Raw genomic sequence first — 72,089 nt, 5'->3', positions numbered from 1 at the left:
TAACTTAACTGTGTGCAGAGTTGAGCTCACATGCTTTATAGAGCACATAAGTCCACATAAAGTTGATATACTAGGAGAGGAGGGAGCAGTTTTTCAGTTTCAGCCTGATGCCAACATGAAAATAGAAATATGAAGTCCACTGCTACAACAAAGCAAGTAAGGGCATCTTTGGGCTGCGGAGTTGAGCTGCTGTCAGCCTCGGATTGAGTTAACCCCTGAATATATATATATAATAAGATCTGTACTGTTGATACTGTGGACCTTCCCGACTAAAACTACTACTACTTCTACCGCTGTTAATTTTAGCTGTACATCTGTTATTATCTCATTGTCAATTTTAAAGTGAATTTAAGAACTGTGTAACTTCAACTGTTAAACTTCCACTTTTTCACTGCAATTATTGTTGCTAATGCTCTTACTGGAATGATTATTTTACATAGCTGTTCCAGCAAATACCAAACACACTACCATTATTATTGACATCTACAGCCTTCTGCCAACCTCAACATTATATTAGAATGATTAAAGCGAATCTAAGAGCAGCTCAACTTCAACTATTATGATCACCAATCACTAATGTTAAAATATCTGCACCCCCTCTTCTCTCTTTCTCCATTGCCCTCTTCTTGCATGCAACTGTTCAACATGAGGGTGGATCTGCTCCAGGTATCTGCCTGGTTAAGGAACGTTTTTTTGAAAATATGGAAAATGTATTAAACTCATTAACTCATGTATCATTTATTCATTTAATATTTGATTGATAATTAAATAACAAATACAACTTGTTTTCATTTATTAGTTTCTACAACCAAATCAAATAATGAAAAATTGTTCGTTTTCTCATTTCCATCTGCAAAATAAAATTACATAAACAAGAAATTATTCCTTTTATTTTTGAATTGTATTACTTTTGGGATTAAAGAATGTAATATGAAAAAAACAGCCACAAGCGGTCAGTTTGATTTCATTATTTATTTGTGTAACTCACTGCAGGTGTTGTACTCAGAAAAGTATCCTGAGAATCACGTGCCTATCACTAAGGAGCTTACTGCAATGATATATGTACAAAAATGTTATAATGTAGTTATAAAACACACATTCTTTCATCCACATGACATAGAAACAGCAGCAGTGATCAGATCAGGATGATGAAGCTGATGTAAGTGAGAGCTCCAGGGCCAAAAACAAAATATAAATAATTTAGAAAATGAATTGTTTCTCGTTAATACGATTTAGTTTCAGAAATAAAACAACAAAAGCTGTCTTTCATTATTTGACTTGATTTTAGAAACAGATTAATGAAAAATTAAATTAATAGTTTTTAATTTTGTTTTTAGTAATTTATCACTCATACATGAATTCTTAGAGTGCATTAATGTGAGGTCAATGTAAATAATATGACAGAGAGTACAGTCTAGACTTGCCCTCTTTGTAAAGTGTTTGACATGAATACTGTAATTATTTCTGTTATTATCATTATTACCATATTTATCATTATTATTTGTATTGTTATTATCATTACTATTATTACTACTATCATAGGTACTATTATATAATAAATACTATTTTATTATCATTATCAATATGATAATATTATCATTAGTATTATCATTATTGTGGTTGTTAATATTATTATTATTATCATTATAAATATTTTTAAATGATTGTCATTAATATTAGTATGTTTGTTGCTGTTATTATTATTATTATAATCATCACTATTATCATTTATTATTTTTGATTATCATTATTATGATTGTGCTGTCCTCCTTATGAGTGTTCAGAGTGTTCAGTGTTCAGAGCTAGAGAGTCAGCTTACAACTTGCAATCCTTCAAGAATTGCAAGGTGTAACTTTTCTTGTCATTTATAGAAGAATTCCTTTTAAATATATCTATTCTTTTTTTTTCTCTAAAATCTGCAGTAAATTACACATTACACTATGCATTTAGAATAATTAACAGAAAGTAAGGCACAGTAAAAAAAAAAAAAAACATAATTAGCAAATTAAAAATGCTTTCTCATGCTGCTGGCTTACAGCCCTGCTAACCAAAACTTCATAACTACAAATATATAGCCAAAAATATGAAGCACAAACTTAATCACAACCCTCTGCCACTATCTCTATCATAAAGCATAAAAAATGCCATACTCATGGACAAATAGTGTCCAAGGCAACAATGCAAAAGAAAATCCTGCAAGAGGTGAATCAGCTGCTGTCTGCACATGCAGTTCTCACATGGCAGTTAACTAGAAAATAGCACCGGTCTCTTTCAACCAGGTGAGTGCAGCTTAACAACCATAGACTGCACAAAGAATTGGACAAAGCCTGTGTGACATCAGCCGTCTGCTTACAATAGGCGGACTCAAACTGCTTTGGAAGCCAATCCGCGGCCGCTCCCATATTGAAATCGTGGACTCAACTGAAATTTTGATCAACCAAACAGCTCGCCCACTAAACTTGACTTCCTGTCAGCTAGCTAGCTAGCATTCTGGTTGACCGAAAGGTAGCTTCTGCCTGTCAAGCTGTCTGTCAATCAAATGAGACACACCAATCAGACCGCACTGAGGTTTTAAATATAATCTAAACCATTGTGGAACAAAAATTAAAAAAAAAAAGAAAAATGGCAGTTATTTTTGTGGTGCCATTTGGCAAGAATTTAACCCTTTGCCTATATTTTGTGAATTAGACAGTCTTGTACAAAAGCTGCTCACTCCTTTGATGAATCAGATCCTCAACCTTTTGCAGACAAATTATTATGCAGATTTTATTTATTTTTTTCCCCCTGTATACCGGCATACATGTGCATTATCACTTAAGATTTTCACCTGGATGCACGTTTGGTAGAATAATAACTTCAAAAGACTTTGTTTGCTTCATTCCATTACTCTTTTACCACCATTCTGAAAAACATGTCAAGGTTGAAGGCTGCAGTCGAATAAAGGTTATCCAAATGAGGTATTAAAGAAGATACCATAAAGCTTATAAAAAGCAGCCTTGGTTTATGTTTTTCCTGACGACTTTTCATATAAAGGTGAATTACCTTCAGAAAACCCTGATCCACAGACTTTTATGGCACTTGTCAATAAATCAAGCCTGATGTGTCCATTCTCATTTACCAACCATTAGTGAACAAGGAAGGTAAAATCGCTTGGAGTGGCATATCTCTGATAGATCCTGTTAGTCAAAAAATGCTTCAACATGAGCCATTAGACTGTGTGACAGGTGCAGTCAATACGGCGCATCACTCATGTGAAACTGGAGGCCCTGTTCTCTGCTGCTAATCTGACAATCAGGCTGGATCAAATACAGAGGTGTCCTGCTTCATCACTCTCCTGTGTAACTCAAGTCAATGACTGTCCAGTTACGTGAGCAGCAGTGTGAAGATTGAGAGGAGTGGAAAGGTGAGGGGAGAAAATAGAAGTTGGTTAACGTCGTGAAACAGCTCTGATGGTTAATTTCCTCTCATTAGTCCGATCCAGGAGCACAGGCACTGAAGCAGCAGCCCTCTTGCACCGACAGCTAATCAACTCCTCATTCATACGGAATGTCAAATGAAGGTGCCAAATCCAAGCTCCTTATCTATTTAATATGGTGTTACGGCCTGATCTGTCTTCACGCTCAGACAATCATGTAACACCTCTAACATACATGTCATTGGTGAAATGAACCCATATCCCCTTAATAATGGATAAATGAATAATCTAATCTGCAGATATTAGATCTGTCTTATTTGGAGTGGGCAGGAGAAAGGAAGGAAGGAAGGAAGGAAGGGTGATACATTTCAGAGTAATGTACTTCTCTCAACTCATGGCTGAGCAAACATTTCCTCTACAGGTGTAGTTTCAGTGTGCACATCATTAATCAGTGAGGCATAAAAACTAAAGTTTGCTGCTTTTTATTTCAAAGAAATACTCAAGCAGGAGGAACGCAGTGTGCTCAGCAGCATACTTACTGTGCAGAGCGTATTGCACAGTGGCTTTGTTCACCCTCAGCATACCTCCTGTGAGACTCCCAAATAGACATATCTTGTACCTTTACAAAGAACAGTTTTGGGTGAGAAGAGGTTTGGGAAGGAATGATAAAGTTGGTTTCCATAAAACAGACCTCATTCTTTTGTTCCTCAATAAAAGAGAAAGTATCAAAGTGTTGCACAACTCACATGGCGTCAGTTTTATCAGTGTTTTGCTGACTTGACTGAAGTTTCCTTCCCTGTGAGAGGCTGATGAGAAGGAATGGTTTAGTGGAAGACACTAGTGGGTGCATCCCTTGCGCCTGCATCACTTTATTCCACTGCTGCCAAGTCCATAGCTTCAGCCCCCTGCGTGGATGGGAAATGACCTGTCTGTATGTACCTGGCACTCTCTCTGTCTCCACCCGACTCACCAGACCCTTCCTCAACACAAGCCGCCATAAACTTTCGACCTCCCGCGCTCAAAGTCTCCAATCTCCGGAAAAGACTCTGCAGCAGAGTAGCATTGTCTTGCGACCTGTTGTGTCTGATCCATGATGCTCTCAGGATTCACAGTGGGAGTTTATCAGTGAAAGTCTCTGGTTCCATCTGCTCGTGGGCTTATAGAGACTGGTTAGGGATCTTGTGGCAGGGAGGAGGAAGTTATCACGTAAAGTTGTTCCAGGTGTCTTTCCTGTTAGTGATTCAGTATTTTTTTTTGGCACGGATTTCAACGCTCGTGTGGGAGAGAAAAATTCCCATCGGCGTGAGGGAAAGTGTGACCAAATGTGTGAGAGCAATCCGAGGTTTCTTAATCAGTCTGACTGCCGGCTCTAAATGTGTCGCTCACATGCCAAGCTTCTCCATGAGTACACACATGACACTCTTTACATTACAGGGGAACTGGGGCTTTCCAGAGCACTCTGATAGCAGTTAGTGTGGGCCAAATCCATATTTATAAGCGACAGCCAGGCAGCATTCTTTGCCTTCAGCAGCCTGTGCAGAGCAGTAAATTGAATTCTGCCACGCAGCTCTCCCTGACAGAATGCTGAATAAGTGAGAGGTTCTGTATTTTAGAAAAATGCATGACTGGTAGCCCGCATACATATTAGAATAAAAATGATATGTTGGTAGGAAAACTCTTATGGCACTTGACAGACAGAGCAAGCACACAATCGCAGCTATTTTAAAACTGGACATGACAAAGAAATGGTTTTGTTTGTCGGCACAAGGCAAATATTTATAGTATGAGGGTTTATTTATTCTGCGGGCTACTGTCTTTGAAAAAAAAATGCTTGAGATGCTGCAGGGCAACCACAATATATGAGTGGAATGTAAATAAATATTTTATTTGCAGTTCTCCATTTCCCCATTTAGTCACAACGTCACAGATTGAATTTCTTTTCTGCCACTGAGACAGAAAATGACTCCTTGAGGGCTTTTTGTCTGGTGCAGTTGGCAGCTTTTTCGTCTCTGAATTAAATTCTCTGATAGTATTGCTATGTGGATTATTATGCATAATTAATAACAGCCACAGTATAATCTTTTATGAACTCTGAGAAATTATTTTGGGGTTGTTTGAATGGGAATTAGAGAAAAAAAAAGGTTTGTTTCCTTTTTTTTATGTTCAAACAACATTGTAGGCAGCTGTGCATACCTTCATTATCCAACTTTACGGGTTCGGTGCACAATGGCAACAGGGTGATTTGTCTGCCCTTTCAATATTTGTCTCTCCGTGGGTATCCTACTACCCAGGTCACAACTGCACAAAAATTTCGTCAGTTAGCATGGTCAGGCTAACTTGTCAGAATAGGCAATCACTGAGCCATTAATTTGGAGGTGGAAAAAGTACATGCTATTGTACTCAAGTAAAAGTACTGTTACTCGTATTAACATTTATGTAAAAGTAAAAGCAATAGTCTATAAATCTACCTAAGTTAAATTAAAAAGTATCTAATTTAAAGTTTACTTTAAGTAGTGAGCTAGTGAGGAGTTGTGCAGTAATATTTGACCTTTCCTTATTGGCCAGAACAACAAGAGAATACAGTTCCAACCAGGTTGTACAGGTAAAGTCACAAATCTTTAATAAAGTAAAATATAAAGCAAAATTGACGCTGTTAATAACATTCATATAGAGTTCAATTTGACACATTTGAGAGCTCTAGCCTCTTCTATATGGCTAATGCTCGAAATTACCAGTCCATCTTTAAATGAGTTTAACTTAGTAACTCCAAGGTCTATTTGAATGATCAAGGTACAATAATTAAGGAGGCACTTGAGTAAATCTGTCTATAAATGTTACTGGGTCAGAGTGAATAAAGTTGGCATGCACATTATAAATGAAAAGTTTAATTGTCGCCTAATTTTTTGTTGTTGCAATTTTAGCATGTATATCCCATAGAGATAATGCAGTTCAAGTAAAAAAAAATCTCTCGTAGGCCATAGCACCACATTTTGAAATTACCTATTTCAACTTTTATGCCACTAGGGTTATCAGGACAAAATAGTAGAGGCTTTAGTAAAGACTATCCAGGGGAAGTCCTCTCATGTGCCAGTTTGGCACAATTTGGCACTGTCTCTGCCTTGGAAAGTTCTCAGGCATCAAACTTTTTTTTTTTTTTTTTTTTTTTTTTTTAACTCATATGCCATTATAGTAACCTTGCAAAGCAGATGGATATGCCCGTTTCTGTGTTTCTTGCTGGTGAATCAATCTAGCAGAGCTCCTGTCTGAACAGTTTGGGCCCGGTTTGAAAGTGGCAGGACCAATCAGCGTCGAGAGGCAGTACTTTCAGGCGCGGCAGAATCGTGACCTATGCAAGCAGCAACAAGAGGCTGGTGCAATTATAGCGGAAGGCATTAGTGTGGATGCTGCTAAAGTGCGAGTTTTATCAGAACTTGATAACATTTATTTGTTAAAAGAAGAACAAAGAACAGCAGGGAGTTGTTTCTTTACAAAAACGACAAAAGTCATGATCTGACATGTCTACAGTTGCCATGGTTCACGTTATGCAGTTCTGTCGGAGTTTACTCCTTCGGTATGGTGCAGCTTGGTAGTGGCTACGTCATATGTTTTGTTGCTCTGATTGGCAGAACGTTCAACCAATCACCCTTCAAGTTTTTTCAAATGCTCTGCCCTTTCCCAATTGCTTTCTATGAGTGGTTTTCCAGACACATCCATCTGGCACGCCAGGATACCATTAAAGGTGGTCACTGCATCATGGAATTCTTTTTTTTCCCTGCGCAAATAAACCAGACCTCCATATATTTCCCTTTCAAACAAAGTCTTACAAAGGAACTGAAGTTTGACACCAAAAGGAGCAGATTTATTTTCAATGGCACAAAAAGTCCAGAAAACTAAAAAAAACTGTTGAAACAAATGGAAACTGCACAAACATGACTCAAATCTTCAGCCGAGGCTGGGCTCTCAAATAAGACCATGTTTGTGTCTGTAGTACCAGTCAACATCCTGTAGAAGGGAAGAAGTGTATGTGCTTGTGGTGTAGGTAAAAATGATTTGTTTGGGCTTGTAGCTGAGCCTCTTCTGTTTAATTCGATGTGTAACATGACTATTTTTGCGCATAACTAGAGTGCACAGAGAGCAAGTTTGTTTGGATCAAGGCGAGCAGGACCAAATCTGGTCTCGCTAGGGCTCAAGAGTGTCTATGTTGATCCACACTACATATAGTTCAACTACACTTTAAAAGTTTTAAACATTTTACAATAATCACATATAAAACCGACTAAACATGCTGCCCAAGGGCATGATGGGATGAGTTTACGCTACCGAGCTAAATTGGATCAACACCAAAAAATACTCCAGAATTACACAAATATTATACTCAAGTACAAGTACAGTTAATCTGGTTAAACCTTACTTAAGTAGAATAGGAAGTACTGATTTCAAATCGTACTCAAAAAAGCACAAGTACACAAAAATCTACTCAATGACAGTAATTTGAGTAAATGTAATTAGTTACTTTCCACCCCTGTTGTTTGTGGCATGACTTGACTGATCATCACCACAGACGTGTTCACATTGATGACACCCATAAAAAACACTGTAAACAAACACATTTACTGTGCTACACTTTATTTGTTTGAGTATCCAGTTATATGATGAATGATAATCTAGCTTGGTTCTAATGCTAATGGCATTAACTCACCTGGTTGCTGAAGCTTGTCTGCTTTTTCTAGCCATCATTTCTGTTTTTGAGTCTGCATAGTAGTCCATCTACAACAATTACATTGTTGCTATTATGAGACAGATGAAAAGCACAACAAACTTTCCTCTGTCTCACAGTTCCATCTCACAGCACCAACTTCATTCTTCTTTTGCTGTGCCATGCTGTTTGTTTATGCTGGTGAATTAAGTGCATGCAGAGTGCGCAGTGCTGTCATTTATTTACATCGCTGACATGTTGGAATAAATCATAGACAGGAAAGATATAATTAAATGCACAAGACTTTCTGTCTGCAGATTGTGAGGAATTCCAGATGTTCATAGTAAACAAGAGGACCAGATTAGACAATAAACATGCAGGACTGACCTCAGCATAAGGAGGTCTGAGGCAGTGTTAACATCTTTCTTGTAAAGAGAGACAAAAATATGCATCAATGGACTGTTTTCCTTTGCAAAGACAAAATAATGATGAGATAAAAATCAATTTGTATTAGTAAAAATGTCTGATGCGTGGCTTTTGTTAACAAAACGAGACTAAAAGGTTAGTGGGGATGCAACTTTCAGAATCCATAATATGTGCCTCACTGTGCATTTCTGATCTGACCTAAAATTCCTGATACTTATTCAAATATCCAGATATATTTCACATCCATGTGGGAAATAGTTTTGAAAGGGCAGCACTTTTGAGACAATATCTCAAACGCTGATAGGAAGAATGCTCTGTTACATTCATTAATCAATCAGAGTAACAGTGCAGTTCAGTGCTCTACACCCAAGCTAAACGCTTCACCTTTGCAGCCATTTTTTTTTACCAACCTGTTGTATGACTAAACCACACCCACAGCTATCACACTCTAATGCCAAAGCCAGCTCGGAGAAGAGCAATGACATCTGGCTCAGCATGTATGGTTATTTGCTTATTTTCAAATAGAGAGAAAAAGTGTGAAAGTGCCCTCTCGGGTGCCCCTATTGAAGATCATGACATCGTGCTCTTAAGATTGCCCTCCAAGTGGGAAAATATGACATTTGCCCTCTTTTGTCCTGTTTCAGTGGTAACAATGTGGTATCCTCTTAGTTGACGTAACCTTGTAAATTACCTTCTAAAGCAATGGTTCTCAACTAGTCTAGCCACAGGACCCACCACCACCTCCTGAATGAACAATCGCAACCCAAGTTAAAGAAAACTTTCTGGAAATCAAATATGTAAAACACAGAATAATGATTTTTTTTAAAATCTTATTTGGAGCAAAATATGACTCATTAAAACAACAGAAAAAGGTCATCATTATAGAAATTGACATGCATATATACAATGTGTTCTATTCCATATCCCATGATAAGGAGTACATTTTGTTTTTTTTCTAGAGATGTGGAGAAACTGAAACACCAGGATAAGAAAACCAGTTTCATTTTCCTCAGAGAAAACAAACAAGTTGCATTCACTATCATGGGAAAAAAGTAAAGTAAAATATAGGGGTGTTTTTTGGCTTGAGCCTTTCATACATCATGTTCTTTATCACAGATTTCCCAGGCATGCATTTGTGACCCACTAAAAACAACTTTGTAACCCACTTTTGGGTCCTGACCCACCAGTTGAGAACCACTGCTCTAGAAGGCACAAGTCCAATGGTGAAGAAAATGCAATTAAGTGCTGTGGAGTTCATTTTCACTGGCACTTGAGTGTCTTTGTTAAACCAATGGTTAAACAGTTAACAATCCTCATTTGTTATACTCTAGAAGTAAAATCATGATAAATAGTCTATTCTTAACCAGGATGTCAAGCTATTTCACTATAAATGTTGACAGGGTTTGTGCATCCGGATGCCCTTTTGATGATTTTCACCACTGTCCCTCAAACATCCTGGTCCACCACTGCCAAGGGCAGAAGTAGTAGCACTCTTACCACGAGGGCTACACAATAAATTCCAATTTCATTATCAGGCCAAGGCCTCATTTCATAAATGCAGTCTGGTAAAGCTCATGCTGGCTATCTACCTCCGATTAATTTATTAGTGGTTAAAGAGATGTCTTATAAATCTAATATATATTTAGGAGAAACGTGTTTCAAGCAGCTATAGCACTGAGATGTTATTAGCATGCTTAAAACACTCCATACACTGGACAATATTAACATTAAATGCTTTTTTCATATATCCTGCTTGCCCAAGTTGGAAATTTGCTCAGAGATGAAATCATTCAGTTATTTATTTTTTATTCAAATGCAAATTAACCAAGCCGACATGGACTTATTATATTTATTTGAAATAATGTTGTGTTTCATACCTTTTCATGTCCCAAAACAATATTTCACACTGGCAGTTTTTTCTTTTTTTTTCCCTCCTGTAGCACTTTAAAGAAAGAGTCTTTCAACTATGATGTAATGGCATTTTATTGACTAAAACTTGACTTAAATGTTTTGCATTTATGTTAACACATGCTATAAAGGACAAAATAATAAGCACATTGGCATGAGGCCAGCTGTGCAAAGCTTCTGATTAGAGTGTACAAAGCTTAGCCCATCACCAATGACATATGAGTGTAAAGTATGTACAAAGTAACTGCATAATGAGATTAGGCTTGTTGTTATTTTGTGAACAAACTCCTCTCATGCTCTGGCTTAAAAAGAGGCAGCTCTGCAACAACATGTGCTCTTAATTGAAACAGACTATCATAAGTGTCACCCTCAGTTTTAATCAGATGTTCCTACTGCAGTTTACAGATCAGAAAAAGGGCTTTTGTGAGTCAGTGCATGCACAAAAACAATGGGAGAAACAACAGCAACACATGCTACAATTACAGACAGGCACTTTAATTAGATGCTCCTGTGTTCTAGCTTATAAACTCACGGGCTTTAATCTAAGGATTTCTACTCAGCATCTTTCTTCTCTGTATCGAGCCTAGTGCTGCTATGACTCCAGTATGTCAAAATGTGATAATGCTTGCACCACATTCAGTGTTTTATTCTTGCATGCCCTTTACAATATAGTCGTGAAGTATAGCTTCTCACAGCTGTTTCTTTATGCAGATGCATGCATCAAGAGGCTGGATAGAAATGGGAGAAAATAGAATCAGTGAGGGAAATCCAGGAAAAGCCATCCATGACAGAAAAGCAAGTAAATTACAGAATTCTGCTGATCTGCTAGTACTCAGCCTACTAGTTGAAAAACTTTGAAACTTTATTCTGAAATGTTCTTATAGACATGAATGACTTTTTCTTTTGTCCATTTTAAGTCCTGTGCTGTGACAACATAGAGGCCAAAGACATTCGTGGCTGTGCGTGTTCTGCCAGTCTTACTTTAGCTTGTGAAAAGCAGAGTAAGTAAGTGAAGTGGAAAAAAGATGCCACTCTCTGGTATGATTAAGGATAGTCTGCAGACAGACTCAGGGATTCATGCTGACAAAATTCCTGTATGCCAGTGATTGCCAGCCTGGGTGATGTGACTCGTGGGGGCCCACAGTTGTGTCAGAGGCTTAAATACAAACTTTGTGCTCCACACAGCTAGCACAGTATGGACAATGAATGTAAAATGACCTGCCAGACATGGGCGGATATCTCACTTCACTATTGGGGAGCAACAAATTTGCATTTAAATGTACTGTTTAGTAAAAAAAATGTACAACTGGTTATCACATGTATCCAGAGGAAACAACATAAACGGTTGTTCAGGCATGTTAGAAACTAAGTTACACCTCATACTAATAAATCTCAAAACACAATAGCAAGTCCACTCTGTTTACTTTTCTGCAAGTCCAAGGGTGTTTTCCTGAAAGTCCAGACCAAGGACCAGACCAAAGTTTGTGTTTTTGCTACATATTTGGTTTGGTTGGTTTTACTTTTACACTGTGATTATTTCAAACTGACTAACCAACTTTACATGACAAACCTACATGATATCGTCATCAACTACGTGGGTTTTGTGTCTATACCAGCGGTTTTCAACATTTATTTAGTCAAGACACACCTAAGCTCAGGCCAAAAATCTTAAGGCACACCATATCCATATCTATACAAAATAGCTTCAAACATGTCACAGTAAACTGAGGGTATAGCGCTCTTTCAGGCAGGCCACAGAGTCAAGCGCTGCCATATACCTGAGATCAGCTTATCTCACGCAAGTCCTCTAGCAATTATTAACTGCCATTTTTTACAACACTCCTCCACCCCAGCTCCTCCTTTATTCTACCAATGTCATTCTGTTGTCACTGATGCCTGCTCTGCTCTGTGTGGGGCTGATGATCTCCAAAAGAGAGCCCGGTAAGAAAACAAAACAAAACAGACAACCACCACTGTATGAGATGACACATTATCTCATGGGTCTACAGAGCTGCTTATCAGGGGCAAGAGGGATGGTTCAGATTCTATGAATAAAAAGGTCAGAAACAAAGAAAGCTCATTGAGGAGTGGCATTGCAGACAGCAAGCTTGTCATGGATCAGCTTGATGCTAAAAAATAGAACAGCTGAAGAGATTAAAAGCACGGTTCATGTTCTGAATCCAGGAAATATGGCCTTTATGATGTTATTTTTATGTTTTTTTTTACTCACAAAGACTGGAGGATAAGGCAACAGGGGGGATTAAAGAGAATGCATGTTGTATGAAGCACATACATATCAGACATGAGGCAATGACATGAAAACCATACAACATTCTCTCCAGCTCTGGTTTCTTTGGGCCTCGTTTCTGTTGAACGTTTGAGATCTGAGGACTTATATCAAACTATTTTTTAGCCCATTTGAAGCTATTGAGATATTCCATTATTTTATGTTTGATTTTGAGCTGCTCCATTCCCTCACCACACTGCAGTTTATTCCTTATACGGTGGATTGAGGTGTATTGTTGCCTTTGATGATATTGCTATAGAAATGGAGAGAAATGAAGGTGCGGCTCGATCCTGATTGATTTGTTTATCGTTTGGATGGTTTATTTTCTTTATTCTGCATCAAGGTGGAAAATTGTCTTTGACCCACCAAGGCGCACCACAAACAAAAAGAGCTATAACAATGGGAGAAAAAAATCAAATTCATAACATGAAACACTTTTCTATTGACTGTTCATCTCAGTTATGATAAATTTACATTTTAAACAAGTATCTTCAAGCACCCTGAATCCATCTACTGTATAAGTATAAGCTGTCCCCCCAGCCCTTGTGATTTACTGAGAGAGATTGATAACTTTGGCCTACCCACCCAAAGCTGCAATGAAACCTTTGCCCTTGGATGTGAGGTATGGCTTATGTGTGGAGGGTGTGCACCTCATCTACTGTGAGCAGTCAACAGATCGATACAATTTGATTCAGCCCTGATGTCTCCCTGCAGCCTGATGTGCAGCAATATAATACAGAACAATATGATGCAATATCATGAGCATTTTCTTTGGGATTTTACAAACATGAGGCTTCTTGCAGGGGAAAATTCTAATTAGTGTAAATACACTCCAGTACTGCAAGAGGGAGGATGAGATGGGTGGTGTTAACATCCTATTCAGATCTCATTTATAAAACATAGAAACTAGTCAACTGTAAATACTGCTTTGAAACAGAAAGTGTCTCTTAATGATGCATTTCTGTAATGAGATGTTCTATGTTAACAATGTGAAATAAATATGTTGTCTAAATGAAGAAATGGAGGGGAGGGTGGGCTCTAGCTGTGCAGCTGAAAAACTTTTTGTAACACAAGCAGCAGTGTCGCTTCTGTCCTCAAATCGTCAAGTTTTAACTTCATGAATATTAATGTAGTTCGACTTAACAAGCCTGGCTCCTAGAAATTAAATTTAAATACAACTAATTAGTTCTCCCAATTACATTGTGAATACAAACATAATCCATGCCTGGATTATCTTCAGAGGCAACGTTTTATCCAAGTGGATGAAGCACTGCATTTGTGTACCAAGCAGAGCATTCAAACGAAACCAAAACTTCTCCAGGAGTTATGAGTCGCCTTAAAGGCGATTTATCAGGAAAAACTCATGTAAAGTTCTAGACATAAATCTGGGTGTTTGGAGTATCTGTGGATCTGCAAAACCCAGTCTTTTGATCAGGTCAGCCATTTGAAAACATCAAGTCTGACAGTCTGTTTGGAGTCTGTGCTTCTTGTGACATGATAATGGTAGTCATTATAAAAATACTATTACCACCATAGAAGGTTGATTACTGAAGGGTGATTTTGAAGCCAGTCTGCAGCATCACTATACTGAAAACAGTTTAGCTAGCTGCATATCATTTAAGAGAACAGATAAAGATGAGAAGCTGAAGGAGGGCTGAAGCCAAATAAATGAGAATAATGCCCCCAAGCCCCTCCAGTGTGGGCCTATGAAGACATGAACCATTTTGAACACATCATTTCTCTAGGCTGTACAGTGCCTATAAAATATATTCATGATGCTTTACATTTTTATTGATTTTTGACTTTTCCAACAAAAAACCCACAAAAAATCCTTTTAATATCAAAGTGAAAACAGATTTCTACAAAATAATGAGAGTGAAACTAAATTATGTAAATTTAAAATAAGTGACTGCATAAATATTTACTTCTTTTAAATGGTTGGCCTAATTCAATTAAGGTCGAGCCAATTTCATAAGTGAAATGGTGATCTGAGTGCAGTGATTGAGTCTCAAGTTATTGAAGTACAAAGAGACCTGTGTCTGGAAGGTCAAGCCAATGGTTAATCATTATTCCTCATTACCATTACGTCACGAAGAAAAAGCAACACTCCAAGCAACTCAGAGAAAAGGTTATTGAAAAGTTTAAACCAGGGGATGGATACAATACAATTTCAAAGGTACTGAACATTCCCAAGAGTTCAGTTAAATCCATCATCAAGGCAGGAAGGAAAATGGCATATGTGTAAATCTGCCTAGATCGAGATCACAAACTGAGTGACTCTGCAAGAAGGAAACTTGTGAGAGAGGCCAACAAAACACCTGTGACTACTCTGAAGGAGTTACAAGCTTCAGCGGCTGAGATGGGAGAGACTCTGCATACGACAGCTGTTTCCCCGGTTCTTCACCAGTCAAAGCTTTATGGGAGAGTGGCAAAGAGACAGCCACTGTTGAAGAGAAGTCATATTAAATTTGGACTAGTGTTTGCCAAAAGTCATGTAGGAGACTCCATGGTGAAGTGGAAGAAAGTTCTGGTCTGACAAGAGCAAAATGATGCTTTCTGGAGATCAGACATCACCACAAAATTACCTTCCCGAACCACGTTGGTGGCAGCATCATGCTGTAGGGATGCCTCTTTGCAGCCGGCCCTGGAAGGCATGTAAAGGAATGGGGTAAAATGAGTACTGCAGAATATAACAAAATCCTGGAGGGTAATCTTATTCAGTCTGCAAGAGAACTACAACTTGGGAGAAGATTTATTTTCCACAAAGGCAGTGACTCAAGGCCTACAGCAAAAGCTACACAGAAATGGTTTGAAGAACGACGAGGTGAATGTTCTGGAGAGGCTGAGTTAAAACCCAGACCTCAATCTGATGGAGAGTTTGTGGCGGGACTTGAAAAGAGCTGTTCATGCCCAATCCCTGTTGCAACTTGACAGAGCTTGAGCAGTTTTGCAAAGAATGAAGTAAAATTGCAGTGTCCAGATGTGCAAGCCTGATTGAGACCGATCCACACAGACTCAGTGCTGTGATTGCAGCCAAGGATGCAGCTACTAAATACTGACTTGAGGGGAGTGAATATTTACGCAGTCACTTATTTTACACTACATATTTTTATTTTACATTACTCAATAGACATCTGTTTGCACTTTGACATTAAAGAGGATTTTTTAGTAATTTTTCCTGTCCTTATCCTTTCGGAAAAGCCTGATTATTTTGATCGTGATTGATTTACAAAATCTATGAAAGGGTAAAACATACAAGCGGCTGAAGACTTTAATGGGCACTGTATGCGGTGCCCTTTGGCAATTGTGAAGGGTAATATCAGGTTATTTAAATCATCTGAACAGAATGAACAGTTACCAGAAATTTCCAAGCTTTCTGCTGTCACCTCTGGCTCCATGCCAACTTGATTTGATAGAAAAACACCCAAATTCAACTTGATTAATCTGCACTTCCAAAGAAAAAAAATCGGACTCAAGTTTAGCTAAAAGCTTTCTTGTGGCCAGTTAGGAAGTGCAACAATCCTCCAGCTCCTCCATTTAAGTAGAAAACTGCTCATGCTGTGTGAAGCAGCAGTTGTGGTTACTCATAGCTTCATGAGCAAATGAAGATAAATGCCAAATAATTATAACATTATGTGTTTTTGTGGCTGCAGTAAAGTAGCAGCTCAAGGACCTTTTTCCTCGGTTATAGACTGTACTTGCTGTTTCCAAGGCAACCACAGGGGCTGGCAAGTCAACACAAGCCAACATCTTACAGACTTTAACTTAAAGCAAAATGATTTTCTGTTTTCATTTTAACAGGACAACAGACAGAAACACTATTGTGCTCTTATGCTTGCATTTGATCTTGAATGAAACTTGCCATCTGTTTGAATGAATTCATTTGTAAGTCTTTGGACATGTATCCATCGACATCACTGGCTGCACCCACAACCTCAGTTTCAGAGTACTTCTCACAAAAGCTTTTTGTTGCTTAGTTACAGAAATTGACTTCTCTTTTGTCTTTATGGTCCTCTAAAGGTCTCATTCAAGGAATTGTCACCAAGAACACATGAACAGAACGTAAAGGAATTCTGTCCTGGAATTTGTTTCTTCTTCAGTCATGGAAATTGTAACCTCAAACAGAAAAGTCTGTTCAGTTTCTCCTCAGCTGTTGTTCTAATCAAAGCTGATAATAGAAGTCAGGTCCCTCCTTGAGGTTGATTAGTCAGAGACGGAGACAACCTGTGCGGTTTAAAAGGTTCACTTTCGGGCGCGCCGGTAGTCGAGTGGTTAAGGCGCATGCCATATACGCAGGCGACCCGGGTTCGAATCCGGCCCGTGGCACTATTTCCTGCATGTCTCTCCCCGCTCTCTCCCCTGTTTCCAACTCTATCCACTGTCCTATCGAATAAAGGCAAAACAGCCAAAAATAAATCTTAAAAAAAAAAGGTTCACTTTCGGAAGTGTTGTGAGCTCGGTGACAAAAAAGGATAAAAGATGATGCTTTTTCCACTCAGCATGATTTGTGCTCACACTAAAAAATGCTGGGTTATTTTGAAACCCAGATGCTGGGTCAAGGCTGTTGGGTCAAAGGTTGGGTACGTTTGACCTAATGTTAAATTAGAAATAGTGACCGGGCTAAAAGAGTTGCTGAATGGGTGAGCAAATGGTGGAGGGGCACTGTCATTTCAAATTTTGGGGGAGGAGTTTCCCCATCATGCTTTTGGTGGGTTGTTTAAAGGTGTTTGGATGTTGTGTGTTGTACAGTGTTTATTGTGGTCTTCCTTTACTTATGTTTTTGATTAATTATTGTTGTTTCTGTTTTAAATCCTTCTGCACCATGAGTGTGGTCATCCAAGTTGGGCACTTCCTGTCACTGAGTAGGGTTGGCTTACAGTAGAGAAGACATTAGACTTTAAACTCAGATTACATCCTAGCTCTGCATCAGCCTCTTTATTCCTGAAACATCTGACATCTGAATTTTTTTTTGTCCAAGAAAGCCTTAAGGGAGCTGTAACTAAAGAGCCACAGGCGGCTTAAGAGCTGCGGGTTGAGTATCACTGCTCTCTACATTGAATAGAACGTAACATAATGGTGTGGTTCATTCCTTAATTGATTTGGTCACTGATTGTTTTATGGGGGGAGGCTGAGAAGCATTGTAGGGTGGCTTCAGCCCCCCCCCCCCCCCCCCCCCCACCAAAAAACACCCATGGTTGTAAGAGAAATATGACATAGGTAAAGCATTGTGTTGCCCCAGTCTACCTTGGTAGTGAGAAGGGCAACTGGATTTTTTTCTGGATCTCTCAACGTGTTGTGATGTGCTGTGGCAAGAATAGGAGAGACACACATTGAGCTGATGTTATCTTTCTCAGAAGGAAGGTTTTATTCTGATTACTCAAGACATACTTCAAGTATCTATAACAGAATGTCAACCAATGGCCTTCAATTTCAGTCCTCTTTTACATAACATGGCCATATCAGCAGTTAAGAAAAAATAGATCTGTTAACATTAAATTCAGCAAGACAAAACCTCTCAATAAGGTTGTCTCAAAAACAATTTTTAAAGGAAATACATGCTTCAGTACACATTAACTGTTTTTAGTCTGTCTGAAAAAGCCAAACAAATGAATTATGATGTTTTTTATCCTTTTAAACATTAGCTTTTTACAGTATCTCTTAACTTATATAAAATGTTTCTTAATTTAACTTGACTTATTGTTCTTTTCATTCTCGTTCTGTTGTTTTATTGTTTGCACAAAGAATTGCATTTATTCCTCAAACAAATACATTTTCCTGTACCTTTTTTACAACAGACTCACACAAAAAAAAAAGGTGTAATGCTCCTTTAACGGCGCTTTCACTCACTTAAACTTTCTACATAAGCGTCCGTACCTTTATTCACAAAATCACTACATGGACATATTTCTGGTCATGGCATTAAACCATAGAAACGTATCTGCTATGAGCACTGACCAGAAAATAACCATGAATAAGAAAATCTTAAAAGTGTAAGTGAATTAAGTTCAACAGAAAGATCAGTAGTTTCTCAGTTTCTCACTGTTAGTTTGTTTACTCTCACTCACTACTCCATATTCTCTAAAACCCGCTAGCATTAGCATGGTTAGCATTTAGACTTAAACTATAAACTACTGTTTACACACTTCTACTCATAAACTGTCTCATCAACCACTTGTGCAAACAAAGTAAAAACGTTTCAAACTAGTAAAGTCTGCTTTGTATGACATTTTGAGCACATTTTACTAACCTGTGGCAAGAATAGGAGAGACACACGTTGAGCTGATGTTATCTTTCTCAGAAGGAAGGTTTATTCTTCCTCTGTGCTCAGACGCAACTCTATGCCACCAGCGCCACTGCGCTCTCTAGTGGATGGATATGGAATAGCTACACAGAAACGGAAACTGCTGTGAAATCATAGAAATGTTTAAACTAAGGAGAATAGATGTAAACAAAACAAAAACAAAACAAAAAAATAATAGGGGTGTCTGGTTTTATCAGTTTTAGTCTCCTAGTTGAACTTGGTCCAGATTCATTTCTATAGTCAACTGATTTCAACTCTCTACAATTGCACTCAGTTTTAGTTATAAACATCTTTGAGCACTGTTTATCCCTTGTGTGGTGTTCATATTTTTGTTACACAGCCAGTGTTCTCACAGTACCACTGCATTATTGGGTTTTTAAATCAATACAGCTGTAACAATTATGTGAAAGTTCTCAACAGGGACTTTCTTAAACCTAGTTTGTCCTTAAACCCCTTTAAAACTAAATTTATGGGTAAAGAACAATCTATTTTAGGTAATGACATGTATAAACATCAATTACAATCAAGATGAAAAAAAATCAAGAAGAAAACAAAGACTTTCTTGCTATTGGCCTTTAATCTATAACTGGGTGTGGCAACTCAGGGGTGAGATTTTAAACATTAATTTATTCCATATAACATTTACCATGAATGTAAAATAATGACAACGCCACCTTGGGAATTTCACCCAAGGAATTAACCAACTCACATTAAGGACACAGGTTTGTTACTGTGCAGGCGAGAGATTGGGTTCCAGTTAATAAAATCTATCTTTATTACAAAACATTATCAACGAATAAGAACTACCAAAGTCTATTAAAAGGGGGTGAGGGAAAATAAGGCCAATCAGAAACTGAGGCTTATCAGGGGTGAAAAGGGGCTGATGTGAAGGGAGAGGGGTATCCCAAAATAACAAAATAACATGAATCACCTCAGATGTTCGTGCCAAGCACACACTCAATGTCATGGATGTGAAGGAGGCCCAAACCAGGGAAACACAGCACACCAGGAAGGGGACACCACCACCCAGGACACCAACTCCTCCACCTGTGGCTCTCAGGTCTGAAAGGACAAAAAAAAAAAAAAAGAAAAAAGAAAATAAGATGAGCCAAATTAAAAGAATGCACAAAACAATTGTCCAAAACCCAAACTACTCAAAAAAGGAAAAGAATAACTAAATAATCAGAACTGAGATCAGACCACAGGGTAGGATGACTTCAGTCCAAGGAAAGGCAGGGACAAAACGTACCCTCCCCCCAGGGATGAAAATTTATCATCAGAGGGAGGGGATATCAGAACCAGGAAGGAGGATATCCTCCTGGAAATTCACACCTTGAGTTTATGCAATAGTTGTTCAGTTAGACAAACAGATAGAGAGCCATTTTCTCAGGGTATTATCAATGAAACAAGGAAATGGATGTTGATTTTTGACAATATGTTCACAAATAGTTTGTGTGGTTCTTAAGGGGGCTCAGCTTCTCATCAACACAAATTGGGGGCCTCTGGGAATAAATGGTTGGGAACCACTTTCTATAATACTGTGATATCCTTAGTAGTCTACGTAACATGTTAGCTCCAAAGAACTAGAGAAAATCCATTCCAGCATACACGAGGAGCAGAGCCTCACTGAGTGTGGTGCAAATGGATTTCTTGCACTACTGTCACTCCCTGTCTTTTGTAGATCTACACATGGCGTCATTTTGTTGTGTTGGCACTGGCCGCAGTTTATAACGAGGAACATTCCCTCTCTCTCTATTACGCACACTACAGGGTAGAAGAGTCAAACTCTTCGTATGCTGGTTATGTTCTGTCTCATCCTCTGCCTCAATATCATAATTTATACTCTGAATTTACAGAAATGTGAGCTTCATATTCTGAAAAGGTTGAAGAAATTATTTCTCATCTAATTTTTCCTTAAGCAAAGATTGAAAACGGGTCCAACAGACTTGAACACCCCACAAGGGTTGAGCACATTTTAGGATGTGTGATAAAAGAACATGTGAAAATATAATCACAGTTACCTTGTTGTTGATTGTATATTTCCCTGCGGTCATTTTTGTGTTTTTTTCTGTTGAGCTCAGGGGATACTCACTTAATGAAGTAGACAAATGTAATTTAAATAGAAAAAAAGGCACACGCTGAGATAAACACAGAAAAAAAAAAAAAAAAAAAAAAACATACAATTGTCTGCACTGTTAAGATTCTAATTAGATGCTTAACTGGACAAACTCTTTGTACTCACATGTATACAGTGACAGATGTTATTTTGCAGTTTTCCCCACAACAGCGTTTTAGCAATGTGACACAGAATACCTGCCAGCAGATTCTCACTAGACCAGAACAAGGAGAACACTTTTTGGATTGTTTTGCATCTTCATCTTTTTGCATTAGTGTCCTTATGGTGAAAATGGCTGAAGGGACCTTGGATAAAGTAGACTTTTATTCAAACCAGCTTGTTCTCTTTTCTACACAATAAAGAGCGATTAGGCTGAAATCATATTCCAGCCTGAGGAGGTGTGTTGCTGTTGTAAAGGTCTGGCTGCAGAAAAGTTAATGATGCAGGACAAGAAGATGAAGGAGGAGGCCTGCTTGAAGGGTAAAATCCAGAGATTGTCTGAATGTAAGGATTGTTCACCGTCAGGTTGTACGTATTTCACCTGGAATGATATACTTCTCTTAAATGGATCTTTAAGTTCATATTGGATTATAGTTCCAGTGACAAAGCCTCTGTCTACGAGATTTCTAAAAGTCAGCCAGTAACAGAAAGCAACAAACCACTGCGCAACACTTATCACTCCAAGACAACCTGAAACTGTACAAATGAATGCTGTGTAGATTTCAGCCTTATAATGATGCAAGTTATCCTCAGCCACTCTCTTTTTTTTTTTTTTTTTTTTGTCCTGTTCCTTCAAAAACTGGCACATTTTGAAACTGGCCTCTGTAAGGCCTGGAGGATTGTTTACAGCTGTGTTCACTTAGAGTTTGGGTTTGCTTACTATCTGGCAACCCAGAGTTTCTGGCTGTGTTCACATAAACAGTGCTGCACTAGCTACAGCCATCAAGTCTGCCATCAGCAGATCTAACAAAATCATTGCAAGCGGATATTAAAGAGTTTGGTGAAGTAAAAACATAGGCCACATCAGGCTATGATAAAAAAAATAATTACTTTAAAATGCAGATAGAACTGATGGAAAAAAAAGGAAAATACTGTCAAGTGTGAAAGGGCAAAAAAGGCTCATGAGATGTCTGCTAGATTTTCTCTTATTCCTCCTGGTGGGGTGTATGACAGATTAAGATGTGAGGCTGCAGCCTCAATGGTAGCAAATGAAAAGTATGGAGTCACTTAAATAAGTGAAAATGTAATTCAAAGCAGCAGGTATGCTTAATTTTATGTCTCAAAAACACAACTACACAGCTCTGGTGCTTTTTCAGTCTCTCTTGGAGGATGCATTTGCAAAGATAATTGAAAAGTTAAGTTGTTATACACTATAAGGATGAAAGTATTTGTCTAGTTATGATAATTATTGCATTCAGGTGTATAAAAATCTAGCACCTAGTCACGCAGTCTCCATTTGAAAACATTTACAATACAAAATGTGTCATTCTGAAGATATCATCAACTTCAAGTGTGGTACTGTGATTGATGCCATCCTTTACAATAAGATATTTTGTGAAATTAACCCCTGCAGGATATTCCACAGTCAACTGTGAGTGATATTATTAAAAAGTGGAAGCGTTTAGGAACAACAGCAACTCAGCCATGAAGCGGAAGACCATGTAACACTCTGAAGAGTTCTGGACTTCCACTGGCATTAATGTAAGCACAAAAACTGTGCGGCAGGAGCTTTTTGGAATGGGTTGCAGATGCATGCAAGCCTCACATCACCTTGTCCAATGCCAAGCGTTGAATGGAGTGGTGTAAAACACAACGTCCGAAAACTGTGGAGCAGTTCTGTGGAGTTACAAATCATGCTGCTCTGTTTGTCAGTCAGATGGGTGAGTCTGAGAGTGGCAGATCCTAGGAGAACATCACCTGCCTGACTGTGCCAACTGTGAAGTTTGATGGAGGAGGGGTAATGGTATGGGGCTGTTTTTCAGAGTTTGGCCTAGGCCTCTTATCTGAGTCTTAATGTTTCAGCATACCAAGACATTTCGGACAATGCTATGCTTCCAAGTGTGTTGCAGCCCTTTGCTATTCCAACATGACTGTGCCCCAGTGCACAAAGCAAGGACTACAAAGACATGGTTTGATGAGTTTGGTGTGGAAGAACTTGACTGGCCCACACGGAGCCCTGACCTCAACCCCTTTGAGCAACTTAAGGATAAACTGGAACAGAGATTGGGACCCAGGCCAACATCTTGTGGCAAGCCTTCTAAAGAGTGGAAGCTGTTATCGCTGCATTAAAGTACATGTATTTGAGGATAATGTCATTACAATCCCTGTTGATTTAATGGTCAAGTGAGCGTCATGAAGTAAACACAGGGAATGTAAGCTGGGTGCAATATATGGGGGTCCCTTGAAAGCCTTAAATGTAAAATTTTGGAGGGCCTCTGGAAAAATCTATATATCATTATTTTTCACTTGCTATTGTCAATATAAATTCCATTCGAAAGCACGCCATGTGTGTATAATTTAGGTTGATTGTAAGTAACTTATTCACACATAAGAAAACAGTACAATACTGCCTCTGATAACGCTTCCAATCGTGGGTTGTGCTGTTTCAAATGCTCAAATGCAATAATGACCTCACATAACCCCACCATAACCCCGCCAGTAAAAATGCGGATTCAGCGCTCTTAGATTCAGGAGAATATGTCAAAGAGAAAGCAAAGTTCTTTGATTGAGAACTTTGGATTCGAGAGCGCAATCCTTGGCTGGACACAAAGGATGGAAAGTTAGGATGTTTAGTTTGCAGGAAAGCAAAGGGCTTGCTACATTTGGAAAAAGAGCCAGGTATACACCTTGCAGAGGCTGTTTAGCAATTTAGAGATAGGAAACTACAGGGCAGACCACCGTGCAAAACACTGAAAAGTTGCTGGGTTCATGTGTGTGTTTGTATGTGTGTGCATGCATGAGAGGGAAGCACGAGTGTTCTATTTGGTTGCAGAGTGAAGTTGTTCCGTGTTCCTGTAGTTGGTTGTGGCTTTATTGTTAATGATGCTAGCCTGGGTAAAGTGTGTTTAAAGCATGTATGTATTAGTTAGGGTCTTGTATAATGCTTGTTGAATCTGTGTAAGACCCCCTGGTTGCTGCGGGGTACTTCACACACCAAATGCAAGTTTTATTGAAGAAGAATCTGAGTGAGCATTATTGGAATTTGTGAGCATACAGCAACAGGAAAATACACTCTAGTAAATGACTAATTTCTGCAAGACTAATGGCATTATTATCCTTTAGCCAATAGTGATAGCTCATATTTAGCTGTAACTTGCAACTGTAAACAGCAGCTAAGATGTGATAGAACTTTCCCCATGTAAGTCTTAGTTAAACTTCAAACCTCTACATTATTTAAGGCAAAACACAAACCTTACTTTTCCTGGGATTTATAGAAATGGTTAACATGAGTAATGTCTGATCCTTACATTGTTTCTTGAAAAAGAAACAAACATCTTAACAGGGGCCTTGATTGAGTCCACATGATTTATTTTTAATCACATGCTTTTTTCTGAAGCTATAAAAATGACAGCAAGCTGCAGAGATGTGTCTGAATAATCACTCTGGAGTTTTCTTTAATAGAGAAGAGCTATTCTTCTGACCACGATCCACTTTACTGAAACATGTGGGGGATTTAATTTCTTATGAGCAGACCCCAGCTCTGATGATTGCCTCACATTAAACAATGCAAGTTAGCAGCAACCTGACAAGCCCCAGCGCTCATAAAGGATGAAAATGAGAGCAAATGGGCTGATTATACAGAATCCTCCCTCTCAGCAGGAGCTGCTAATTCTGACGCCTGCTTGCAAGAAATCATTAATCAATGAATGCTTCCAATTATGCAGGAGACGGCCCATTCATTCACACCTTGCACATCTCAGCAGCATAGACAAAAGTACAAAAGGAGAGAAAGATCCAGGGGTGGTAAAAATGTATATAATTTACATAATTAAAATGCTACAGTACTGAGGGAGGAGCTGATCACACTGTGATTATGAAAAGCTGGAACCACACAATGGCTCATATTTCTGATGTGAATTACCTTACAGCCTATCTGGACCACTGCACTTTGTTTTATTTGTTTATGGTTACAAATACTAGGTTTTTAGAGAAACTTTCTTTTTGCTCAATCTCAAAACACCCCATAACCCTTAACCTTACTTCTACAGCATGTTTCTGCACTTTCATGTCTAAAGTTAGGGTGTCACAATTCTTGTTGGAGGCTATTTCAAACCAAATATTATGGTAAATCTCCAAGAAGAGAAGACAATCTGATGTCATAATGCATAGTGTTCTATTTGATTTCAAACAGACATTTAAAAATGCTTGTTATAAAACTGTCTGATATTGTCGTCTCTTCTGTTTATGTAAAGCAGTTGACGACTACTGATGACGTATGAGGAGCTTTAGGGGTCGTCCCATTTCATAGGGGAGGATTTCACCACTACCCCTTGTAACCTGTGCATGCTCTGCATGGGCAAACGCCCCAACCATAAACAAAGACATTGATAAAAGAGTGCTGCATACTTGCTGAGCTCTGGCAACAACATGCATGCCTTTATGATGTATTAGCAAGGAGTAAAATGACTGAAAACAGCAGAGATGGCAAAAGTACTCAAATTCTGTACTTCAGCCTTATGCTAACCTGATACGTCAGATGGATGCGGTTCACACATCCATCTGGAAAACCTTCAATACTAAGTGTTTGGGAAAGAGCAGAGGCTTTGAAAAAAAAACCCAGAATGTAATTGGATGAATGTGCCGTCACATCTTTACGGGCCAATCAGAGCAACAAAACACATGACATAGGGGCGACTGAGGTGCGCGTGCGCAGCTACCGAGGAATAACACGAACCATGGTGACTACAGACATGTCAGTACACAACTTTTGTCGTCGTTGAAAAAAAAACAACTCACTGCTGTTCTCTGTTCTTCTTTCAACAAATAAATGTCATCAAGTTCTGATAAAACCGGGGCTTTAGCAGCATCCACGCAAAGCTCTTCTGCCAAGATTGCACTGGCCTCTTGTTGCTCACGTCACGACTCTGCCGCACCTGAAAGTACTGCCCCTCGTCGCTGATTGGTCCTGTCACTTTCTAACCGAGCCCAAATGGTTCAGATGGGAGCTTTGCAAGATGGATTTGCCAGTGAGAAACACAAAAACAGGCGTATCCATCTGCTTTGCAAGGTTACCCTTAAGCCCTATCTAGAAAAATTCACCTATTTTTTGTTAAGAACAAATATGGTATTGTCAATTAAAATGCAATGAAATTTTGTAAGAACATATTTTTTCCTATTTACCCTATTGAAGGGTTGTTATTGAATTCATATGATTTTTTCAATCACATTTAAAATGTAACCCTTTAGATGCCAGCTTTGATCAAATATGACTCATTACAATATTCAAAAAGCACACAGGTATAGAATATTGTAATGACTAATGTTATTTTTATTAAAATAATAATTACTCACTGAGCTGTCTAAATGATAAGCTAGAACATTGTTTTTGGCACATTTTTACTCTTTGCGCAATGGCAGATTTGACAAAATAATCAATAATATTTTATATTTTATATTTTATATTATAAAATTCATGAATCAGGCAGATATTAGTATGAACATTAAATCTGAAGTCCTACCTCAACTGCATAAAATGATCAAAATCATGAATTTATACTGCTCTGGCAATTGAATAAAAATATAAAGGTTTTGTGGATTTCTGCACATTTTCTAAATCCCCTTTTAATTCCTATGAGGAATTTACTGTCTTTGATTTGGTTTCACACACACTCACAAACATGATTTTTACACAGCAACAATTCAGACCACCCTACTACACTAGTAGCCACACAGAAAGACCACTTTAGTAATAAGTAAGTAAATAAATAAACACATAAATAGATTCATAAATAAGTAGATGAATTAATTAAATAAATAAATAAATCAAACACTGGTTTGCAGCCATTAAATTCAGAGGATACCAATTACTCTCAGAGGCCCACCAGAGAAGTGAGTGAGAGAGGTGATAAAATTGCACTATTTTAGAATTTTTTATTCTATTTTACACAATTACATGAAGTTTGCTGCAGAGAAACAGGAAATTACAAAATCACTTGTTGCCTTTAGTTTTAGGAGGGAGTAAAAAATGTGGTCATAATGGAAGTCAAAGGAATACATTATATATATATATATATATATATATATATATATATATATATATATATATATTTCTTAATAAACCTATTTTTCCTTAAAATAACCTGTACTCTGAAAATTATACGACATACCTCTATCTGACAATAATATTAGATATATTAATTATAGAAAATCATTAAAACCAAAGAAAAAAAAGTAAAATGATTTACACTCTGTTATTTAAAGGTTATTTATAGGGATGTCAAGAATAATTGAGTTAATTTCAATTAATTAAGTTCACAGTCAGTGTACTCATTTGTTTCAATTGCGATTAATCACATGCTTTATTGTCCCTTTCACACACTTTGGTTAAGCTACATCACAACTCTCTGCAGCCACAGTGATGTAGAATAAGTCCACCACCGCTCCTTAAAGTCTCGTTTCAGACAGCTCAGTGGACAAGTCAGAAATCATCTCAACCTTTTTAATGTGTCATTTTCAATCCATAGCAAATTCCTTTTTCCATGATTAAATTAATGTGAAAACCTTTGATGGACCACTAAAAGCAGGTCTGAATCCAAACAGGAAGTCATTTATCCCTATTTCAAGACAGTGGAAAAATTAAAAAAATGATACAAAAACAACTTGAAATGCAGATAATGGAATTTTTAAATGCAATAAAAAGGTGTCATTAAGCACCAATAACAATAGAAATTCCAAGATTAATCATGATTAAAAATTTTAAACTTTTGACAGCCCAAGATATTATTTACCTGGGACCCCCTGCTAGTTCCTTATCACCTCTGATAGTCCCTACACTCCACTTTGAGAATAGTTCAAATAACCCTTAACATAAAAAGACAGATAAACCACAGCCTGGGGCATTATGATAATAAAAAATAACCAAGTTCACTTTTTCATGGCTAGTCCGTTCACACACTAGAGAAAAATCCTTACATGACAAGTCAGCTTCCAAACATAAAGTTGAGCTTTGTGTTTCACCTGCACCAGGGGTGCGATGAGCACAGGATTTTTCTCTCTTACTGCTTTTTTTAATCTGGTGGTGCAGAAATTGCACCAGTATTGCTGGCACCATTTGCTGCTCTGACCTTCTTGTGCACCACTTTGGCAGCATGCTGTGTTTAGTCATCTCACTGGTCTGGCCTTTAAAAAAGGCACAAGGTGTGAAACTAATCATCCTTGACTGGCTTAAGCCACATCTCCACTACTTCCCATTCCTTGCTTTAGCTGGATGATTATTTCTTTTGTTGCTAGTTCATCCATATTTTTAATCTGTGCGTGAGACAGCTGTGATAGATTGACAGCTGTTTCTTGACTGACGTGATCAGTACATTTCTGTGTCAGCTGATCTGATCCAGGATCAGTAAAGTGTTGTCTGGTTACAAGGAGATGCATATCAGTATATATGGGACTGGGGGGTCTCGCTTTGAACAAACAAATCTGGCTCATAATATGGGACGTCACAGCTAATATAGGACAGTTGGCAACCATAGTGCTGGTATCCAACCTGGTTCCTCTTCCTTCCTATGTCATCACTCTGTGCTGATTGGTCAGACACCACTGTGTCTATCAGTGAAGCCATGCTACAAATTTAACAGCTCTACGATCCAGCAACCAACTCCACTAAAAAAGATCACTAGCATCCTGAGCCACAGTTCATGTCAGAGTTAAACATATCTTAAAGTGTCTTCTTGCAGAAGAACACAAAACTTTTAGATGTATCGAGTCTTGAAATTGTGCTTCGGCTTCATCTTTAAAAATGTCGAAGTTATCCGTAACAGAGGAACACTGAGCCATGCATCCTGAAAAATCTATTGATTATAGTGTCTAGGAGGATCATTTTTTGCGACTACACATCTGTGAAAGTGTTTTGCGGTGCATGTTAGTATATTGATCATGCCAGCAGTAACAGCTATTCCAGATGATAGCTGCGATGTTAGGAGGCAGCAGTGAGAGACAGAGTGGAGAGAAGCAGATGGCAAAGAATTCTCAGGGTTTATTTCAGGAGAGTTCGGCTTTTACGGCTCATATCCTGACTTAATTATCAGACAGAGGGGAGAGAGAACCAAAAAAAAAAAAAAAAAACGGATTTACAGAGGAGGAGAAATCTTCATTACCACAAGAAGAGAACTCAGGATCCCTGATAAAAATGTCTCTGCACCTAAGAACCTGCTTAAACTCTGACAATGAATAACAGGGATTGGGAGTGATAAAGCACCTGGAAAGATAATCCCCAGTCTCACAGTATGAATGAGTTTATACAGAGGGAAAAATTTAACCAGGGATTTCTTAGAGGCAGGCTTAATTCCACCATGTCAGGCTTTGTATGAACTCTACCGTCATCAATCCCTGCAGGCGGGGATTGCACCTATAGTTTGAGGAAGGTGTAGGATATGATCACATTAGGACTTCCCAGCAGCATCTTAAAAATAGAATTCTTAGTGCTTAAAGAAATAAGATAAAAACACAAATCTGTTTGATTTTTCCTCCATGCAGGTGACAAACAGACCTTGATGTAATGCATTTTTTACTTGGTTTTAACAACATGGAAGAGAGAGAAAGTTACAAAGCCACAACACCGCTTCTACATGATCAGTACCTGAGGACGTCTAGTCATTTATGAATTACCCCCTGATGTTGTGTTTGCTGCAGTGCATCTGCATGGAATAAGCAACATCTGTAATTCATTGATTGAAGATGTGAGATGCTGCATGACATTAGCAATGAATAAGTGCTGTGTTCTGCTGCGTTTTAAAATTCTATTTAAAAAAGGCAATGTAGAAAAACTCTTTTACAGGTTACTAGAGTGCACAGAAATAGTATTCTCCCAAATTTACAGACATTTCTGAAGGGAAACATAAGTGCTGCATGGCTGCAGCAATGCAAATGCAGTCATTTTTTTTTACATCAAAATTAATACCAAAAAAAGTTGTGCACATTGCATTCTGTAGGTCATATACATACTGTTAACCAGCGTTTCCACTGGACAACATGTGCCTGAGTGCCCCTCCCTCTCAAAACTTTTGGTCATGATGTCTAACACAACCTGGAACTGAACAAGAAGCAGAAAAGCCAGATAGATTTTCACAAACAAAATTACCATCTCAAATGACTGAGATCCTGACTCAGGCTGATGACTATTATCAGAGGACATCTGTGTGCTAATTTATGGTAGGTAATTTCCTCTGGAATTTTTACTTTACAGACAAGGTTGATTTGCATTGAATTAGAAAGCACAGATGTCCTACGCAGGTATGACAAATGAATCACACACTGATGGCAGAGGATGCAATGTAAAGGGCTATCAGTATTAACTAATGCTATTCATAAACATTCACATACCACTGAAACAGTGTAGGTGTGTTGCCTAAGGATCAACACCAACTCAGCTGCCACAGTTCATACCCAGCAAGAGACTACAGTTACTCCAAAATGTCAATAGTTCCAGGATTATGTTTATCCCAGGCTAAAAGGACTGAAAGCATGAACCATTTGCCCCTTAACCCTCTGAGCATTAAGCTGTTTTTTTATAATTTAGTCATGGTGTCTAAAAAGCTTGTAAAACATCCACTTTAGTTTTCTTACTTGCCTTTGTGAAGTTGTATGTTAAAATGTTGCTTCATACTTTGTTGTGTGTTCCTCTGTTCAGTCCCATCATGGTGGACTCCTGTTGGAAAGGTGCTAGAGCAGCACTTCCTTACTTTTATGCTGTTGGTGATGTCATTGCTGACATCACTGGGTCAAGCCAAGGGGAGGGGTTTTCTGTTCTGTCCTGTAATTTCACCTTTCTTTTTTTCTAAATAATCTGTTTTTTTTTTTCTAAGAACAACTTACCAGCTGTATATTAGTAAATAAAGTTACTCAGCTTGAATTTAAATAATAATAATAATAATAATAATAATAATAATAATAATAATAATAATAACAACAACAACGACAACAACAATAATAATAATAATAATAATAATAATGATAATAATAATAACAACAACAACAACGACAACAACAACAATAATAATAATAATAATAATGATAATAATAATATATGTATTAGAAAAAAATAACTAATCAAGCATAACATACAACCACAAAACCTAATTTTTCTGTTCAGGAATGCAAGTAAATAACTAAATTCTGACATATTATTCAAGATATATTAATGTGCTTAGCTATTTTTTAAGTTTTTTGAAAAATCAGTAAATTTGAAAATTCATGGATAACAATAATACTTATATTTTAGCCATAGAGATATCATTTGGGTTAAAGAGCTTCTACATATTGGTGTATTAACCATTGCAGAAACATAGAAAATGGTTTTAGTAATTACCAATGCTGTTAATTTAGGGCAGCTGTGGCATAAACCTTACTTTGGTTAAGGTTAGGATGGACTAATAAATTTGTTAAGCACTGTATATATATATATATATATATATATATATATATATATATATATATATATATATATGCACTATTTATATATACTTTGGTATTATGATTAATGGTAAGGACTGTTTCGATCAATGGTACCGGATATTAATTTTTCTTCAGTGTCAGTGTTATTTATTTACTTTTGGGGAATGAACTTTTTGCAGGCATGGTTTATGTTCAGAATGCTTTGCTTCAAGACATAGACCATTTACTTCTGGTTGACATGGAGGCAGACCTCAGCTCCTAGATCCAGAGAATATGAACATACATGGCAACATATAGACACATAGGAGACATACGTATATGGATTCAGTAACAATAATAATCAAGTTACAAAGATTTTCCAGTAATGCAAGATCCAGTGCAATACCTTTACCAATATTAATCATTTTGAACTGATGCAAATTGCAAGTTTTGTTTGTTTGTTTGTTTGTTCTTTTTGTTTTGTGTTTTGTTATTTTTAATATCTCTGGAAAAGGTATTAAAAATAAGGTCTGCCTTGTCTGCATATTCCCTGTCCTTGCAAAGCAGATGGATTCCAACGTTTCTGTGTTTCCCACTGGCGAATCCATCTGGCAAAGCTCCCATCTGAACAGATTGCTCCCTGGAAGAGAGGAACAGGACCAATCAGCGTTGTTTGAGGAGTAAGAAGCAGTACTTCTGGGCACAGCAGAGTCGCAACGTAAGCCAGCAGCGACAAGAGGCTAGTGCAATTAAGGCAGAAGATATTAGCGTGGGCACTGCTTTAGCGGCAGTTTATTAGAACTTGATGGTGTTTCTTCGTTAAAAGAACAAAGAACAGCATTGAGTTGTTTTCTCTCTGTGTTCTTGCCCTTCTCCTGACCTCTGAGAGACTAATTGTCACTTCTTTTGTTGCTCTGATTGGCCCGTAAAGATGACAGAACAGACAGATGTAACACAGCAGCAAGCTGTTCATCCAATCCCCCTCTGAGTTTTTTTTCAAAGGCTCTGCCTTTTCCCAAACACCGTCTATGGGAGGTTTTCCAGATGGATGTGTGAAACAAATCAATCTGTCATGTCAGGTTACCTATTCCCCTGGACAGCTGGGATAGACTATGAGAGCAGTCTTTCCCAAACTTCAGTGTGCTACGGACAAACTTGAGACCTGAAAATCTTCCAGGGCCCACCAAAACCTTTGTTCAATTATAACATGAGACTCAATAATTAGCCTTTTATTTATTTATTTTTTGTTTGTTTCAAAAACAGGAAATTTCAGTGCAAATGCATTGCTTTAAGGCCCATTAACATTAGTTTGATAGTGTTTGTGGGGTCACAAAGTACAATTAATGAGCCTCTGCCATTTATTTAATTTGATCAGGTAACTGCAAAGACACTTACATTTCCTTTTGTAGTATTTATCACTGTAAATGTACATCGTTGCCTAGCAAACTCTTCACAAGTAGCATTAATGTCTCAGAAAACACTTGAAATCAGGAATCAGAAGAGTGGCATAGTAGAATGGTCAAAGGGGCAGCACCACTTGATGTAACACCAGTTTAACTGTAACACTGGTTGCATACATTAGAGAAAATAAATGCAAATAAATTTGGCATAAGTTCAAGCTTCTGGCTGTGTTTTGTTACCTCTGAGACTTAAACCTCTGGGGCCCACCAGGGGGCTCTGGACGGCACTTTGGTTAGCACTGTAATAGAGAATATAAGAGAGCGATTTTCTACAAGTGTTATCTTGAGTTGTAATCTTTTTTAAATGTACATTTCTCATGAATGGAAGATTCATTATAACTTTGAGTAACTTGAACAAATTTTAAGGGGTTGAATTCCTTTTTACATTCATCCCTGTCTTGCAGAATTAACATTCACATGCTAATTTGCTGCACAAAAAAGGTTGTTTCAAGTGCGACATCATAGAAACCTTGTTTCCTTAAAAATCTGGTGTAACGTTGCCCTTTCAAAAGCTAACACTGGCTGTATATCAATATATCAGTATACTGTGTTGTGCTGTCAAGTTTAGCTGCTTGCACCACACATTGAACAAGACCTGATGCTGCTGAAATTAACCTCTTTTATTTGTGTATTGCAAGAGAACACTTCCCTGCTCAAACACGTAGACTATACAGTGGTGCAGAACAGGCCGGTTCCAATTTTTAGTATCCTGCATTCAAAGAAAACGTGACCACCAGAGGTCAGCAGGGCAATTGGCAGGCTGTGGGTCTGTACTTCAACAATGTTATAGCAAGCAGGAGTGCAAAGTCTGGATGTTGAACACAGATGGAGATGTGCTACAGGGCTGCAAAGAGGTACATGCTGTGGACTTTGGTTTACACAAAAATTGCAGCACAGGAGGACTGTTTAAACATCCCCCTCAAGGAGAAGCTTAAAAACAGTATACAAATGCACATTTCAATTCTGATTTTGTGATTAATTTTCTGTCAATTCAATAGGGAAATAATACCAAATGCAATACACAATGTTGATTTTGAATGCATTGACTGTGTGTCTAATAAAAAGGCAATCCTATAATACACTATCTATATTACTTCATTTCCTTGTGGAATGATACACAAAATCACTGCCATAATAAGTCAGTATAGTCAGGCTGTGATTATTCTGTAACATTACTTATCCTTATAAATGTAATTTAGAGGAAATGGGGCTTTGTGTATTCTATTGTGCTGTATAAACTGTACGTTAAACAGATCATTAATATCTCATTAACCTTAGTTTATCTCATAACAACATATACTATTAGAAAGCCCATTATTGCAGTAATCTCGACTGAATAGAAACTGGATTGACCATTGTCCATCCCAGAATTGAGTTTGTCAAAACAATACATTGTCCTCTATCTGCTTGCCGTAGCGGCTCAGTTCTTTCCAAGTGCCATTCTCAATAGTGTGATGACACTCACAGCAGTGAAAATGAGCTCTTTATCGCACAGGGAATTGAAACAGCTGCACCAATTTACACTCTTAATAGTGCAAAACGCTGTAAACATCAAGTTCACAAATAAACTGCAAAAAGCCTCAAGTTTAGAGGGGAGAGATTAGGGCAGAGCAATATCAGGATGTTACTTACATTTTAGTTTTAAATGAGCAGGATCGGTTGCAAATGCTCGAAAAGCCGCAGAAGTCTCTGAGGTTTCAGAGGGTCTTAGTGTGTTAAAATCACATATTCAGTGTGAGATTATAAGAACCCTCTAAGCTGTTTTCATGCTGTATCAAACATGTTGAACTCATTTAAGAAGCATTTACATGTTAGCTCATTAAGGGATGACTACATACTTGCACATTTTTCCTTCTTTTCAGCTTTGCTGCTACCATTACAGTACGTATAGAACAAGAACCTCTCTGGCTGTGTTCACAAATGTTCTGTTTCAGCTCATGCTGACATGTTTGACAGCGACAATGTTAAAAAGCTGTGAGCAGTACTCCTTGTTAAAGTGGTTGAAGGCTTTGGCTACAGAATGACATTACAGACCAATGTGCCTTTTTTCCTGTCACAAATCTGACACCGTCATCCTTTTGTAAAAGCAGCTGTCTGTCTGCTTGATAGAATGATATGGCCTTTGCCTTTGTGTCTGATTCTTAAGTGACCATTCTTTTCCCACTGTCTGCTGCACAGTACAGAGGGCAGTGAGTGGTCCTAAATAACTTTTTAATGTTTTAAAGTGGTTTTCAGGCAGGAATGTCATTGGGTGAGCGTCTGACTGGCGCAAGAGCTTCAAGTGGAGGAAAGTTTTTCTAACATAAAGCTACTGAATGGAGTTTTTATCTGATTATGAAACACACCGAAATTAATACAAATGACGCTGCGGGACTTAAAGAGGCAGACAAGATCATTCAGAGAAAGACTGATTAATGACACACTACCATAAAAAGCCCTCTTTTATATTTGCAATTAAATATGAACAGTTAACAATACAGTGCCTATAAAAAGTATTCACCACTTTACCCTTATGTGATATTTATAAATCAATCATGGTCAATATGATTTGCCTTTTTTGACAAACAAAACTAAAAACGTTGTGGATGTCAAAGTGAAAAACATCTGGGATCTGACATGTGGCATTTTTTCTTTGCAAAAACTGCTCAAGCTCCGTCAGACTGTGGTTCTCTTGCATACTGAATAAGATTATCTCTTTTCCTGCTTACATTAAAGAGGTTCGTTTTTGTCAAAGAAGTGCTGTTAAATTTACCATGATTGGTTTGTAAAATCAACAGAGGGGAAACATCCAAGGCATGAATACTTTTCATTGGCACTGCATTTAAAATAACTTTAAATAACATGTATGTACTGCAGAAAAGTTGCAGTACATACAGGTTTATTAAAATGACTGCCAAAAATGATGAATAAATGTTAAAGAGGAGGTGATTTATTCCATTTGGTATCACTGCAAAGGATCAATCTTCTTGCAACAATCTGTCTTTTCTGTGCAAGGCATTGCAATGATGGTGTTTCTCTACTTTGTCTTAGATAACCAAAAGGGGTTGTGTTTTCACCTTCTTATATTCCCAGATTCTTATGTGTTTTGGTGCACATGCATTTTCAGAAGCAAAACAGCCTGTTTTGCAGGGTGTTACTGCTGCTTGGACTGTTTTTCTTCTTACTTCTTTTAGTTTTTGGCTGTAAGACAGAGAGGCAAACATTTCTTGTGGGTAAAAAAATAAAAGGAGTGACCCAGTTACTTGGCAGGTCACTTGGTAAGCTGAATATTGATCAGTATAAAAAGGCAGAAAGGTAACATTTACAACTGGGAGAATAAATCTATTTTTATATTTAAACAGAGTGTTTGCTGTGAGAATTCTGAAGTCCTCATATTTTGTTGTAATCCATGAAAAATGTTCTTGCATTTGAATGCCTCTCATAAAAATGCAAAGATTTACAAACTGGGAATATGGCTTACCTCATAAATGATGAAACCTGGAATGCATTACACTGGTAAGTCAGTCCAAAATATGCCCTGACATCTTAAACTTAATATGGAAAGATGGCTGTTCTTCTCTAAAGATGATATTTGCCCTTGACCTACATTTATTGAACATTACAGATGTTGCCATAATGACCGCAATTATTTTCAATTTGCCTTTATCCCTTTCTCCTTGGTGAATTAGGGAGTACTCCAAATGAACAAGACTGCAAAGATTGTCCCCATGAATTTTAAGTGCCATTCCCCCTATTTAGATTAGATGAGCCGTGGGTCACCTTTTCTGGTGTTCAGACTTTCTAAAGTCTTTTGCTCATCTGCTGGGAAACTATCATCAGCCTCTGTGGAATATGTAAGATTAGTTATGCAATGTCAATTACATCAGTCATCAGTTATGCCACAGCGAACATTAGATCAGCTCTGAGTGATGGCAGTGATGTTTTTTATGACCTTCTACTGGTAATATCCCCTTATTTTTTTGGTTCTTGGGCCCAAGGGTGCTGGAGGTTTCTGTGTCAGGGAGGCACAGTGTCAGGTCCTCTCTGAGCTCTGGGGACGGAAACCAGAGCGGACAGCTGCCGATGTCTGAATGCCCTAGCTCACAGGAAATGGCTAAGAGACACACACAAAGCTGTCTGCTGACATTAGTATGAGTGACAGTCTTTCCACCTTCAGAGCTGCACAGACATGCATCTCCGTGTCAAAGAGCGAATGATACTGAACTACAGGTAGGTGATACGGACATGTGAGACGTCGGTGGCCTGATGGCAAGAAATCTACAGTAACTGAAGGAACCGATAACGCCATAGAAAGCCCACTCGAAAGTGATATAAGGAGCTAGTTTTGAAGGGGAAGCAGAAATCTGAATACGAACAAGCCTCTAAACCTCTTACTTTAGTCCCGTCTAATACCTGTATACAGGTGAATCTAAAAAAAGTTAGAATATCATGAAAAAGTTCATCTTCTTTCTGTGATGTAATTCAAGAAGTAAAACTTCTTTATATTCTTGATTCATTTCATGCGAAGGAAAATATTTCAAGAGGTAAATTATTTTAATCTTGATAAATACAGCTCACAAAAAAAAAAAAAAACAAAAGTCCACCATCTCCATCAGTCAAAAAAATGACTTATAATACAGAAATGTTGACCTTCTGGAAAATAATGCTCCTTTATGCACTCAGAATTTGGTTGGAGCTCCTTTTGCAGGAAGTCTGTGCTTTGTGTGTGCTGAGCTTCCCAGGAAACAAGACCATCCATGATGTGATAAAAGGACCAAAGTGAGCATTAGATGCAGAGGGGCCTTATTGAATCAATCTTGGCAATGACTTCCACAGAAAGCTACAACAGACAAGTTTTACTTCCCTGCCAAGCAGTCTTTTTAAGTTGCCATTATCATGTCCAAATGTGGACACAAAGGCAGAAACCCCACCTGAGGGCTTGAAGTTTGATGAAACTACAGCATCATTGCCTGAACAGGGACTTGAACCCTGGACCCTCAGATTAAAAGTCTGATGCTCTACCGACTGAGCTACCCAGGCATTACATGTACTGTCACTGGGAAAATAGAATGAGACTGAGCATTAGGTCCAGATGAATTTAGTTGAAAGGGGGCTTTATCGAATCAATAGCTTCCACAGAAAACTACAACAAGTTTTAACAGGTTTCTCTGCCCCTTTGTAGTCTCTATAAAGGTACCATTACCAGGTCCACAGTCAGTTGCTTCAACCAAGTGGTCTGAAGACTGATGGAAATACTGAATTATCACTTAAACAGGGACCTGAACTCTGGACCCTCAGATTAAAAGTCTGATACTCTACTAACTGAGCAACAAAGGCTTTGAAACTTTCAGTGATGTGATAAAAGGAGCAACCTGAGCATGGCATCCTGAGAAATTTAGTTGAACCAGGGCTTAATGTCATCAGTCTGGTCAGTGACTGCCACAGAAAACTACAACTTTTCAACTTTTCTCTTCAACTTCAACCAATTTGTTAACATAATCAAGAGACAAGTTATTCTGTTTTAACACTATACTGTACAAATAAAGAAAAAAAACACTTTTGCTGCTCTTATAAGACTGATTCAGGTTGAATATAAAGTATGGTTATCAAAGATTTCCTGTTCGATGAACTATGATTTACCTGACCTCCCAGGGACCCCTGTTTGGCTGGGCCCCGCTTACGGGCAGCCCTGGTGGTCCTTACTGTAAACTCTCTTTTTTGTGAGAAAATGTTATCTTTATTGAATTGTTACAAAAATATAAAAAAAGTTCTCAAAACAAGGAAGATCTTCTGTGGGATTAAATTTGTCCTGTACTCAGATTAAAGGATGTGTCTCTCCAAAGGCTTTGCTTTCCATCATCCTGCTGTTTGCAACTTGTGCACTTTGGCTGCGAGGCAGAATGCCACACTGTTTCTGGCATTGCTGGGTTGCATCTAGTCCTCACTTTTTGCCTTTGAACTACCTTTTGTTTAAGACTAATGCTGGCAACACAAGTGCACAACAAAGCTAAAGTCTGTACTGCCAGTTCTACTGTCTCATTTGTATTCCGAGCAGGGTGATGACATTGTTGAATCAGTTGCAATGAAAATGCTTGGAAAATCCTTCATAGTTTCTAAAGCAGAGACTACACATTTAAATGTCCCCTCATGCTGATGCAGAATGTACCGGTATGTTGCTGGTCAGTTTACCTTTGTTATTGCTTTATATTGCAGTGTAGCTTTCACCAGAAAACATGGGGTGATGGGAGAAAACACATCACTTCTTTATGTAGTGGACTTCTTTTGTCAGGCCTGAAACTGTCAAAAGCATCAAGTGATACTGGAGAGGAAGAGAGCTTTTTCTCCTCAGTAAGTTGTCCAATGAAATGCCTCTGTTTTTTTCTTCCTCCCAGAAACTTCAGCTGAGGTTTGCTTTGCTTGCATCATCCATCCAGTCTCTGTAAATACACGGGTATATTGATTGAAAACAGTCAGAGTGTGGACTCATCCCTTTGATCTTTCCGCCGCTCTCCTATGCAGTATTTCCTCCTGCATAGTCAGGTCATTAATCTTCCCGTTATTGGAGAAACACACTGACATCTCTCCATAAAATGGCACTTAATTTATGCATTATTTATGCCTCATTTATGTGCTCAGGTCCTCCAACTATTTATCAAATGTCCCCTCTTATGTCAAAACATGGAAATTGAGCGCCGTTACTCATGATCCTCGCAGCAAACACATCAGTGGACAGGAAGTCACTTGAGACCTCTCCTCACTGTCACAATAAAGTCTCATCCAGATGACTGTGTGGCAGGAGGAGCTTCTATTTTGCTAACTGGCAACCACAAGAGGGATATTTCACAAAATGATGAAATTCAGTTCAACAGAGAAGAATCCAGAAGACGCCATTTATTCTCTGTGATTAAACTTTTCTGTCTGCTATACAAGCATGCTTTTTTTTCTTTATTTGAAGTCCGATTTGTATGCAACACTTTTATGACAAGGGTAAATAATGAATAATTCATGCAGCTAGACACACTTTAACCCATAAATGAACCAGGAGAGACCCTCATTCTGACTGTGCACAGCAGTGCATCAGTGTGTGACAAGCCAGAAGGCGACGCTACTCCATCCTCACCGCCCCTCTCTCCTATCTTCCCCACATCGCCTCAGGAGAAAGGTGTGTCACACTTCACAGAACACCCAGGCGCACTCACCTGTGCTGCCACTGCAGCTACGCATCACCAGCCAGCATCTCCACAGGAACTCAACCCCCTGGGTAACCTCTGCAACCTCAGCTGTGGCTTCGTCACTGTCAGTCTGAATTCAACTCCGACTTGGAGTCAGATTTTGACATTTTTCACCCATAATGTTGTGGTGTACAACGTAGGACTTGTACCTTAAAGACCTTGATAAATAAGTCAAAATAGAGGCTAAAGAAAGAGGAGACAACTCAGTGAGAGCACATGATCCATATATTTCTACTCTTTCCTATGCTGACAAGGAGGAGTTTATTTTGCGTTTTTCATGCTTTGCAGGCAGGTAACATCATTTAAAATGCAAGTTTTCCTTTTTCTATGTTTAAGGAAACTTTTTCCTGCATCCAGAGTACTGAAGCATTTCAAAAGTGTAATTTCATAACTTTAAAATATTGATAAAGCTTTAATAAAGCATTAGTAAATATTTAGCTCATCATCTAGAAAGGATTATTGATACATTTCTGTTATTCATGAACTTACCTACAAATGCCTCATTGATGTAATAGTGAAACACTGATATGATCTAATTTATATAATAAATGTGATTAATTGTTCTGCATTAAAGACACATCAAAATTTAGCACAAAAAGTAAGCACACACTGCTGTGGGATGGCCCTTCATTCTTCAACCAGCATTCATTGCAAGTAAACCATGTGGTTGTGTTGGTCACTCTGGTACACCCAGTGCTCGCAGGCCATTTCGTCCTCTCCACTCCCAAGTTCTGGCGATAGTCTCTGATAAACCTCGCTCTGTGGGAGCAAGTGTTGTCATCTTGGAGGATAGAGTTTGGTCCCAGACTGCAGAGATATGGGATTACCATTGGTTACAGAATCTCATCTCTATATCTCTTTGCACTGAGATTGCCTCCAACGATGATAAGCCTCGTTTTTCCATTGAGGGAGCTGCCACCCCTCACCATCACACTGCCCCCACCAAAAGATGTTACTCTATCATTGCAGCGATCAGCATTTTTACTTTTAACAAAAATGTTAGAGAGGCTCAAACAAAATCAGAGATGTGAGCACTTTTAACTACTCCATGTTTTGCTGTAATTTTATGTAACTATGATGTAAAATGTTACTATTTTGTCTTTTAATTTTGCTTTTTAAATCAATTGTAACTGTCTTTATGCAATTTCTATACAAACTTGATATCTCTGCTTTTACCTTTTTTCATTTTCTAAAAGGCTAACTAGGGACAGGAGATGGAAACTAGCAAAAGCTGTAATCTCTATATGTGAAACATCAGTTACTTTTAGCTTGTTTGTAACATGCTGAAGTCTTACTATGTAATTTGCATTGTCCCTATCAAATAAACTTCATAAATAAATAAAAGCATAGTGCTCCCCGTGTCATCTCCACATGTTGACCCTATGATCTAACTAACGTGGGCAGAATTTGGACTCATCTCTGAACATAACGTTCCTCCACATGTTCAGGTTCCAGTGCATGTGTTGCCAACACCAGTGCAAGGTGTGGGCCAGTCATGGCAGGCCTCCTGGCAGCTCAGTGAGACCGGATATTGGCTGGGTGCGTTCTGTTCTGAGCAGATAGCTGTCAGCCATATCGCCCTCCAACCTTGACAACAAATCTGTAGAAGACAGCCGATGGCTCCTACTGTAAATGCTGACAGGGTGAGGTGTCATCTTTTGGGACAGTCACTTTACAGCCTGTCTATGACATCCCCTTTTGGAACTTGGCCTTCAGTTTTGAGATGGTAAAGCTCACTCCAAATAATACCACAACATTGTTTTTTAAGGATCACCAGCTTGAAGTCGCCCTATTGCACAGGTCCTATCCAGATCAGTCAAACGTGGCATTCTGATTCTTGGAGCAGACACCTACTGACCACAGGTGCTCACAGGTGCTGACAATCAGGTGCCTGATTGGCACCCGACTGTCAGCACCTGGGGGTACCAGAAGCTCAAAAGAAGAGTCAGTAGCAACAGCAAAACAAGATGTTTTTCATGTGCACCACCCAAATATTCAGGTTTGTTGCTCATCTCACAAATGCATGTTCCTAACAAATGTGGCACCATTTAAAAGGGAAATAAACAAGCTTTCCAACAGTATAACATATATATATATATATATTTTTTTTTTTTTTTGCTGAGAAGCATTGTTACAACAAAGACTTAATCTAACAAACACAAATGTCCTTTTTTTGTGCAAAGTTTTTAATGCTAAATTTCTGCATTATAAAAGCTTAAGTAAAGCATTAGTAACCCTGACCCATGCTTTAACAGAACCCATTTTCTAATGCATCATTAAAGCATTTAGGATTGGTTTTATAAATGACATATAGATTACTTAATACAAAGTGATTGTCTTGTCTTTAGCGTTGGTGGCAATTCCCTGCAAAGTAGTACATTAGAGCAGTCAGATTACTATTGTAACAAGTAACTTAATGCATTAGCTTTGCATGCCAACTAATGCATTGTAGTTTTTTTTTTTTTTTTCATCTAAGCAAACCATCACTAGCAGGTAATAAAGCTGTTACCATTTACAATGACACTTGGAAAAAAAAAAAAAATCTGTTTTTCTCCTGCTTTTGAGCAGGTACTTGAGCACCAGCCACAGGCAGAGCGAGGGGTGGCTTACAGACCTTAAACACCGGATGTTTTCTAAAAAGCCCTAGATCTTCCAGATTGGTAAAGAGTATGTTGCTGATGGTGCTTTAGTGGTGCCTGCAGAAGTGGGAATACTATAAATGTGGTTTGTTTCCATACTTTTTAAGTGATCCATCTGCAACAGAAATCCAACCTGTGCTATAAAAAAATGTGAGACCATCTTTCCAACTTTTCTTTTTCATCTAAAATTGGCCTCTGTTCTTTGCACATTGTCACTTAACCTCAGGTAGCAGACATGATGATGAGATAAACAGCCAAAGAAAATGTTAAAATCCTCACTGACTACTGCAGGATTATGCATCTTACATTAACTACTCCATGTTCCTAAGCAGTGGTAGGAGTAATAGCAATGTGCTAGTGTACTCAGATTACTTTTTGTTGCCTTTTCCATCCTATGAGAATGAATTACAGCAGTGGAGGATGAACAATAAATGCATGTGCCCTGCACTACGTCACTAGTATCTATTAAGTGTAATGAAGGTTTAAGGCAAAAAGACAGAAGATAAATAAATGGGTTCCATTTGCTATGAGCTTGTAGGCCTATACATGATAAACAAACATTTTTGGGAAGCATGCCCCTTGACCCTTCTTCCTGGTTTGGCCCCTTTTACCAGCAGTAGGTAACCCTACAGCTTTATCAGTGTGCATGCCACTAAAATCATCCAGTGGGATAGCAGAGGAGGATTGCGTTTACTTTTCATCACAAGAGCCTCTGATAAAAACACAAGTTCAAAAGCCAAAGCCGTACTGTTTTTATTGAAACAGCAGGGCCCAACACTGTACCCTCTTGCAAGCTCATTGTTAGATCATTAGCTTTATAAAGAGCTGTAAAATTTATCATGCCTGTAATTCTGTCATTAGCCTGCAGAGGTGATGAACTGTAAACTAGACCCAAAGGTAGATGTGCAGTTGGCTATGTGCCATCATCTGGGCAATATCAGTGCCACGTCATGAGTAATACTCTGTACTTTTCTCAGAATGTAATGAAGTAAAACAATTATTAAAAAACACACCTTTGACATCATACCAAAGTGCCTTAAGCCCTCTTTTTGATGACAAGCAGGAAAGACTCTTCTGATTTGTTCAAGTAAAGAATGAGTTAGAATTCATGCAGGCAAATGTGAAAATGATTGTACTACCCTACAAACATTTTCCCTGAGAAGTTGGTGTCAGGCGCAAGTTGATTCAACACATCCTGACGGTCATCTTGACAATCAAGGAGTAATTTAGAGTAACAGGGTGAGCTTTTGGGCACAGCTGCCTGTAATTTACAAGTCACAATCATGGTGACCTGTCAACCAGGATAAAGCAGGATTATGATTTAAAATGTGTATCCATCCTGTCATCCAAAAATGCTCGTTGTGACAACAGAAATGCTTCATTCTAGGAAGCAAGTAAGCAGGCAGCAGTGCTGATACTCCCCCTGCCGCCACCAATTAGCCCTACTGCTGCTTTTTGCATGTTCACATCTAGAGGCAAAATTTCCCAATTCTTGCTGGAATGGGAGGTTAGTGTGAAGTGTGTGGGGAACATGGCCTTTCAAACCGAGATTCCCAGAGATGCACCCGGAATCAAATGTAGGAAATCTCCCAGAATGCCTGGAGAATCGTCATCAAGATTTGAAAAATCACAGCAACAACTTTATTCAGAATTACATGTTGGTTCAATGCATTTTGATTATTTTGATTTCAAAGTTTTTTTGTTTTTTTTTCAATTGATATGGATGACTACTGAATCCGAACCTTGAAAGGTTGTCTCATTTCCTCTGGGAAGATTTCACTTCCCAACCAATCCATACCAATCTGTCTTCAAGGGGCAATAAATGCACACAAAATCGAGTGGCAGGGGTAAAAGTTAGAAATAGGACTAGGCCTTGCAATATCTGCTAGTCCCTAAAATTACCTTTACCAGACCTTTAGTTGGAGAATTTGTGGGTTAGGACGGTGATTGTTCAGAGCATTCAGTGAGCTTGTTCACATCAAGACTGCAAATGATGGCAGCATCACATTTCACAACTGGATGCTGTTTGCAAATTTCAATTCTAGACACATTAGCATGTCCTTCAAGGTTCTTACATGGTCCTCAAAGGTGGATGCAAATGTGTTGTTTGTTATTCTCAGATACAGTGCCTGTGAAAAGTATTCAGCCCCTTGGATGTTTCACCCTTTTACTGATTTTATAAATGAGTCATGGACAATAATATTTGTTCTTTGACAAAAAATACCAAATAAAAACCTGTTTCATGTCAAAGTGAAAACAGATTTGTACAAAGTAATTTCATTTAGATAAACATATGTGAGGTAAAATAAGTGACTGCATGAATATTCATCCTCTTTAAAGTGACTGATCTATTTCAACAGAGGTCCAATCAACTGCTGAAATGAGGGTCACCTGAGTGCAGTGAATGTGTCTCAAGCAAATGTATTACAAAGACACATGCTCATGGAGGGTCCAGCCACTGGCTAATCAGTAGTCCTGGAGACAAAAGAACACTCCAAATAACTCAGAAAAAAGGCTATTGAAAAGTATACCTCAGGGCATTGGTTCCCAACCTTAGGGGGTGCCAGAGATTTCATGGGGGGGGGGGCTCTGTCTGCTTTGAGGTTGACAAAGTTAGACCAACTCCTACTAACTAAAATCACGGTAAAACACTTATGAATGCTTCATGCAAAGGTCTCTTGATAGGAAAACCTCTGTGTGGGTTTACTTTATATAGATTTGAAAATAAAAAATTTTAAATAATGTTAATTTTTGACATCCATGTATCACCTTTTGTTTGTATGGGTCCTGGATGTCCTCAGCTCCTCTACAGTACAAGTAAGGGGGGCTCATAGGAGAAGAGGTTGGGAACCACTGCATCCGGGGATGGATACAAAACCATTTCCAAGACACTGAACATCCCCCAGAGTTCAGTTAAATCAATCACCAAGAAATGGAAGGAACATGGCACATTTGTAAATCTGCCTAGACCAGGCCGTCCTTGCAAACAGAGAGACCGTTCAAAAAGAAGACTAGTGAGAGGCCACCAAGACACCGATGAGTACTCTGAAGGAAGTACAAACTTCAGCAGCTTAGATGGGAGAGACTCTCACGTTAAATCTTAATGAGTTTGTAGCTCAGGTGGTCAGGGCAGTCATTAAAAGATGAAGAAAGGTGTATAATGCATTTCCTCTAAATGTAAAAACAGTCTAAAACAGGCTAAAGATCACCATGAAGTAAAAAAATATCTTTTAAATGAAACATTAAAAAGGTTAAAATGTCAATAGAAGCTATTAAGTTCATCTTCTTTTAAAGGATAAATAGCATGCTTATAGCATATTTTGTTTGAATTAAAAGTAATGTTAATGATGAGCTAACTAAGCTAATAAATGTGGCATTTATTTATTTTATTTATTTTTTTTTTTTGTAACTCAACTGTTAAAAAAGTGAAATGTTTTAACTAGCTATGATGGAAATTGTACATAATTCATGTTTAAAACTGTGATGTATTTTGAAATTCATGTGTGCATTGAGGTTAAAAATTTGATAGTTATTCTTAATTTTGTAAAATGATTTTATTACTGTGACTATGAAAAAAAAAGAGTCAATTTATGATTTAAGTGAACAAATTACGTGACTTTTCTGCACTTTCTGTGCAGGCTGTTTTTTTTTTTTTTTTTTTTTTTGTGATTGAGAGTTGTCCAGAAATCCATCTGAGAAGAACCCTTCCATCCCACTTCCCCTGGATTCATCATTCCATCATCATCCCTTCATCCTGCATCGGTTCCAGCTATCATCATCATCATCTTCATCTCCTCCACTTTGTCTACAACTCTGGAAACCAGGATGGACACTTGAGTTAACAGTTGGGTAGGGAATAAGGATTGTACAGAGACTGATTTAAACAAGGAATATTTAGTTTTATTTTGATATTCATAATTTTTAATAAGGATTGTTATACTATTTGATAATAATAGATAATAATAATAATTGTGATTATTTTTGGGTTATTATTTTTGTTTTTTAAGAGGTAAAGAGTCCAAATGTCTACATAAGACAAAAGGTTATTAAGAATGAGAAAGTAAATTTTGTTGGTTATTGTTAAGCAACTGAATATAAAAACAGGAAAAAGACCAAACAAATTGAACAGTAAAGGAGAACCATATAAAAACCTAAATCAAACCTAGCCTTAGATCCACCCACCAAAAAAGCTCAGGTACAGTGCCTGAGTGGGTTACAAGTTCATGACTAGGCATGTGGGACACTCCGTGGTCAAGTGGAAGAAAGTTCTTTAGTCTGATGAGAATGAAATGGTGCTTTTTGGCCATCAGACAAGACGCTATGTTTGACACCAAACATTGCACATCACCACAAACACACCATTCCCATTGTGAAGCACAGTGGGGGCAGCATCATGCTGTGGGGATGCCTCTCAGCAGCTGGTTTTAGAAGGCTTGTAAAGGCTGAGGGTAAAATAAATTAAGCAAAATACAGGAAAAGCCTGAAGGGCAATCTTATTCAGTCTGTGAAAGAACTACAGCTTGGGAGAAGATTTATTTTCCGGCAGACAGCGAAAGCTACACAGAAATGGTTTAAAGATTGAAACCTATCCACACAGACTCAGTGCTGTGATTGCAGCCAAAGGTGCATCTACTCAATACTGACTTGAGGGGATGAATATTTATGCAGTCACTTATTTTGCATGACATATAATAGTAATTGACATTATTTTGCATAAATTTGTTTGTAATTTGACATTGAAGAGGATTTTTTTTTTTGGTCAAAAAAGCCAAATTTTACAAACCGTGTTTGGTTTATGAAAGCAGTAAAAGGGTAAAACATCCAAGGGGGAGAACACTTTCTATAGACACTGTACAAAATCTTAATGATGATAATTGTTATTCAATGTTTATGATAATGATAACCATTATAGCAACAAAAAAGTATGGGAAGTATGTTATAAACTAGGAGAATTTAACACCACTAAAGTGGAATAGCTATTTGTGCCAGTACTATGGTAATAGTTTTGGCACAAATGTTGGTCAAAGTTTTCTTGGGAATTTTTGTTGGTCAATGAGTTTTCATCTGCTTTTTTCTTAAATCCCTTGAGAGGGGGGGAAAAAAAAAAGCAACGCCTACTCCAAGTAGTAAGAGATGCATACACAGCTGTTTTTGTCACTGACACGGTTCTGTTGCATTACTGAATTCATCCATCCGTTCACTCAACTGTGTGCTCAGCCTGTCATTCCTCTCCACATGGACACATCCATAAGGTCCTCTTACAGACACAAGAGTTCCAATTTGTCAGTTTTCCCGAGAGCATGAATCAATGATGAGAGGACTTGACTCAGCCATGGGGGGGGTGGGGGGGGGTTTACCTCAGCAGATGATGCATCTGCATCATATATAAACTGTAGCAGATGTGAGAGCACTTACAGCACCTCACTGGCATAAAGATGACATAAAGCACAGGGTAACAAGGGCACAGATGTTTCCCTTTTCTAAGGAAGAAAGCAGCTGTTTACCAATGTGCTTCGCTTCATCCACCATGTAGTTCCAATGACAAATGTCTCAATGTTATAGTCAGACAGCACATTAAGAGGTGAGAGGTATACGTTTAAGTGATTTTTAACATTTACATTGACACAGGAATTACTCGTAAATGTTCCCTTAAGGAACATTTGCTGCATTGAATTAACATGTTTTTATTCAAGATGCCAGTTTAAATAGCAAAAAGCAAACATGTTATTTTTATCCTAATCTGCTCTGAAGCATTTTAATAAGCTGAATCAAAACAATTTATCTCTCCGGAGATTCATTCGCACACAAAACGGGTGTTGAAACCAATTGAATTTTTATACAGCCTGCTTCATTATTATGATATTGATCCAAGAGAAACAAGGAGGTTTAAACTTGAACATTTACCCCAGGCTAATGATTAACAGACCTAAGAAGAAGAAAAAAATAAAAACTCTAAGCCTAGGAAGTTATGAAACTCACAAATTAGGATTTCAAAAAAGGTTATGTGTTTTTTTCTGGTTTGTATAGAGAAGGAATACAGAACTGCTTCTCTGACAGACGTGTGAAATGTTCTAAATTAACTCCATTTCCTGTGTTGTTGAGTCAGTTTCAGTGATGTGGAACAAAGGCCTTGAGTTACATTTTCAGGGTTGAAATTCCAGTAGTCAAAGTATTAACTATATTGTTTTTCAGCCTCATACCCTAAAATTCATGGCACTTTGTAAGGTGAAGAGCGTGAGCACAGCATGTCAACAGCTGGCTACCATATCTTGAGAACACTTTGAGGTGTTTTCTTCAAACATTGTGTTATATGTGGAGTGTGAGTCGAACCCAGAAGCAGACAAAGATGACCAGTTTAACAGATTTATTGACAATAATTATAGTGCAGGAGGGGGTGGTGGTGTGGGTGGGGGGTCCACGAGTCCAGGATGGTGAGGGGATCCAGTTAAAGTGCTCTGGGTTTGGGGCTGGTGTGAGGCAGGAGTGAGGCACTGGAAGGGAAAGAAGAGAGGCACGGTTAAAGTCTGTTCAGACATATTCACATGAAACATATGCTTATACTTTCTTCTATGACAGACAAAAAGTTTTTAGTTCATACCTCTACATGTTTTGATGGAAGCATTCTGTTGAAACATGTTTTTTTTTCTATTAAGTCTTAAACATCCTCCCCTTCTTTAGGAATTTCTGTCACTTCTTGTACAAACAATAAAGTCTGTCCATCCATCCATCAATCCATCCATCCATCCATCCATCCATCCATCCATCCATCTATTATCTATCCATCCATCCATCTCTCTATCCATCTGCCCTTCTGTCTGTCTGTCCATCCATCCAACCATCCAGCCATCCATCTATCCATCCATCCATCTATTATCTATCCATCCATCCATCCATCCATCTCTCTATCCATCCGCCCGCCTGTACGTCCATCCATCCATCCATCCATCCATCCAGCCATCCGTCTGTCCGTCCATCCATCTATTTATCCATTCATCCATCCATCCATCTTTCTATCCATCTGCCCGCCTGTACGTCCATCCATCTATTATCTATCCATCCATCCCGCCATCCATCATCTCTCTATCCATCCGTCCGCCTGTCCGTCCCTCAATCCATCCATCCATCTATCCATCAATTCATCTATCCATCCATCCATCCATCCATCCATCTCTCTATCCATCTGCCCTCCTGTCTGTCCATCCATCCATCCAGCCATCCGTCTGTCTGTCCGTCCATCTATTTATCCATCCATCCATCCATCCACCCATCTATTATCTATCCATCCATCATCCATCCATCTCTCTATCCATCCGCCCGCCTGTATGTCCATCCATCCATCCATCCATCCATCCAGCCATCCGTCTGTCCGTCCATCCATCTATTTATCCATTCATCCATCCATCCATCTTTCTATCCATCTGCCCGCCTGTACGTCCATCCATCTATTATCTATCCATCCATCCCGCCATCCATCATCTCTCTATCCATCCGTCCGCCTATCCGTCCCTCAATCCATCCATCCATCTATCCATCAATTCATCTATCCATCCATCCATCCATCCATCCATCTCTCTATCCATCTGCCCTCCTGTCTGTCCATCCATCCATCCATCCATCCAGCCATCCGTCTGTCTGTCCGTCCATCTATTTATCCATCCATCCATCCATCCACCCATCTATTATCTATCCATCCATCATCCATCCATCCATCCATCCATCTCGCTATCGTCTGCCCGCCCATCCATTCATCCAGTCATCCATCCATCCATCCATCTATTATCTATCCATTTATCCATCCGTCCGTCCATCTCTCTATCTGTCCACCCGCCCGCCTGTCCATCCATCTAGCTTACCAGCCATCTATCTATCCATCTATCCATCTATCCGTCTGTCCGTCTATCCATCCATCCATCCATCCATACATACAGCCATCCATTCATCATCCAGCCATCCAGAAAAGGTCTGAAATGAGATACTAAAAAAAAAAAAAAAAAAAAACTACAACAGACACAAAGGGATAATTACTGAGTGTTAATATTTTTACAATGCTGTTATTTTGATTAAGAAAAGCAACACTGACAAAGGAAAAATAGCCTTTCACTGTATATCCGGCCCAGCTTTTATTATGATGTGTCCCTTTGATGAAAGCAGCTTGAAATACGACTGAATTGAACCTGGTTCTGCCCTCTGGCCTTGGCCCTGTTTAGTAATACAAATTACTCGATAATGCCTCACAGTAAATAATGTATTGGAATTGTGACAATATGCAACTGAGCCATTACCTGCAGGCTATCAGATTGATGGCAGGGGCCAGCGCCGACCTTGGCTTCTTGATGACAACATTAAGCCATAAATTATAGCTAGATGCTAACTGTGGAAATTTATAATCCAAGTCAAACAGGGGATAATAAGAATACTATATGTATTGCTTTTACTACTGGTGCTGAGGTGGTAACATAGCTTACAATAGATCTTCCTCTTCCCTGTGCTGCTCCCCTTTTGGTTGGGAGCTGATGCATAATGCATATTTTAAAGAATTTACAAGATGTAGGAAGGTTTTTAAGATATCTATCAACAGTAAAATGAGTGTGACCCGCATACACTGTGTCATGTTTTTCCAAGGACAGATTACTCCCAAGAAACATTTTCATGGACATAACCACAATGTCTGCACATAGCATGCATGGAGCAAGGCCATGTGCAGATATTCTGGCATGACTGCAGCTAAAAATTTAATTTACGTCTGGCACTACAACTCTCTTGATTGCATTTCATCACGTTACCAAAATATCAGTCCAGGAGGAAGTAAATGTTGACCCAGAGGGGAATGTTTTCAATTAATCAACTAAATAAAATTCAATCAGCCATCAAATTTTGGCAGAAGTGATTTTAACAGAAAAAAAAAAAAAAAAAAAAAAAAAAAAAAACAGAAAAAAGGGAAACTCTGTGATTACCAATCCATTTAGGATGTTCAGGTCACTTTAAAAAAAAAAAAAAAAAAAAAAAAATCTGCAAATACTGATAGCAGTCATCCTTGATTGAGGTCTGCCAACACATAAAAACATGCTTTTATTTACCTGCTATGTTCAGCAGAGCTGTACAACAATCTTTAAAGGAACAATGCAACAAGAAGCCTAGACCGACTGAATTAAACTTTTGATGACTGATTAATTACATGTGCTAATTTTTGTGAAATAAGATTACAATTTTTAATTGATGGAAGCATCATTTAGCCTAATTATGCAAAACAACGTAAATTGTCTAATAAACGTAAGGCAATTAGTCTTAGAACATTACTTAAGCTGCATTATCCAATTAATGCAATTATTCTATATTACTCAGAAAACAATAAAATTTCTTCTCAAAACACTGCATTTATTCAAGATACACAAAAACATATTTTTATATATTTCAGGTTGCATTTGACCACATGAAAAAGTTCATTTACCTTCACCTAACAGGCTTTTTACTGACCAAGCTTTAAACACATCATAATATACTGTTAGTTCACTTAGTGAGCTAATTTGGTTTAGTCCTTCAACCACATTTGAATTTAAATTAATATTTTCAACTAGCCAGATTTAATACAAAATAGGGAATCATATTCCAACAGCTTTGAATGGAGGCTGACTGAGTTTTGAATTGCTAGACTTTTCAAGTCTAGCCACAAACAGTCTATTGGATTGAGGTCTGGGCTTTGACTCCACAAAACTACGGTTGTCAATGTGTATGTTTAATTACCAAAATTTTCATCAGTTTTTCAACTATTTTACAACAACACAAAAAAGATGACAGAGTACCATGCATAACGGTTGAAACACTGTTATAGAGATAACAGAAAAAAAATGAGCAAACAAATCAAACAACCAAAAAGAAAAACCTGTCAGATAAATAAATCTTTTTTTTCTGGAGCTTTATCACTATGCTGGTCAAAAGTCATGTTTTTCAGCTGTTGGCAGTTTCTCCATTTTGTTTGTGCTTTTTGCTGCCACAGTGAACTGTCACACCATTCCCTTTCTTATGTCATTGATGGTTTTCATGCCCTCTGGCAACTCATACTGACACAGTTGTCAGTATGAAGTTTCACACAGCAAAGAGCTTTCAGCACACACCAATGTAAATCCATCCTCAACAAAATAAGACTCTTCAGCTGCCCAGTATATGGGAAGGAAGGCGACGGAGTGAAAGAAATAAATAGAAGATGAAGTTTGCTCAGATGTAAGAATTTGGATAAAGTGTAAGGTTGGCCTAATTTAATGAGAGAGGTCTGGCTGTAGACTGTACATAAGGCCCCTCTCGCACACTGGTCATGTGAGTCGCTGCCTGTCAGCATGGAAATACACACTCAAACTAAATAAAAGCGCATCAAACTTACATTTAGGGTTAGGGTTAAGGGTTAAGGTAACAGGATACCAAAAGTTAAAGGTAAAAACCTGACCTGCAAAACTAACTACAAAATATTGCATCAACTAGTTAACAGCGTGTTTACAGGAAAAAAAGCATGTCCTCCATAAAAACATTCTTACTCTACAAATGTAGTTTAAGTAGCTCAGCGAGCTAAACTAAGTAGCTACAGCACTAATGTAACTATGTTCCTAAAATAGCTTAAGCTAAGCTCACAAAGCAGCTAGGTAAGCCACCTAGCTTTAGCCACATTTGTTAAAGCTCATGTTGCTAAAGATAGCATATCTACATTGGTTTATTTAGTGGCTTTAAATACGTAACTAGCATAGCTATATTGCTTTCGCAAAAGCGGTGTCAAAAAAGGTGTCAAAAGTATTCACATTCATTACTCAGGCAGAAGTATAGATACTAGGGTTTAAAAAGACTTCTGTAGAAGTTGAAGTATCAACTCAAGCTTTTTACTCAAGTAAAAGTATAAAAGTACTGGCTTCAAAAATACTTAAAGTATAAAAGTAAAAGTAATGTAAGGGGGAAAAAATGCCATTAAGGACAAAAGCTTAGGCCGCACCACAGGAGACTATAGTGCATTACCCCACCTACCCATTTTTTTTTTTTCTAAAGGCCATAATGACTGTAATGTTATATTAAAATGTTAATGTTGAAAAATTTGGGCTGCACCTGTTTCAGTTGCATTTATGCCCATTGAAAATGAACGCATTTTAGTACAATGCAAATTCATTCAAGAACCAGATATGTGTTGTAGCGAGTTTAGTTGGGGTGCCAGTCAAAGTCGTGTCTGACAATTTAGAAACAAATAAACCTTTTTTTTTTCCAGCACAAAACAATAATTCACAATTCAGCAGCAGTGAAAATACAATGCAATGCAATCAAGCAATGTCAGCAAAACAATTCAGCAACACAAAATAATCAAGCAAACCCGGGCAGAATTTTCAAATTATATTCAACTCAAGAGCAAGAAGGAAAAGGCACAAAAAATAAGCTAGACCAAACAATGTGTGTGTGGGTGCATGTGTGCGGGTCAGTTCACTGTTCAGTTCAGTTCATCAAAAATAAGAGTCTGTTCCGGTTTTTCCACTCACGTTACCGCCGCTTGGTTGCTAGTCAGTCAGTCAGACTTAGGTTGCCACTCCAGGAAACCCTCAGGACTCCAGACCAGAGAGAACGAGGCGCTCCGCCAGATGACTCTGCATAGGAAACAACACACATTGTAAATTTCTTCGTCCGACTTGGACCCAGGACTTAAAGTTACACACACAATAATAAATGCCATACGGCATGAAACAACAGAGACGCGGACTTCACTCAACGCGACTATGGCTAGTTAGCCAGTGTCTTCCTCACTCTCAGCCCAAACAGAGCAGCCTCAGGTAGACATGCTGAAATACTTCCTGGAGGAAGACTTTGGACAGCGCGGGGAAAAGTGGGTGAGTGGTGATTGGTGGTGGATGGATCGTGGGTGTGGAGGACTGAACATGTGACAGACTGTGCACAGGATGGTGGGGGCTGTGTGATGATTAACATGGATACAGGAACACTACAGTTTACTACTAAGCATTAACGTGTTTCATGGAGCAGAAGATATGATTGTTGCCTATAAGTACTGTGAGCCGAAATCAAAACAAGCTGAAATGAAATAGGAGGAACAAGGCTATTTTAGGAGTAGAAAGTACAGATAATTGCATGAAAATGTAAGGAGTAGAAGTAAAAAGTCAGCTGAAAAATAATTACTCCAGTAAAGTATAGATACCCAAAATTCCTACTTAAGTAAGGTAATAAAGTATTTGTACTTCATTACTTGACACCAATGAGCAAAAGCTAACAAAGCAAAAGCAAGACATCATTCATGTAACTACTTCTAAAACAGCTTGATACATATTTTAACTCCAGATTAAACTTCTGATCTTAATCTCTGTATTATTTATGAATATTGCTTAATCTTTAATGTTTGCAATGTAGTTATTTCATAATGGAGATCACCTGAGTGCAGTGAACGTGTCTCAAGTGATTGTAGTATAAAGACACCTGTGTCTTGAAGGTCCAGTCAATATTGCTAGCTACCATTACACCATGAAGACAAAAGAACAGTCCAAGCAACTCAGAGAGAAAGCACATTACAAACACACCATACCCACTGTGAAGCACGGCGGTGGTAGCATCATGCTGTGGGGATGCTACTCGGCAGCCAGCCTAGAAGGCAAGTGAAGGTAGAGGGTAAAATGAATGTGGCAACATATAGATGTAGGAGATAGTTGTTCATGACAATCCCAGTAGGTTAGCAATTTGTCACCACATGACACAATCACAAACACAAACATCACCCTCCTTTCCTGTTTTGACACTTGGTTTGAACTTCAGCAGATTGTCTTAATTATATCTACATTTCTAAATGCAAATGGTTGCTGCCATGTGATTGGTACATTTTTGCAATAATGAGCAATTGAAGAGGTGTACCTCATGAAATGGCAGGTGGGTGTATATTGACAACAAAAGGGTTTAGTTAAATGCTCATTTTCTACTCTGTAAACATATATTGTGTAGTCTAATTTATGCAGCATACAAACAAAACATAACTTTAAAAGATGCAAATCTAAACATGTGGTGTGATGCTTAGACATGTGCAGAGAACAGAAGACATTAGAGATCATTAAAGACACATTTGAATAGTTAAGAATTATGTAATTAAAATTGATAGAAATGATGGATTTGAATGGCTTTACCTAAAAATGACAAAGGAATTATCTATCAGGTGTTGCATAATGAAGTCCAGCATCCTTTCATGTTCATGCAGGAGATCGTGTGAAGACTTTTGTACCAAGGACTTTATTTGTAATTCAAATATGTATTTTTTGTCATTCTCCTGCTTCTGATTCAGCCTGATTGAATAAGTCATCTACCCCTTACCACGAAAACACGCTCAAAGCTTAGCCATTCTTCCTCTGAGGCTCCATTAATTATCATATTTAACTTGACATTATTTTGTTGCATTGACTGCTAATGCTGCGTGGCATTTTACAGCATCAGCAGCTCTCTTAACTCACACTTGAATGCATGAGCAGAACACAATGTGGGTGTGACTCTGGAACACTGGAAGGGCGCCCTGACCAAGTGTGGGCTGGCTTCAAGTATCGTTTGGAATAATTATCTCTGTGAGATGCAGAATAAAAGGAAGACTTCTTATTATTTGTGATACAAAAGCTAGAGATTGAAATTTCAATTAAAGTGTGAGAAGAAAGGAGACGTGTGGGCTGCCTTGGCATTGAGTTCTGGGCATGAGAGAACATAACAAAGGAGAAAAAGTACGAGTTCTATATGTATGCATTTAGACTGTCGGTATCAAGGCAGGCTGGCAGGGGTTACTGAGAGCATCTGTTCTCAGTGTAATGAGTGTGATGCAACCTCCCTCCTCTTACACACTCTCATCATTAACAGTGTTTAATTAGAGACATCCCACCCTGCTTGTTGCTTAGGCTGCTGACAGCCAGGTAGATAGAAGGAGGCCACGGCACAAACAGGAAGACTTGACAGCGAAGAGAAACAACATAAGGCAGGGAAAAGCAGGAAGGGGATGAACGTGACCTCCAAGAGCAGATGATCCAAAACACCACACGATGGCAGTGAACCAGTGCCGGATAAAAACGTGAGGTTAAAATATGCACACCTGAGCAGGAAGGTGGAGATGAAGAAGGGGGGAAGGAAGAGAACTGAAGCAGCAAAGTCTTATGGCTTGAATGCATTATTTATTAGAGTAAAATCTACATTCTGACAAGGCTGTCAGATGAAGAAAGCCTTGTAGGAAAAAATTACACATCAGAGCTGAACCACGGTGCGACTTCACCTGCATTACATGTTACACGTGTTGTTGGATTTCTTTATCTGTCACCATTCCTCAACATTTACACGCTTGCTATTTTGAAATTTTGTCTTCCTCTTCTGCCGTTCTCCACACACTTATGTCTGCAGACAATCACTCAGAATACAGTCCTCCAGGGTTTACTTTGAAAGCTCAAAAGAAGGAAAACATTTAAATATTTCCATTTTTTCAACATAATCTTATGTTTTAAGTGCATGTAATTCATGCTCACTCTTATATGATATCAAGACATTGAAATGATTGATTAAACTTTGGCAACCCTGCAAACAAATAGGTAGCTTTTCTTTTTTGTTGATTTATACATATCCAGTGTCATTTTGACACAGCAGACATAATGTAGGTCTTTATGCATTCACAAAAAAGAAGCTGTCTGTTTGACTGAAATGCAGTGAAATATGATGTACTGTACTTTCCGCCTCAGTCTAGTCGGTCATTTATCACAGCCTGGTATTCATTTTCCTTTCAGTAATCACTAAGAAGCTTATAATGATACAAATATGGTAATAAATAAGTTTATTTAAGGACACACACAGTTGCTATTGATAGAGCAGAGAGAGAGAGAGAAATTATGAAATTAGATTCACAATTCTCAGTGGCTGAGAAACACTGTCATTACCGTCTGTGACAATTTAAGCTGGTTTTAATAAATTAAATGGTGTTTGCAGCAAGGATAATTTGTGTAGGAAGTGGGCAATTTCATTCCATAATTTACATACATGCAAATGAAACAGGCACACCCAAGATGCTGTCTGCTTGGCAATGCAATTTGCATGCATTTTATGAAAAGCTGTTCGAGCATATACTTTATATCTGTGATATCAACTGTTGTTAAGCTCTATTTGTTCTTAAATTTTCAGTACTCAGTTTTAGGCCAACTAGGCCTTACTAGCAGAGCAAAACATGTCAGTAACTGTTAGGCCAAAAAGGGCTTCTAGTACTATTAGTACATGCAAATATTTCCAGTTGTACTGCTAGCTGAGTGTTTTTAGCCTTATGAGTTGTACTCGTAAGCATAAAAATGTCTACTAGTACTCGGGGCCACCCATAGAATCGGCTGAGCCCCTGAAAAACATGGTGAATGGGCCCTCCCCAGAGCCCATTCATTATTGGGCTCTAATGTTCTAATTACCCCTGCCAAGGAGGTTATGTGATCAGCAAGGTTTGTTAGTTAGTTAGTTTGTTTGTTAGCAACATAACTCAAAAAGCTGTGGACCGATTTTGACAAAATTTTCAGGAAATGTCAGAAATGGCATAAGGAAGAACTGATTAGATTTTGGGAGTGATCTCGATCACTGTCTAGATCCAGGATTTTTTTAAAGGATTCTGTACTATTGGGAGATAGGGCCAATAGTGGAGGTCTGCGGTCTCCGAGTGCTTTTCTAGTAACTTATGTGTTCCACTTTTTAACCAATTTTCATCACTGCTTCCACCCATGTTTCCACATTTGACCTATTTTTCCATCTGTAACATTCCTTTGATACTTTTTAATGCCTTTTCACTACTTTAGCCACCAATTTTTGAAAGTGAGGTTTTGCCCGGCTTACACATTTAATCATTTTTTGCCTTTTTACCATCTTTCACCATTTTTCTGCTCATTTTTGACCCTTTTTTCTGTTCTTAACCCATGTTTACCAGTGTGTTATCACTTTTTCAACACTTTTTTTCTGCCACTTTTTGCCACTTTAACCTACTTAACAATTGCCACCATTTGTTTTCTCTTTTAGAATTATTTAATTATTTGTCTCTGAAAGTTATTCAAGCTCCTTCTCCTTCACATCCTAAAATGTGTGTCCATCATGGCTTAACTATGAAGAAAAGGCTATATTTTACAAGAGCATAAACAAATACTATTCTTATTAGCTGCTTTGATAAGAGTGGTTAAAATTCAGGTTAAATATAAAGTATTTTGATCAAAGATTAACTTTAATATGGACCAAGATTTTCCTCACCTCATGGGCCCCACATGTGTCTGGGCCCCACAATGCTCTCCCCCTTATAGGCGGCTTTGCTATTACTTCTAGTTAAGTTTCTGTTAGCAGGCTTTGGCCGTTTTCACAGGTGGAAATCCGGCAGATGAAAATATTAACAGTAAATGTTTGACTGACAAATATGCCAGCTGACAAATAAGCAAATAGTGAATAAAAGCATTTAATACATGGTGTTAACTAGACATTATGTTGCAAGAATCCTTTAAGAAAAACTCAATGTAATTTTACCATCACACACTTTCAGTGTGGCACATGAATATTCATGAGATCAAGGTGGATGATTTCAATCAAAACCTATCACCTGGGGACTTTACAGCTGCTGAAACCATGCAGGGAAAATTTGGCCAGAGCACTCTAAAAAAAGAGATTTTTAGTCTGAGTAAGGTTTTCCTGGTTAAATACAGGTTAAATAAATTCAGTAGTGTAGAAGAATGTTGAGTTAGAATCGCTGCAAGTAAAACAGACACTGAAAGAAAAAGAACTACAGAGAAGCTTAAACACCAGTGCAGCGGCTGGGACAAGGAAAGGCCAGCACCAAGCAGAGTTGTACTGGACTTCTATGAGTGGGTAAATCTACCTATGACCAATTCTCAGATAAAGAGGAACTGTATTTAACACAGAATCACGTCGCGCAGAATGGCATGGACCACTTGTTGCATGAGCACCATCTCCGTTCCCTAAAGCTGGATGTTCATGCTTGGGGCATTCTGGCTCAACAGCTGCAGCAACAAAGGAAGAGCCATCGATGGGAGGATGACTGTACTTCTACAGTGGACAATTTTGTCTTTCCAGGACTACTCCAGATAAACCCTTATAGTTGATTTAAGGGAAGTTATAGGCATATCACCTCAAAAATATGGGACAACTGACATAACACAAATTTTATTTGTAATTTGGAGGTTTACAGTGGTTTATAGTTAACAGAGCACTGGTTAGTTATTTGTTGGTGTTTTCAGTGGAGGATGGTATTTGCCTGTTGTCAGCTGCTAAGTTCTGGTAGCAGCTAATGTGCTAACTGGGAGCTAAAGGTGCTAATATGAAGCCAAGTGCTGCTGTTGTTTATGTGTTACACATAGGCACGGTGTAGCACAGGGTATAGGTGGGTATACGGAGTAAACCCACTCATTTTTGTCACCTTAGGGTACATCCACTTTAAAATGAAGAGTATACTCACTTCTATGTTTTTGGTAATATCCCCATTATGTTAGAATTTGGGATAAAAGGCACAAGGACAAAATCGTGATGAATGTTAGCACGAGAGCCAAATATTAGATTTTCTATGAAACATCTCTACATGCTATCTGAACAATATCAGAGACATGTTCCCTCCAGGTGGGGAGGGTGTCTCTGCCCCAAGTGAAGAAGTTCAAATGCCTTGGGTCTTGTTCACGAGTGAGGGTAGAGGGATCCAGAGATCAACAGGTGGATCGGTGCAGAATCTGAAGTACTGCAGACGTTATACCACACCTTCATGGCGAAGAGGGAGCTGAGTTAGTCTTTGTCCCAACCCTCACCTGTGGTCATGAACTCTGGGTAATGATCGAAAGAACATGATCACAGGTTCGTGTAATCAAAATGAGATTCCTCAGGAGGGTGGCTGGGCTCAGCCTTACAGATAGGGTGAGGAGCTCGGACATCCGGGAGGATCTCGAGGTATGATGTACAGCCATTACTGGCTTTGAGAATACTTTATAAAAATATCAGCCCTGTGTCTAATTGTCACCTTTTCTAGGTTAAAAAAAAAAAATTAAAAAAAATTAAAAAAAAAACAGTAAATCCAGAATGTTTCATAACCAGCACCAAACTTCTCACTGGAGCATTTAAGGAAGGATGCATATTTCATTCATGCAACTTTGCCTTCTTCAGTTATCTCCCTGATCACAGAAAAAGCACACAAACCACAGCATCACAATTTATTTCTCCTTCTCCTTCAGATGAAATGTGTTATTATAAATTACAGCTCATTATCTCTATGTATTGACTCAGAGATGAATGAAAAGAAAATACAAATCAAATGACTATCATATGCATATTCTAAGAGGCAAAGGGAAGCTAATATGGTGATCAATAAAGTTTCATTTTATGTTATCTACACAGCTGTGCTACTTTTCAGTAAGAATCCATAAACAATTACATGTGGTGCCTTTTATTATCTTTAATCTTTCATCAAGCTTCATTACTCAGCCTGAGTATTATTTACATGTGGTAATTTTCTGCTTCATTGACTATTTTTTATTGCAAGCAGACAACCGGCAGCCCAGCCAGCATGTCTAAATCAGCCTCATGGGATTTAACAGTAGTCTTTATTGGCTTTGATACAGTAAGAGCATAATGGAGAATTTACCTGAGATTTTTGTGGGTTAAACATTTGGATCGCCCTGGGCAGAGCCGGGCAGGATAATTGCACAGTGTAGAGAAGGGAATCTATGGATTTATCATGGGGAATGACTTGGGGGTCAGAATGGATATGCATTATCTTAGAGGCACTTGGCTAGGCAGTCTAAGTTATGGATTCACATAACCATGTGGGTTGCTTTGCTATGATCTATTTATCATTGGCTTAGATTTGTACAGTATTTTCTCTGTTTTTCATATTCCTGACAGTGTTTAATTTTGGTTGCCATGTCAAATGAAAAGAGCTGCAGGCCCGATTTTGAATACTTTATCTTGTTTCGTTGCAAATGATCTTGATGCTTAATACAGCAGCACAGGGGGCTGGATTATGTTACTTGATTATACATGGGTGTGTTTTGAGTGTAACGATCAATCCAGTCCTGTCAGCTTTCATTCTGTTCTAGGGCCAGATGCACCTGCAGGAAAACCCTTAAAACCTGTGTGCATTGCAACCCATCTGCACCATGTATTTGCTCCATCCAACCAACCCAGAGGATCTGTTTCTAAAGCTTAACACTTCTGATACAATCTGCAGTCAGTACACTATATGGACAAAAGCATTTGGTCATGCCTGGTAATTAAGTGAAGTCACGTGTTTTAATCAGACCTATTGCCACAGGTGTATAAAATCAAGCACTTAGCCATAAAGTCTCCATTTGCAAACATTTGAGATAGAAAATGGGCCATTCTGAAGAACTCAGTGATTTCAAGCGTGGTATTGTGATGGATACCACCTTTGCAGTTTGTGGAATATCCAGCAGGGATGACATTTCAGAGTCAACTGTGAGTGATATAATTAGAAAGTGGAAGCATTTAGGAACAACAACAACTCATCCACGAAGAAGAAGAGCATGTAAAAATCACAAAGCAGGGTCAATGAATCTATAGCTAAAGAGTTCTGAACTTTCACTGCCTTTAATGTATGCACAGAGACTGTGTGGTGGAAGTTTTATGGAATGGGTTTCCGATGCTAAGCAGCTGCATGCAAGCCACTCATCATGAATCATGCTTTTCTGTTTGGCAGTCAGGTGGGTGAGTCTGAGTTTGGTGGATGCAGGGAGAATGTTACCTGCCTTACTGCAAACTGTGAAGTTTGTTGGAGGAGGGATAACGGTATGGGGCTGTTTTTCAGGGTTTGGGTTTGGCCCCTTTTGGGCCTTTTCTATTCCACCATAGCTGGGCTCAGTGCAGAAAGCAAGGACTATAAAAACATGGTTTGATGAGCTCACTATAGAAGAACTTGATTGGCTTGTACAGAGCCTGACCTCAATGCCATCAAGCACCTTTAGAATGAACTGGAATGGAGATTGTGAGCCAGGCCTTCTTGTCCAGCATCAGTGCCTGACCTCATAAATGCTCTAAAGAACAACTGTATATATAGCCTCCTTCAAAATGTAGACCCATTTTCTGAAGACAGATTAAAAATGGGAAAAAAGGGCAGAAATTGGTTAAATGCAACAATGGGTTGGAAGAGTCAAACATGGGCAGAAGGGGCACAAAAGGGTTAAAAAGTGGCCAAAACAGACAGAAAAAGTAGTGAAAAGAAGTAAGAAAAGGCTAAAATTGGCATAAATATGCTGAAAGAAGTTAAAGAAGGGGCAAAATTGGTGAAAAGAGGCATGAATGGGCAGAAGTTGGCTAAATGCCTTATTAAAGTGGCAACAATCAGGAGAAATAGCAGTACAGAGGATTTTCAGGTGGCAAAACTGGGTAAAAGAGGCAAAAATGGGTTAAAAGTGGCAAAAGTATGTTAATAGGGGCAGTGATATGGAAGAAAGTGGCAAAAATTAGCAGAAGTTTTGGTAAAAGAGGATTACTCAGTGGCGAAAATGTTAAAAGAGGCCAAAATTGGCAAAGAAGGTGTTGAAATGGAATTGAAAAGTGGCAAAAATTGGTCAAAAAAATGCAAAAAAAAACAAAACAAAAACAAAAAAATGGGATAGAAGAGGCATAAGTGGGTAAAAAGAGGCAAAACAAATAGGCAGAAAGTAGCAAAAGTGGGTCAAAAGATATAAAAAAAAGGCAGAAAAATGGGTGGAGGGGCTTAAAAAGTGTCAAAACTGAGTTCACAGTGGCAAAAAGGCAGAATAGTGGTGCAATATAACTATAAAATGGAAAATGGGTAAAGAGGAAAATATGTGCAGAAAGGTGGTGAAATAGCATTAAAAATGGCAATAACTGGTTTAAATGATAGTACATTTTATTTACTAGAAAAGCACTCAGAGGGCCCAGACCTCTGCCATTAGCCTTAACTCCCAATAGTGAAGAATCCTTTAAAAAAATTCCTGGATCCAGAAGGTGATCCGGATCACTCCTAAAATCTAATTCGCCGATTACTCCCTCCCCAGTGGGACGGAGACACGGTGAGGCAAAGCACTGACTTTGCTATGTGTGGACTGTCATGCACCCATGGTCTCACCAGACGACTGAAAGTCATGGCAGGGGGTGAATATTCCTCTATTCCTCCCAGCATTGTGAGTATTCTTGCTACAATTCGGTGTCTTTCTCTCTGTTATGCTCCTCGACCAGGCGTGCGTCTTTCAAAGTCTATGAACTCCAAAACTTTCAATAGAAACACACCAAAAACATGCTGCTGGGATTGCAGTTACTCATGTCTGCCATCTCCTGGTGTAAAGTGGTAACAGCGCAGACCTCCGCCATTAGCCCTATTTCCCAATAGTACAGATTACAGTCATATTTCACTGAAGCATTCCCACAGCATAGAAACCATTAGAGCCATTCTAAACAAATGAACATTTCTGCATGAGGCAAAAAGACATATCCTCATTAATTAGAAGAATCCTCAGGCATGCTGGCAGGATTGAATAGGATCTATGTCAACTACTGTTCTATGCTGTCAACATCAAATAAAGGTATGCTGTAAACATTTATTGACTTAGTTTCTCTACAGGAATCCTTGGTGATATTATGATGTGTGGACCACTGGACAATCTCATATCTGTTTGTTGGTGGCACTCAGCTATGTACAAGAATCATTATAAATCCAACTCTCAGAGGTACACGAGTGTGAGTGTGTTCCTCTGCATGCTGTTCTGTGTGTATCAGACAAAATCCAGCATCAGACTGTTCCTATATGATGGAGGGCCTGGTGTCTGTCTCAGCAGGAGGTTTTGGCTGTGCAGGATTCTCTCTGAGGTATATCTGGCATCTAAAAGGCAGCTATGAGCATTACCTCTTATTCTGACTATATCAGATCAGCCTCATGCTGAGAGGAAAATAAAAATGACAGGAGACGAGGAAAACAAAAGCTTGCCATGTCCCAGCCCTCTGTCTCATTAAAAACTCAATTTGAGTGTATCAGCAAATGCAAAAATATATTAAACTGAGCAGTGGGAGCGCTGCTGTGTGTTTCTAACAGGCTGGCTTGAGGTCTGTACCCATCTTTCAAATATGCCCTCTGCATAGCAGGAAAGTGCTTTGTAATAAGCTTCAAACTTGACTAGATTTCTGATTACTGTGCAGTCATTTATTTTTGTGTATCTTCTAGAAAGGAACACAGCTTATTTGCACCTGCCCACACCAATGCACCCACAAAACACTAAAATAGGCACAGGTCTGCCTAAGGACTTTCAAATGTAGACCTATTTTGACCTGATTGCATTGTAATAGCCCAATGTGGGCCTGGACATAAGGAATGACTAGCGCTCTTGAAGTTTGACAGAGTGGATGATGTATCCAGTACAGTCCACAACCCTGATTCATCTAGTTTGACCCCTCGATCAGATATAAATGGTACGCATCCTGATGCTGACCTATAGGATAGCATGTGCTCCCCTCAGGGAACCTTCAACTTACACACAGCAAAGCCAGCATAGCCAGCTATCTGGGCTTGTATTCTTGATAATATCACATTTGACCCCTAGTTTTATTTGACGTATAAATACTTCCTATTGCCTGTTCATGACACAGAGGAACTAGTCCACAATTGTTTTTTTCCTTTGTTGTTTTTTTCTTTTCTGAGCAAAAATATTACACATTTCTATTGTAACCATGATTGGCACTCCTTGACCCACCAAAATAGATTAATACAAATCTAGAATATGATTTTATTCATGTTTTTTTTTTTTTCTGGTATATTTAGAGTACAAAACCATACATAGACCTAGCACAAAAAGTGAGGAATTTTGGTTTGGTAGATCATCTCTTTGTTGTAACAATGCTTCTTGGCAGTAAATCTATTCTGTTCTATTCTATTCTATTCTATCTTGTACCATTGGAAAGCCTTCTTATTTCCCCTTTAAATGATGCCACATTTGTAAGGAACATGCATTTGTGAGATGAGCAGCAGAGCTAAGTTTGAGGGTTGCACCCATGAAAAATGTTCCAAATCTTCTCTGCCAGTGCCAAACAGCTTATTCTTCCAGTGACTCTTGTTTGGTAACCTTGCAAAGCAGGTGGATACGCCCATTTTCATGTTTCATGTTCACTGGCAAATCCATCTTGCAAAGCTCCCATCTGAACAGCATTGAGTTGTTTTCTTATCAAAAACAACAAAAGTCGTGTGACTGACATGTCTACAGTCGCCATGGTTCGCGATATGCAGTTCTCTATGGAGTTTACTCCTTTGGTAGGGGTGCAGCTCGGTAGCGGCTACGTCACATGTATTGTTGCTTTGATTGGCCCATAAAGATGTGACGGACAGAATGTTCGTCCAACAACCCTCTGAGTTTTTTCAATGGCTCTGCCCTTTCCCAAAATGCTGTCTATGAGTGGTTTTCCAGATGGATGTGTTTCACACATCCATCTGGCGTGCCAGGTTACATGTTTGGTGGATTGGGTTGCAATTTCAAAATATATTCATTTATCAAAAAAGAGCCTCCGTGGTCTGGTCCCCAGCCTGGTCACCCTCGCTGTGGGATGACATCCCATTCTTCAACGGCATTTTTCACAAGTCAGCCCATGGGGTTGTGTTGGTCACTCTGGCATGAACAACACACCCAAGATGATCCCACAAGTGTTCAACGTGGTTGTTGTCAGGACTGCTGGCAGACCATTCCATCATCTCCACTCCCATATTCTGGAGGTAGGCTCTAATAAACCCCGCTCTGAGGGGGCAAGCATTGTTATCGTGGAGGATAGGATTGGGTCCAGACTGTGGAGTTATGGGATCACCACTGGTTGCAGAATCTCATCTCAGTGTCTCTCTGCATTGAGACTGCCTGCTATGACAAGCCTTGTCTATCCGCTGAGGGAGATGCTGCCCCATAACGTCACACTGCCTCAACCATAAGATGTTACTCTAACAACGCTGCAATCAGCATAGCATCCTCTGCACCTTCTCATGTTCAGGTCCCAATACACATGTTGCTAACACCAGTGCAAATGTGCCTTGTGGTAAGGGCAGTCATGGTAGGCCTCCTGGCAGCTGTATGAGACTGTAGATTGGCTGTGTGCAGACTATTCTGGATTATCTGGGCAGAGAGCCGTTGGCCATATCGTCCTGCAAACATTGACTGCAAATCTATAGACGAAAGCCTACAGTTCCTAAGTGCTAACAAAATGAGGGAACGGTCTCCTTGGGGTTTAGCATCTTTGGATGCCCACTTTGCAGCCTGTCTCTAGAACTTGGCCTTCAGTTTGGAGATAGTACTAGGCTCACTCCAAATAATACTCCATCTTGGTTTTGCGGAACACCAGCTTGAAATTGCCCTATCACACCGCCCCTATCCAGATCAGTCAAATGTGGGATGTTTGACTGAAATGGGCCTGTGCTTACCTGGGGGTACTAAAAATTCAAAGCAAGAGTCGATGGCAGAATAAGCTATATGGCAATGGCAGAGAAGATATGGCAATTTTTTTAAGGCCGCAACCCACATCCTCAGCTCTGCTGCTCATCCCACAAATGCATGCTCCTTACAAATGTGGCACTAATTTTAAAGAAATAAACAGGCTTTCCAAGGGTACGAGATTTACTGCCAAAAACACTGTTACAACAAAGAAATAATCCACCAAACAGAAATATCTTTACTTTTTGTGCTAGGTTTATTGCTTAAGAGACTGGCTTTTTGGTATCTGGTTTAGCTCAGCAGGCGTTCATACAAAGAGGCTACAGTCCTTGCTTCACTAGTTTAGGCATTGATTCCCAGTGCTGTTAGATGCATGTCTTCCTCCTCTCTTTCTCCTCTTATTTCCTTTCTCTCTTCAGCTAAGGCCACAAAGCCCTGAAAGATTCTTCAAAAAGTATTTAAAGGATGAATCTGTTTTTTTTTTAACTGAAAGAACAAGATGGATAAGAATTAGTTCAAAAGCTTTTGACCTGACCGTTGAAGAATCCCCTCTCTTCATATAATTTATGTGATCTCACATGACGGGCAGCAGAATTGGTAGTTTGATCATTCTTTTACAATATCCACCCTTTGACCTCTTCAACATCCCGTGTGCTTTGTCGTACCTCCTTGAGGACAGTTAAAGAGATGCTGAGTCAGGCAGGCGTTGGAGGTGACAAATGCTTCTCCATTGATGTTGTGCGGATGATTTACAGGCCCAGTTAACCGGGGAGGGCTGCCAGGCGAGGACTGGATAGGAGTCAATGGCAGTGTGTATGTGTGTATGCTGTAAAGATGCAGCGGAGAGTAAACACGTATAAATCAGTTTGTTCAGTTTTTTGTTTGAACTTGAGCTTATGATAATAGCTCTAGCTGTAAATGAAAAGTAAATACAACAAAAGCAAACACTGGTCTGAACTCTCATTTTTCTGTGTAGGATTGATTCGACTGAATCTCTGACAATGCAGATCAAACATCATACACAATGAGAAAATCGGCTTCAGGATGCAGTCTTACCTCGGATATTCTGCCCCTTCAAAAGCTTGCATGAGTCACTTTTTTTTTTTCACTTCACACTTTAACACCCACTGGTCTCACTTTTGTTGCCTCGGTAATAACATGCCAAAATATTTAGACAGCAAAAAATACTGAAGTAATTGTTGGCATAACAACACTGATGTGGGGCCTGAGCTTACACATGGAGTATGACACACTACAGGCTTTGGGAATGATGGACTCAAATGAAAGACTGAGAGTGGTGTAGTATAAAACAGGCCAGTGTTAAAATTGTCAAGTTCACATCATATATAGGAAAATTCACACAAGAAGAATCGTCAAACCAGATCACATGGAGGGATACACAAGAAAGTAGGGGCATGAGGGGGGACAAACTGATTAAATACAGAGACAATCAGGGAACAGGGTAGAGACATCACGGGTAGGTTCCATTTTAAGAACAGCATCCCTCAGAGTTAAGCTGAGTTTGAAGGCTGATTAATTCACAGTTGAGGGCTGTTTTCTAGGCCAGTGTGGCCAACAGATACTCTTCAGGGAGCCATCACATCAGGCACAATGATTTGTACCTTGCCTTAGTGTGATTGCAGAGATGATGGGGAGCAGTACAGCTGTGTTCAAAACAATAATAGTGTGTTAAAAGTGATTAAAGCTCAGAATCCTTATGATAGTTTTCATTTCCATACACACAAATGCATAACCACTGTTTCTGGGAATGGCTTACATTTGTGTTGCTTGGAGTCGACCAACTTCTGGTACCTGCAGGTATTCCAGCCCAGGACAATTAGACTACATTCCCTAGTTCCTCTGCATTTCTTGGTTTTGTCTCAGAAACAGTATTTTTGATGTCGCCTCACATGTTTTCTGCTGAACTTAGGTCCAGGGTCTGTAACCAAGATGCTGCTGGCTTACTGGTGTGTTAGGGGGCATTGTTGTGTTGAAACACCCATTTCAAAGGCCTTTCCTCTGTGGCATAAGGCAACATGACCTCTTCAAACTGATCCATGATCCCTAGTATGCAATAAATAAGCAGAACACCTTAGTATGGAAACATCCCAATATCATGATACTTTTGCCACCATGCTTCACTGTCTTCACAGTGTACTGTATTTGGGGTCGTCTGACAAACTGTCTGCAGCCCCTAGACCCACAAACAATGTTGCTTTCATCAGTCCACAAAACGTGCCATTTCTCAGCAGCAAGCATGACAGAACTGTTGGGTCTGTTTGTTTTCTACACCTGTGTTACAACTACTAATAAATTATTTATCATGTAGAAATATAATTTCTACCAAAAACATTGATTGATCTGGTCAGTGATGTTAGACTGTGGTTCATGTTCAACAGATTTTCTTGAAACTGCTCCCCTTGAACATGTCCTCATGTCCTGCTGAGAGGTACATATGTGAGAAGCCATCAAGAAAAATATAAGGACCTCAATGCTCTGCAATTATCTGGAAGATGTCACTACTTCTTGTACGAGGGGGAGGGAAGAAGAATGTTTACACACTGAGATGTTACTGCAAAAGCATGGGCCATGTATGGTTAGTGATCGGCAGATGAATTAATGGGGGGAAAAAAATACATACTTTATTGTGTAGAGTTTAAATAATAGCCGCTCTGTGAGGATGAGTCCAGGGAAATATCTAAAAAACCCAGCCAAATGTTCAAATAAAAAAACTGCTTTTTAATTAAGCTGCATTCAAAACGAACACTTAACAGACTGTGAAACCAAAAGAAATCCTCACTCAAGAGTAGATAAAGGACCATCACTGCTTTATTATTTCAAGGTTTTCAAGGTGATTTTTGTGTCAGGACTGTTTGATGCCACTTCCTCTTTCTCTTTAGTGACGAAGGGGACGAGTTCTTGGCAACTAAAAAAGCTGAAATCAATGCAGGGTTAATACTTTCTTTTTTCTCTTTCCACTTGAAAGGACTGAACTTTTCACAGAAAAGCAAGCTGGGGTTGATAGCCCCAAAATGTCACAGAGGCAAGTGGAAAATCCCTGGGACTGCAGGATGGTGTGAAATATGAAAAAGTGTTCTCAATAAAAGTGATGACTTCCTTATGATCCATTAACTTCTTGTAAGAGATTTGTTAAGAAGCATGCTCAATCCCAACAGATATCAAACCCATAACAACATGATAAATCAAGACTAAAGGACTACAGCACAAATAGCTGTAGTAAAAATGGGTTGGGAGTGGGAAATGGGGTTTAAAAAGTGAAAAAAAAAATGGTTCAAGATGCCATAAAGGGACAATATGTTGCAAAAATGAGTCAACAATGGACATAAAGGTTGCAAAAATTACCAGATAACGGAGTTAAAAGGGGTTAAAAATGGCAAAAGCTGTAAAAAAGACTGTCAAGTAGCAAAAGTAATACAAAAATGGCCAGGTAAAGTAGTGAAAATTGGTTAAAAAGTGTCCAAAAGGGTGATATAAAAATGACGGGACAGAGTAGTGAAAGGGGGTTAAAAATGGCAGAAGGTGTCAAAAAAGGTCTTAAGGTAGCAAAAATGACACAAAAATGGCTAGGCAAAGTAGTGAAAATGGGTTAAAATGTGGCCAAAAGGGGTTTAAAGTGGCAAAAATTGCCAGATGAAGTTGTGAAAAAGGGTTAAAAATGGTAAAAAAAAAAACAAAAACTGACATAAAGGATTCAAAAATGGCAGCATAGAGTAGTGAAAAGTGGCAAAATGGACAGGTGAAGTGAGAAAAGGTTAGGTACTGCAAAAAAGGGTTTAAAGTGGCAGAAAGCTGCAGAAATTGCTGTGAAAAAGGGTTAAAGGTGCAGTGTGTAAAACTGAATATCAACATCTAGAAGTGGGTTCTAGATTGCATTTCTCTGCTGGAAACTGTGGCAACCAGTTGAATTTAATGTGTATCTGTAATGTGAATACAATACAATACAATAACTTTATTTATCCTTTTTTCCTTTTTTCCTCTATGTTACCATGGAAACATGTAAAAATCCAAGATGGCGGCATCTACGGAGGGGAGCCCTCCCTATGTACGAATTAAAGGTTTATTCTGAGTTGTTTTTTTTTCAAAATAGCCATTTTTGAATTTAGATGACTAAACACTTACTTAGATAGACTGTCTTAGAAATGTTTTGCTTTATTTTACCAAGTTTGTTCAGCTAAATGCTACTAGGCTAAATATTACACACTGCACCTTTAAAAAGTGAGAATGATAGGCAAAAAATGGTTTAAATTGTAAATTTAAAAAAAAAAAAAACTGTCATTAATGAAGGGGTTAAAAATGGCATGAATTCTTGATTTTTACATTAGAACCAAATGCTGTTACAGTTAATAGCTGTAACTGTCAGCCAAGATGACAGCTTCAGTGCTACTGATCCAACACGCATCCCTCAATCTCATTAAAAAATCACAAATGGGGCCTATTCTATGTGTTTTTCAGGGGCCCAGGCAATTCTGGGGGCGGGCCTGCCTGCAGCAGCTTTTTGTTTAAGCTACCTGCAGCTTAGTAGACTAAGTGCTGATGCTTGAATAGAGGAAGCAGTAATTGTGTATTTTTGGGTCTATGACAACCAGGGGAAACAGAT

General features: G+C 38.7%; 1 non-coding gene across 1 annotated transcript; it reads right to left on the bottom strand.

The window, feature by feature from the left end:
- Nucleotides 1-38,142: 38,142 nt before the first annotated feature.
- Nucleotides 38,143-38,215, bottom strand: trnak-uuu. The gene has a single exon. It is a non-coding gene; the product is annotated as a tRNA-Lys (tRNA).
- Between the last annotated feature and the right edge of the window lie 33,874 nt (nucleotides 38,216-72,089).

Source organism: Cheilinus undulatus, linkage group 17 (assembly GCF_018320785.1).
Source record: "Cheilinus undulatus linkage group 17, ASM1832078v1, whole genome shotgun sequence".
In the NCBI taxonomy this organism is placed as follows: Eukaryota; Metazoa; Chordata; class Actinopteri; order Labriformes; family Labridae; genus Cheilinus; species Cheilinus undulatus.
Note: the sequence above shows the minus strand (reverse complement) of the source record. Positions and strands in the feature narration are given on the sequence as shown.